Source organism: Cantharellus anzutake (assembly GCF_015039405.1).
Source record: "Cantharellus anzutake strain C23 chromosome Unknown EI90scaffold_384, whole genome shotgun sequence".
Classification (NCBI taxonomy): domain Eukaryota; kingdom Fungi; phylum Basidiomycota; class Agaricomycetes; order Cantharellales; family Hydnaceae; genus Cantharellus; species Cantharellus anzutake.
The window spans coordinates 1-51,959 of record NW_024067334.1 but is presented as its reverse complement, the minus strand read 5'-3'; the positions used below and the strand labels follow the sequence as shown (position 1 = coordinate 51,959).

Below are 51,959 nucleotides of genomic sequence, written 5' to 3'. Positions count from 1 at the left end.
TTGCCGGTAGATCGCGCTTTGGTCGTAGCTACTGTTCACTTGTGTGACGTGGCTGTCATCCGCGATGAATTCCCGATCGTATTCATCTTCACGTTGTCCATCGGAACCAGAGCAACCCTCAGAAATATCGTCTCCGGAATGAACAGCTTCCATTTCAACCATGCCGTTCTGGTGATCCCAAAGCGGTGGTCGCTCGCGCCGTTTGAAACGCTCCGGGTTCTTCGTTTTACGTCGGCGAGATGCTGGTGCTGGGGAGGAATTACTGGTCCCGGGGGATAAATCGGGGTCATTTAGCTGAAAGTGAAGAGAGGGACTTGGCGATGGGGTTTGTCTCCTACCCCTGAGCAAGGCACGTTTCTTTTGGTTCCCGCTAAGAGGCTGCGACAAATCAGTAATGAATCCATTCCCAAGGGGTCTGGAGAAGAGTGGGGTGTACCGGGAGTTGTGGTCCCATAACTGGACCCCTCGCACCCATCCGCCGAATAGGCTGTGATGTGTCGACATTTATATCCTCGACCGTCGTGCTGATATCGATCAGTTCCGGTACATTTTGGACAGCTACAGAGCAGGGCGGTTGCGTGTCTTTGAGAATCCGGTTCATGAATGATCAGTTTGCTGTGCTAGCCTTGCTGACTTGATAGGTGAGAGAGCGCTGTGCGACGAAAGACTGATGGCGTCAGGGGACAGTTTGGACTTTGTATGCGACGGTTGCCGGGGAGCCTTCGTTGACTGAAGTTGTCCATCGTCCGAATCAGAGTCAAGCAGCCAGTGCTTTTCCTTCCTAGGAATAGGGGATGGGGTACCCAGTTCCCATTCCATCGAAGGCTCGCGCTCTATTCGAGATGGTGTGGATTTGCAAGAGGTCGAAGGAGCTGTGGGTGGGGGGCGCAAGGGGGAGTGGGGCCCCATTGCCTGTTCGCCGGCCTGTAGATGGTCAGATATAACGGGAGGTGGTGGGGGACGAACAGTTGGGATATTAGAAAGGATTTCGATGTCCGAATCTGATTGTAGCGTTCCGGAGCTTCCCTCGACGGTAATCCCGAAGCACTCGAGGGATTGTCGCTCTTACCACCCGGAGACGCGCCACCGCGTTGGCACTTGTAAAGCCTGAGAAAACTCTAGAATTCTTGGAAGTTTGGCCTTGGTTTTGGTCTGACTGGGTCTGAAGATTCATCCGACTTCTTTTTTGGCTTTCTCTTTTTCTTGGGGCTCTTCAGACTCATGGTCGAATTTATCCTCTTCAATACTGGAGAGTGAACTCTAGCGGCAAGAGCGGCATCAAGGTCCATATCGCTTTCATCGTCTCCGCTGTCGGTGACAGCATTCATATCAAGAGTGGACTTAACTCGTTTTGAAGTCGACTTCGGTTTCGACGCAACCGATCCATTGACCAAAGTCTTGGCCGTCACAAAGCCCTCGATTCCGCCAGCAGGCATACTGCGAGGCAGTCCACCGTTCCGCTTCTTCAACGCTCCCGATAGGGGGACATACGGTTCGATAGGCATTACCTTTTCGCAGACCTCTGGCCGAATGGTATCAGGGATGAGACTCAATATCATTATAGAGCACCAGCTGATCACCATCGACGATTGCCTTCTGGACGTCTGCGTATGCGGCTTTTGCCTTTGCAAAGTTCTCCTCTTCTTTGCCCTCCGCCACCAAGACAATAATGTGACCGTCCTGTTTCCGCCCAGTTCTTCCTACCCGTTGGAGCTGCTGCTGGTGAGAACATAATAAGAGACGCTATCAACCGTTCTACGTACCATTTTTATGGGGGCCTTGTGAGAATCGTAGCAACGATTAGGTCAACCTCACCGATGTCCAAACCTTCCTCGCCGATAGAAGTGCAGACAAGAGTGTTGAACTCATTTTTCTTGAAACTTTCAATGACCTCACATACTCATCGTTAGCGGAGAAGACGGAGAGTAGTTAAGCCCACATACCTGGAGTTGCTCTTTTTGTGTCAAGCCTTTCACGCCCTCCTTTGATGCAGCTTGACCGATGAACCGATGTGCGCGGATTAGGGGCTTCTGTTCATTGAGATGTTCCACAATCTGCTCCACAACGGGCCGGTATGATGCAAACACCATACTTTGAAGCAGTCTGACCCTCCAAAACCGATGAGAAATGTTGAAAGCAGCAGAGTTTAAGCTTGTCCATTTTGGATGCACGATAAAGCCGTTGGCATGCTTTAACTCGCTTATCGACATGATGAGGGATTGGAAAAGCGGAATTCAGCTGCCAGCTTCTTTTTTCCACTCCTAGCGGATTGCTTAGCGGCGTCCGCAGCCATCAGCTCCATGAGTCTCTGATGACACATTTCAAAACTCTCAGTGACCTGCAGACCCGGTGAGGCAAATTTGATCATGGATTGATTTACGAAATATACCGCTACCAAATAAGTACGCGCTCGTGCAAGTACTCCGAGATTTAACAAAGCCGGCGTCGCCCATCTGTTCGCAGAAGTGAGCTGGTGTGAAACCGCCGTGGTCGGTAATCGCCCATGGTTGCCATATCAGCCCCGGGAAGGAATTGTCCAATGGGACTGTAAATTTTCTGAATCGGCAACATCAGGACCCGCAACTGTTGAGAACTGAAACAAACAAACCTGCATCAGCTTGATTATTTGATCAAATATATTTACCAGCTCCGGTGTCAACGGAACTACATGCTGCACCATGTGCTAAAGAGTAAAGTTAATACACCGGTGCTTGGACAACGCTCATGACGACAAACCTTTCGGTGTACGTAATCTCGCAAGTCGAGCGCGTTCTCATCTCGTATCTCAATGTGGCTTATGTGCATGTTATCCACTATGCTCTGCACAGCTTCGGCATAGAACCAGGTGTCGCAGTTAGAGCCAATACCCTGAAATGTGGGTTCTTGACCATCATGTAACGAATCGCAGTGCAGTAGGCGTAATCTCCCGTCGCACGATGTGCTTCGTCCACAACAATAAGGATGATATCCAACGGGTCAACGTTCCCGTTGTGAAGATCACGAACAAAAGCTTGTGGCGTCGTATAAAAGACCCTCTTGCTTTGCCACTGGTCGCGATGACAGGAGAGATCAGTCACATCTTGGGACATTCAGTGAACTATACACATACATATGGCTTTCGAGCTTCTGGCCTCAAACTCCCAGTTAGCTCTGCAGCGGCTGAGCCAGGAATACCACATTGTTCGTGCGAAGCACTAACTTGCTGAGATACTAGAGGCTTCGTGGAGCCAAGAAGAGGATCTTTCCGCTGGGAAACCACGATAATCTATGGTGCAACAGGCTTCAGGAATGAAAGAGACAAGAAAGGCATTTTCGGACAATTAAGCATGACGCAACCTGCAACAAATGTCTTCCCAAGACCTGTCGGTAACGCGACGAGTGTATTGTCAAATAGACATTTTCGAACAATGTTGAACTGATAATCTCGTTTCGGACGATTTAGAGGGTATATCCATTCCTGGCAAGCGGACTGATCAGGTTGCACACGCATGGGTGGGGGCTGGAAACGCGAAATTAGTCAGCATTCCGCGCTAGATACCAAGAAGATGCATACGGGTCTAACGGGGAGAACCATTCGACGGGAACCATGTCATTGTTGACGAACACGCTGGAAATTAGAAACATACCCAGCTAGGGAAGCGGAGTCAGCAATCATAATTGAGTGACATTGTTGCTACTAACAAAGGACCGCAGAAGCCAGCAGTCCCTCTTCATCGATACCGAGCCCTTCTTCGTCCTCGCCATTTCCAGCGTTACGCTTTCCTTTTGCTTTCTGTCCTGTAGGTTTAAGACCCGACTTGGCAAATCCTGCATAGTCCCACGTCTTAGTCTTTGCTGGCGGTTTGGAGTCGGGAAGTATATTTTTTGATTTTGTACGCGCAAAGGTTCGCCTAGGCGGATCAGGAAGAATCCCGCCGGTCAGTGTGGTTTGTCTCGTTAGCTTGGGTGGAGCTGAAGGCTGATTAAATGCGGCATTTTGGATGTCAACCTCACGAAGCGCGTCCGGGTCAAGCTCAAAATAATCTTCTTCAAAGTAGTCCGAGAAACACTCAATAGGGGAGGTTGGGTCATGAGATTTAGGTGGCGCTGGGTCTTCTTCTGCGACAGATATCGCTGTGTCATAAGTGCCGCCGGGCGCTCCGGAATTAGAAGAAGTCCCGGAGTGGATGTCGCTGGAGGAGAAGCGGAGGGGACGCTGGTTTCGTCGGATTGCAGGATTTGTTCGAGCTGAGCGATTCGCGCAGCACGAACTCGCGAAAACTTTGAGGGAACGTTTGAGGGTTGTTGAACTGGAGGCGTCGCGGCGGCCTCTATCGCATCTAGTTCGCGTAGAGCAAACGAGTCGAGCTCTTCGAACTCGAGCTCATCGTCCGTCAGCGAGGTTGCCATGGGCGAACACTCGACGCCCCAATGCAATTCCCGGTCCCGGATTACCGAACAAATAAATATCAACAGCACATCATTGAGTTATTATTCAGACCAGATACATGCCCGACGACCACAACCCCGACACCACCACCATGGATTGACGATCCGATAGCCGCTCTGCCACGTAGCACCGAGGCCGTGGGGTAATCAAACAAATCCGCCATCACCACTTCCCGTTAAAGAGAGGCTGCCTGCACCTAAGTTTGCACCATCCACTGGACTACCTTACTCTGCAGTGGTACGCACCCGGTAGCAACACATTTGAGAGAAAGTACATCTTCAGACAATACTCCGGTCCGGCTTCGACATTATCACTCGCATTCGTGGCAGGCTAGTGGGACGAAACGGGGTAATCTGACCAACATTTCACGAAACCGAAAAAAGATTGTAAACAACACTAGAAGTCAAGCAAGCTCGCATCTCGACGTCGAATTCCTGCCCAGCATTACTTCGAATCTATAATTACACACCAACATGCCAAGATGGGTAGAAGAGAAGACAACATCGTTATTGAGCCCCCTTTCCGCGCATTGTTTAATGGTATTACGTCGCGTTCTTCGTTCCTTGTTCCTTTGCAGTCCTGGGCAGAATCATTAGTAGGGCAATATGCGGAAACTGCGTCGCGTGTCATACCAATCTAACCATGAGCCGGTATAGTTTTTAACGCTGAAACATGGATGTTAGGTGGGAATTACGAGAAACCAACCACGTTCAATATTACTTTTTGTATCCAATTTTCTCCAAGTGCTCTGCTGCTGTAGTGCTACGGGCTCCACTCCGACAGTACAAGATCACTTCTTGTCCTTTTCGGGTCGCTGGAAACCATGCTGGTTGCGGAACGCGTCTGGGTGCTGCTCCATGGCCTGAGGCAGTACAGAAAGTGGAAGATTCACAGCTGAGGGTATAGACCCCTGCTGGACTTCGTTAACCTCACGCACATCGATAAGAATTCGATCCTGTCAGAATAGGTGATGAGAGCCTTTAACTATTGAGAAGTCGTGTATGATGTACCAAGGTAGGCTGTTGTGTTAACGGCTTCAACTCGGCATAGCTTACGACCGTAAAACGAGACGGAGGAGAGCTATGAAGTTGTGATACCCTCAGTGCTTCCCCAGAATCAGCAACACGAGCGAATGAGCAGAAGAAGAGGCTTACAACTCGCAGAAGCACGTACACCCGCCGCATTAAGTGTTCTAAGGACTTGAACAGAGGCTGGGATTCTGCTTATCATCTGAGTCAACGTCGCCGCAGGGATTGGCGATTGTGTGTGTGCCGATGTACCATCCTTAAATAGAATGACTCAGATGCGAAGTAAAAAAGTTTTTTCATCAGTGCGATGTTCTCAGGACACGATTGATGTAGAAAAGGACGCAATGAACTGCGCCTCGTCCTTGCAGTAACCATGTCCCTAGACAATCCAGGATCACCGAATGGCAATGGACCCTTGGCTAAGTGAGAGTGTCAGTTTGGCGCTGTTGATGGGCTACTGAGTCTTGCATCATAGCTCCTATCTCATCGATCCATTATATGGCCGCCGTTTTACTGCCTTCTGGGTTGGACTAAGCGGCGTCTTTATCGCCGCCTCTGTTCCTCGACTCTACCGCTCGATTCGGAGTGGCCGTGCTGGGCAAGCGCTCGGTCTCCGCGAGAGTTCAAGTGGCTATCAATCACTCCCAGAGAAGCCATCATCAGAATATGCCTCAGATCCGCATCCTTTCCGCAAAGGGGTGAGGGCTTTGAGCTCATTTTTCCTCAGTAAATTCCTATTTTCGGCGCCTAAATCACGGATCACCCTTGGCGAAGGTGGGCGCGAACGAACGCGGTGTCGGCTCCATACTGATGACCTCTTAGCGTTGATCATCACGATTTATTACGGCATCCTTCTGCTCTGCCTTTTTCTGCAGTCTGATCTACGGGTAAATTCGAACCGAGGCGGTGCGTGGCCAGTCTGGAAGAGATTCCATCCGTTAATCTTGCATCCTTCACACAGGCTTCATGGCTCTGGCCCAGCTTCCTGCTGTGTTTGCTTTCGGCACTAAGAATAATCCGCTATCATTCCTACTGGGAGTTGGTTATGAGAAACTGAACGTGTTACACCGATGGTCGGGCCGCGGGTTTGGTTAATGGCAACAATTCATGGCTCGTTATGGATCAATCAATATTTGCGAACCGGACAGAGCCATTTCCTGAAAACATCCAAGCCTTCGCTAGGGTTAGCGGCTTACGGGACTTTGTGTGTACTTGTTCTACTAAGTTTACGGCCAATACGTCAGACATTCTACCAAGGCTTTTTTGTTTTGCAGTAGGTATCATACAGAGCGGTTATGGCATGACCCCCAACCGCTGATTCATTCTTCTTCTCAGTGTGATAACGTTCATCACGTTCTTCATCATAATTTGCTATCATACTCCGTACGCTCGGCCCTGGGTATATCCCCAATCGCATTCTACGCTACCGATCTTACTCTTCGACTATTCCGCTACCGTATCAAGGATGCCGTTCTCGAGTCCAGAGGTGATCAAATGACGCTCATCCACGTCCCTGACGTGTCGGGCGGTTGGATTGCTGGTCAGCACGTCCAATGTCGCGTCTTTTTTGGCGCCCGCTTTTACGAATCGCACTCTCTTACCATTTTAAATGCTCCCCAGTCTATCTCGGCTATTTCTTCGTCTTCGGATGGAGAAGTTAGTTCTGGAACATACTCCGGAGGGATAACTCTCGCTGCTAGAGTCTGCGGTGATTGGAGCAAGTCTCTCAATGAGTTTGCGCAATCAGGCCAAGATGGTAATGGGACGGAGAGTGCTATTGTGATGTTGGATGGTCCATATGGGGGCTCAGGGCTGGATTTTGGAGAGTATGAAAGTGTGTTACTTATCTCAGGCGGTGCTGGCGTCACTTTTGCGTTGGGCGTCCTTGATGACCTGATAGGGAGGATCGTCAAACTAGGGCGGCCTCATGGCGAGAGGACTGAGCGTATTGAGTTTGTGTGGTGCATCCGCTCTTTCGGTGAGTTGCCCATATCCAAGGCCTCAACTCTTCTTACTTATTATTCCCATGATCAGGAGCGATTTTGTGGTTCGCCTCGGTGATGAATCACCTAGGGAGGGTTGCTGAAAACTCATCGGTGGAGCTTTCCTTTAGATTCTATGTTACGTGCCTGTGTAACCCTGAGGCGATTCCACCCATCCCGAATTCCGCGATTGAAATCGCTAAGCCTTCAGTGTCTAGTCTCCTAACCCCTCTGATTGGCGTTACGAAAGGAGGCGGCGTGGGGGTCGCTGCCAGTGGACCCGAAAGTCTCACTTGCGCGGCTCAGAACGCCGTGGCGGGATTAGGTTCCCCGGAAATGGCTTCTGCAGGCGGCGTTGATCTCCACACCGAGCTCTTTGCATTGTAATTTCGGTGTCAAGCGCGATGATCCGCTTGATTGAATTGATCAATTCATCTTGACTTTTCAGCAACCACACGAACTCATCGTTCCCGGAGACAAGTCATAATTCAGTCTGATTACATTTGCCTTTAAGCTTAGTCAAAGAATTGTCAGTGCATTCGGGTATGAGATGTCTGAATATAGCCAAGAAATGCGTGCACTATTGGAATAACAATAAATTAGAAATCCAAAGGTCTTCAGATCAACCGAGTTTCCCCATTTGCTTCTTAGCTGTCGTCAGTCGTACCCCAGTATTATCAACGTCTGCAGCTAATTGATCGAGCAGTTCGTTTTGGTATGCGATCTCTTCATTGATTGTCAATCCTAAATGCTTTTGGCGATGGACAGCGGCGAACAATTGGCTGATCTGTTGATCTTGTTGTTCCATTTGCACTTGTTGGAGTTGCATGAGACCTGTGTTATCAAACGGTCGTGTCTGGTCCGTTTCCTGGGGTGGCGTTCTCTTGCCAAACACCCTTCCGACTGGCCGTGCAGAAGATGGCTCGCCGAAGGCACCCGGCATCGAGAGAAGGGCATTCCTGTCTGATTGCGATGCCGGGTTGAGATCCGCAGCGCCTTGCTCCCATGGCCGTGGAGCATTTGCTGCTCCGGCCAAAGCTCCAGGCTGTCGAGCGGCTACTACCATTTTCCCCAAACTCGCTGCATCATCCTGGAGGCGCGCCACCATGTCTCTACGCCGAAGTACCTCTCCTTCCGCGAGGCCCCCTAAGGCAAGCCCATCTATCCCTTTTGAAAGGACATCCAAACGTGACACCAAAGTGGCAAGCTTTTTCTTCCCCTGGACATTCGAAGTGTGCGAGGCGGCCACCTCATTATGCAAAGCAAGCGCATCCCTTTTATTGAGATCGGCACGGATGTCTCTGACAAGTGTCTGGAGTTCCGCGTGCTCGTCTAGCCAGGACGAACTCGTGAAGTGACTGCCAGATGTGGAGAAAGACGATTCGATCTTTGTTGTCGGTGCGCCAATAAAATCTCGAAACTGCAAGGTATCCCTCCACTTGGAATCCTTGCTCGACAATATGGCACGCAAATAGGTTTCGAGGCCGGCTCTTCTTTCCTCCAACATCCCATCCTTTGTTCGACCAAACGAGAGGACAGAAAATGTGTTCTTTGGCGGAAGAGAGGCAGGAGGGGGGGACGACATTTCAGTTGTGAGATCTTGATGCAGAGTTACAAACTCGGAGTAGCGATGCCATACATTCCATGTGCGGACGGCTGCTTGCACAGTAATTTTGTAGACAATGTACGGCTTCGATCCGCCCCTCGTCTCAAACTCTTTGATGAATATAGACTGTATGCGCAGAGGAGCACTCGTGGTCGTGGTCCTTTCCATTGTCCAGAAATTTGAGTGTCACAAGCGCAATTGGCTGAGTCAATTCAGTCCAAGACAAAAGCGCGTCCACGTGATATCATCCTTTCATGGTGTGGGCAAGGGTTGACACAGCTAGCAGCACCGCATCCTTCCCCACTGCACGAAACGGATTTCCGGCAATGACTCACGCATTGTTGGTGTCGCGCGAACCTGTGGCTCCTTTGGCGTAGTAGCATCGCCTGGTAATAGCTGGTCCCGTGTGCTGATTCGACACCAGCATACATATTCGATGATCTCCTTTCTTAACGGTGCTGATCACTCTTCATCTTGTGGCGTATTGATATGACAACCGGACCTCTTGCGGGCGGCTTCGTTCTATCTGATATTGGGCGTCTTGAAAGCTATGGCATCAGCCATTGCATATCCCCTAGAATGAGGAAGATCCATGGATGCAATCACATGCTGGCTATGCCTATTACGCCTCAACGCGCCTCTGGTAGAAAGCGCCTCCATATGTCCACTGCATAGGCGCGTTTGAAATTCTGCACTCACTATTTCTTCACTGCGACGGCTTGCCTCTGTGATGCAAACTGCCCCTTACTTTAAGTTATTCAGCCCCCCTACGACTTAAAGATGGTTTTTCAGCAACCAATCGTCCCGTGCAACTCACCCCCCTCTATGTCTTCATACTATTACCCTCAGTACGGGTACCCTCAATACGTGTATCCCCAATATCCAGTACCATATTCGGACCCGTACATGATGGTATACCCCCAGCCCCAGAATATCCCTCGGACAGCTCCACATTCTATTCCTCGTAAGTTCTCCAGCTAATCTGTGCAGAGCGTCCAGCTAAGTTCTACGGTAGTCCCACAAGAGGGCCAAAATGCCATAAGGCTTGACAATGCACGGCAAAAGTTGAATTTCGGGCTTCGATGGGTGAGCCAAATTACACCCAATATCATCGAATTCTCCTTATTCCTATCTCCACAGGAGGACCATTCGTCCAAAGAAATGGATGGAAAGACTGTATGGTACTCGAGTGTTTACAGTGCGTGTTGCCCTTCATCCTTTAGTCCACATGCTCAGACTATTTCTCAGTTGACGATGTTCTAAGTGGGACTGGTCAAGCAAGCAAGAAGGGCGTCGCCCGAGACCAGGCTGCGTACCAGGCCTTGTTGCGCCTGACAGGCCCAAACTACGCCATCGGTGGTTAATCCCAGCAATCCTAAACCAGCACCACTCCGTCTTATTCTTTGGCTCTGATCACCCACAATATCGTACTTCCCCCACAAGCACGAGGAACATTTTAACTAGATACATGTGCTCCCCTTTTTATCGCAGTACTTCCGTAGTATAGCTTCGTCGGACATTTTCATTATAATACAGTCAAATTCTCAGTGTACTTATAATCGCTCGAAACAATGCGTAATCATCTGTTGAGTGAGAATAATCCCTCGATGAAGCCGCGGAGTCGGCGGAATCAATGAATCTGACTCATATTTGTTGCGACTTATTCCGACGGCCGTTCGCCGCTTTCTGTGCATACAGCTCTGAGCCACATAGTGGGCGCGCGCTTCGTTGGAAAGATCATTTCCCTTCGGGCTGTACCGCAAATAATCACGCTCGATTCCTTTCCTCCACCCCAGCAACGCTCAACATGAATTTCTGGCGCTCGCTTATAAGGTTTCGGGCGCCAGCGGACGGTTGTCTCTTCTTCCGACAGATTCACTTATGAAGAGCGCAGTCTTAGTATACTTTTATGACCTAAGTCGCATTTTGCGCGCGCCTGTTCGCAACTGATGGAGTCAATGACTCATTGGGCCACCCACTCAATACAGAGTTCAACGCCCCCTCCCAGGGGTTTCTCAGGAGACAGTGCCTTTGGCTAAGTACGTCTCCGTGCGGTGGATAGGCGCGGGTGCCGTGCCCGCTGAGCTCGAATTGCTTGCTGTATGACATGTTCCGATGAGTTGGTAGAAGCTATAATGAATACTCTTGCAATCATTACTGCTATTTGGTGTTGTCGCTACTTCTGTACTGTGGTGTATTACAGCCATTAGAATTCTGCACATAGTGAGGACTCGCTTTCGAATTCTCGCGTTGCAACATGCTCCTGCTGCATTATGCATAGCTGATCTCCTGGGAATGCCTGCATTCAAAGGATTATAATATCTCTTGCCAAATGAAATGGTTTATCTCAGGCGACTTTTCTTTACTACTTTTCCGCACTCTAAGGATCCTTTTTAGGGGTTTACACCAATGACTTACGTCTGGCGACGTACCGCTCGGTTTAAGCGGTATCTAACCTCCTAGAATCATCGGCTTGCATTATTGTACCGCTCGGAGGCCGATGGTGTATAAAATGATCCTTCAGCAATGGCTTTCATCCCAAAGCTCACCATGAACCAACAACGTAAGCATTTCCTTTGGCCGAGTTGTAGCTTACCTGTCTGATTCCTCTTCCTGTCGTAGGAGACAGCATAACGAGATTAATGCAGTACGCTAGGGAGCATAACATTCAGTTACGCCAGGTAAGACATGTCCTTTACTAGTACATTCTCAGACAATGCCTGATGCAAGATATGCGCATAGGTAGAGAGGCGAGTGAATGGTAGATGGGAAGTGGAATTTTATGGTGAACTCCTGTTCATTGTGTCTTTTTAAATTATTCATCTTAACTCTTCTAGTGAATGACACATTGTATGCATGCTCCACCAATACAGGCCGGCAGCATGCCTCCGACGATGCCGCATTCTTGACACTCCAGATGCTTCACGCAGAACAACAGTAGCATATCTGGGGAGTAGCCGGTGCGGGAGTTCTGGTTTTGGGGCTGGGGGGACCACTATCCAGGCCAAATTTTGCATCTCTTCGACCTTTCAACCATCACGTCCCGCTTTGTCCTTCGATTGCATTTTTTTGTTTCCTTAGTTCGGACATCACCGTGTCAGTGTAACCGTAACGTAATTGAAACAGATTTTCGGACATCCTCCCTATTATGCAACGAGTGAACTGAGAATAATTATCGTCTTGGACCTTGGAGGATTTTTTCAATAAGTAGAATCTAGTGTGGCGGTGCGGTTCCCGAATGGCACTTGTCATGCGTGTCTAAATCTCGTTTCGTCTATTTCCTAACTTGGCGGCGCCGCAGCCACCTTCTGCGGTTGACATTTTGAGCATTCTGAAAGCCCTCTGAGTCCTTTCATGATTCACACGCTACGGTAAGATCGCCCCTACCAGTTCATTGGCATAAATCTCAATGATTGCTGACCGCGACTTGTGACTCGAATTGACTAAATTGTCACAATTAACCTTGTCTTTCGTCCCACATTCGCCCCCGTTTCTCATTCTCATTTGAGTGAATATCTATTAACTCTACCTCCCCCCATGAGGGAACATACCGCCAACTTACGTCGCTCGGCTCCCGGGAATGCTCCGCCAATCACTACGCTGGTACCCCAAAAGATCTTCACGTGGATGACTATCGCCTTATCGAAGGGGATACATTCTTGGCCGGCGTGAGATAGGGGGTAGGGGGGACGCTTTCAGACTGATGGGCGCTCATCTGAGATCTCACAATGAATTAATTTCCCGCGTGTTGCTATTGTTTGGGTTGTCTAGTTATTCGTCTCATCGTGAGCACGCTTGGGCGCTTGTTTTCGTTACGGACCGGGCTTTCGGTGCCCTTTCCCTTCTATAACAGTGCAACTCTGGTTTTGAATTCCGTCGTGGAAGTCCTTTCATTGCGGTGTCTGGTCTTCCGCTCGCGCTACGAGAAGCAACGCCGCTGTTTGGCCTCCTTTTTCTGACCTACTGCGGCACCGGTCTCGCGGGCGCGCCTATTGTGGCGAACAAGAATGCTTTTCGCACTATAAAAGTTGCGCTAGGAAGGGCACTCTTCCTCACTTTTCTGATACTACTTCTCCCCTTGTGCATCATCATGCGTGCGTTCCCGCCACCGACCAGCAGTCGAGCCTAACGCCTTTCTTCCAGCTGATCACATTAAACTGCTGCAGAACAAATCCGAACGCGAAAAATTCGTGTTGGAATGGGTATGTGCGTTTCACTGATCGAGACCACCTTGTGAAGACTTGCTTCGTAGGACGACAATGAAATTTTTGGGTTCAACAACTCGACGACATGGCAGTCAACTGTTATAAGTGGGTTATCCCGACAGAACGCTGCCTCTCCCTTGGTATATGACCTCTTTACAGTAAACGGTGTCCCTGTGGCCACTGGGGATGGGGCACGTAAAGCATACGCCAGGGATAAGGCAGCTAAGTCAGTGAGGTTTATCCTAATTCCCCTGAATCACCCCACTTAATGAATTGAGCCTAGACTCGCTCTGGAAATGGGATATTGATCCCCAGTTCTACCCTTTTCATTTTGCTTCCTTTGCTTCAATAATTAGGCATTGAAATTCTCCAGTTCTGTAAAGTATCTGTCTGTGTTGTGCCCATTTATGGCTGGAGTTGTGACCGCAGATCTACCCATGATAAAGCTGAATATCGATCTGCTGCCCAAAACGAAAGATGTTCATATTAACAAAAAGCAAAGGAGAAGGAGCAGAGTGCATTCACTCCTCTCATTGCCAAATCGTGCTTGTGATGCTTATAAGATAGAAAAAAGGGGTTACTTGTGGGCCTGGGCATACCAGACATTGGCAGTGTCATTATGTCCAACCCGTGCGTGTGGTATCCGCAATGCCCGTAACATTATTTCCAGCGAAGCGTCTCCTGTCAAGCTCATTCCTTTCTGGTTGTGGTAATAAACAGGGCTATGACATCCCTGATCGCGGACCGCATTATGATGTGGACGACAAGCCGGCGTATTAACGTACCTGTGAAAGCCTGCTTCTCAAGGTTGATGGCCAATTGAATTCGACAGTAAGTCACTCATAAACTACCTCCCAAGTTTAGATCTATTGAGTGGCACGCCTGTTTGATTATTGCTATATAAGTATATTCAAAATAGCTGCCTGTGCCGTAAAAGGAAAATGTTTACCTGGACGTTCGGGGTACTGTTATGTAATAAATTGGGCGTGGAATAATATCGAGATGATGGTTGGATGGGGGTAACGAAGTCGGAGGTTGTTAAATTGATTATAGTATGACTCCTAATTATTTGTAGTTGACGGACCGCAGTTGCAGACAGCTGTAGTATAGTGGTTCAGTATAGCTCGTTCCCATTGGGTATCACGAGTTGACGCGAGTTCGAACCTCGCCAGCTGTAACGTTGCTTTTTTTGTCTTCCTCGCGCGGCTACATAGAACTTGCCTTCCCCCACATTAATATATTGCAGCAACCTTGTCTCGTGCTAAGCGGCGTGCGCTACTGGCGCTCTGTACTAACAAAACGAAGGTTGTAAAACAAAGCTAGCAAAGCTCACCAATCTGCACAGTTGTGTAGTTCGAACACGCCACGTTGGCAGTAGGGCCTTGTCCTTGACCACCTGTGGCATTGGGCTGCAACTCCTAACAGGTTGCATGTAACACAGAAAAACTCAACGTCTATTCGGGAGTCATATGGACATGCGGAGAAAAATGTACGTAAACAGGTGAATGGTCGGATCGGTTGACTGTTGTGTAACTGCAAAAAGGGTATCTAAACAATGCAGCGAAGCGAAGCGGACCGTGGATGATATAGGTTGGGGTGGTAACAGATCACAAGTGGCGATGTAGGTGACGCGGGGAGAAGACAAATGTTTGATGTTCAACAAAGATAAATTATGCGGGGACGTTAGGAATCAGACAGACAAGAGGAAGGCAAGGGGTTACGGAGGAATCGAGTGGGGAGTCATCAGCAGGAAGGAGAAATGTGAAAATGTAAAAACAGTTGGAAATATATACAACACCAGACTTGACCGTGAAGATAAAACAAAAGCAACTACGCAAAAACAACATTTTCCAGTTAATTTATTGCACAGTCGTGAAGATATTTGGGTGGAGCGTTTACACCTGAGTGGTCTCGCTGCTAGAGCTCCATTGACCCATTTTTAAGAATTTTGCAAGTACCTCTTGACTATCCCGTTTGAAGACATCCACTCCTCTGGCAGGATCCCATTTCCGACCAGCAGAAACCTTCTTTGCCAGATGAGCGAGGTCGGGAGACACCGTGGTAGAGATGGGAGAAGCAATGGTAGCATCAGACGTTCCGCTCGTGGTGCTCATCCAGCTCAGGCGGTTACTTTCTCCAGTTAGAGTGGATTGGTCGCGCAGCGTGGCAGTAGAAGCCATGCTGGGAGACGACGGCACTATCTCTCTCGGTGATTGGGTTGGCGATAACTTGAAACGTGTCTGTTGGAAGGGAGATCCGAGTGCGACAGGTGATTGGGGGTCACGAGTGGGTGTAGATGGCTTTTTGATTTGTCCGTCAATCGATGCGATGGGTCGTTCGCCAGCACCAGGTGGTGATGCCGACGTAGAATCTGCCATTCGCGGAGACAGCGGTCCAGCTGGGGAGTATCCACCAGCCTTTAACAGTCGATTGATGTTCAACCGCGGAGGGGGCGTGGTTTCTGGAGGTGCTGCAGCAGGCAATGCATCTGCTCGCGGCGAGTCAGCATAGAATATCCCAACCTCCTCAGTCTGAGTAGACTGGTGTTTCCTACTCTTAGGAACAGTCTGCATGCCTTCCGATTTATATTCCTTGGAACTGGCCGAAAGTATGGAACCAGTTCTTGTGCGGGGCCTCTTGTGCTCAGGACTTGCGGCCGACCCTCTATGCGATCCCCGGGATGGCACACTGCTACGACGGGAGGAAGACGCGCTCTTCGGCTTTTCGTCTCCTGAAGATGAGCCTTCGCTAGTATCCTCATCATCTCCGTCATGATCATCTTCTATTGGTTGGAGCGGAGCAGGCTCTTGGGGCTGCTTTCGCCGTTTAGATGAAGGTGGGGAGGTTGAGACAATCTCGGGGATAGGTTTAACAAGCGTGTTCGCATATCTTTGAATACTTGGGATGTTATCCCATGCATTCGTGTATACAATGGACCCAGGCATCCCATGGGTAGTTGGAGTGGCTGGATAATACAGTTCGCGGTGTGTTCGGGGGTTCCGAATTGATACAGGTGTTTTTTCCGGCGTAGGCTCTTCTACAGTTAGAAGCGGGGCAGGGGGCTCAGGGGACTCAGCTCTCTGGATATTTGGAGGCGGAGCTTCCGACGCCGGGAAAGCACGAGCCGGGACTTGACGTTGCCTTTGCTCCCACGGGAAAACGTTTGTGACTTTGCTGTAATCAGCTTCATGATGAGTGACGTTCAAGTAGGTCCCCTCTTTAACCAAACGCTCTGGGATCTCATGGGTTGGTGGTATAGCGAAGAAATCTTCAGGGTGAGCCGGCCTTGGAGGGGAAGTTTCCCAAGCACTGTCGAATGAAGAATGTGTCACGGAATCCTGACGATGACGACGTGTGTGCAGAAGATCCCAGGCGTTGACGTACGCTTGACCAAGTGTTTCTATACTCGGTGTAATTGGCTTGTTGGTCGGTGGAGGGTCAAAGGCAGGATTCCAGACCAACATAGTGGGTGAATGAGGCCTGGGAGGTAGCGATTCGGGCTCCGGCAGCGATTCTGGTCCCGGTAATGCAGGTAGAACTAGGGATGTTGTTTCAAGGGAAACAGTCAGTGGTTGCATTTCCGGAGGTTCATGGTGGTGAGAGGGAAGCAGAGAGGGAGGCGATGACGGCTGAGGACTGTTTTCGACTGACTCTACGTGCGTAGGTTCAGGGGCAGGCACATGCACGTGCAGTGGTGCCGTTTCAACAACGTCAACTGGACGAACTTCTGGCTGATGCGTGGATATCCGTAACGAAGTTGTCAGATGAGGGGGTAAATCAGACACAGGGACAGTCGTTGGTAGAACCGGGGGTGGGACAGGAGGACTGGGCCGCATCAAATCGATGCGGCCTTCCAATGGTAAACTCTGATACTGCCCTTCGCCCACTTGGGTGTGTACTTTGCTCATCCCTTCAATAGCCAAACGTTTCAACTCCTCTAAGCCTAGACCACCACTGGTAACAGCTGGCGCCTTGTCACTCCATGCAGGCTCGTATTTCTCAAAGTGGAATACCGATTGCTGAACTTCCGGCCGAGGGGCCCGGAAATTTCGATCGTATACATCAAACCACCGGTCTACCAATTGGTTATACCCATAGGATTGTTGGGTAGTTGGAGGGCTGGAAGGCGGTGGCGTCGAATGAGCGAAAGGGGTCCGCGAGGCTGCGGATGACCACGGCTTATTCGGTCCAATGAAGTGTATGGCAGAAATTTGGGAACCAAATCGCTCGTACGCTGGGGCATATCTGGATCGGAAAGCTCAGTGGGGACGAAATAGGGTTCGGTCGTAAGATCTGACGCACGTGTACGCAGCCGTAGGTGTCGTATTGTATGTGAAACTCAACCTATTCCAATTGTTCCCTCTCCATTCGTTGAGAACCCCTTGATCGCCTCCATCCCAGCTTCCACGTGTCTTAATGACATCCATGATCTCGTTGAACTTATCCTCTCCTGGCGTCAAGACCATGACGCCGGAATTGAAGATATCAGGCCATCCCACGTCTGGGACGGCGCTAAATTCATGAGGGAGAGTAAAAAGATGGGACAACGGCCTGACCGGAAGCACATCCGCATCCAGGAATATAATTTTATCAAATTGCGTCAATCGGAAGACATGCAGCTTCGTAAGAACGAGATGCAGATCTGGTCGACCTGAGCAGAAGAAATTGAGCAATGCTACCCTTACGAATGATTTCTGGGGCGCAGGACACACACCTAACAACTGTAGTCCCTTGGTCTGATTCTCCTCGATGATCTCCACCCCGAAAACGATATCGAAAGCTTGACGGAGCTTTTTGATGATAGCAACATCCACCGTTTCGGGGGTGACGATACAGACGGTTTGAAACGCCACTTCTGGGGGGGATGGGGGTGCAAGATGCAGCTCTTTTAAGGCCGAAGCCACGACCAGAGCTCCATTTGCATACGAGTCCGACGTTACAAGAGTCGCGAATGCGAATCTCGAGTTCGCCATGCAGTAGTGGACTACTCCCACGAAAGTCTGCCTAGCTCTGATGGTGCAGAGACTTGCCCTCAGCAAAAGCTTCGGTCGAAGGATGTTGAGAAATGCAACGGAAGTCGCCGTAATGGCGATTGCCATAAAGGGAGCAGCATCGATAAAATGAATTTGAGGGGTTTACATAGATTTGATTTGATAGCCCGCTTTGAGTACCGGAATGATCATCCACATTTTGTTCCCTTAAGTAAAAGTGATCCAGCATTTCACCTCACCATGCTGACCGGATAGTTAGAGACGAATTATTGGGTTCCCCAAAACGCCAAAATCATGTAAACGGCCAGCCGTAATATTGTATGGTTGCTGGAACACGTCATTGTCCTGATAACACTGCTGGTGTAATTGACACCACCAGATGCAATTTTTGGCATGTACCCGTGACTGAGCCTGGCACATTGACCCCATCTTGTAGTCGGATTGGAGCTTCATCTCCTTTTTGTGTTTACAGTTTCTTCAACTTGAACGGACCAAAGTTCATCATTGTTTATGTAATATTCTGAGTCATTGCGTTTTGTGTCTTCATCAAGTTCATGTGCAATGTGAAAGTTCCTTGCCTTCGTGCTGGACTCGTAAGTCCTCACCTGGCTGCAAACAGAGCTGGAAACTTACGTGTGCGCTTCAGGATGTTCGTCTGCACTCCTATTTTTGCGTCGCGTTGTGCTTGCCATGTGAGTTCATCTCACACCTTTGTGCCCACTCTGAGCGGAGTCTCACTGTCGCACTGCTTGCTGCCAGTTCAGCTTTGCCTGCTTTTCATTTCGTCTTATCGGTGGATCGAAGGTCATCTTAAAGTTAGGTTGCGCCTAGGTTTCGAGCCCTGTGATGAGGCAAGCTGCTGGCCCAAACCAACCCTCCAACAGTCACTCCGGGGCCTTCACTGACAACACTGGACAACCTCTACTAGAGCCACCAGGAGGCGTCTTTTGCAGGAACTCCACCAATTCCTCGCTGACTATAACCTCCAGAACGCGACCTTATTTGAAGCGCTCAATGCAATCAACGCGAGGTTGGCGGTCGAACTAAGCCTCGCAGACATGCAGCGCCTGGAAACTTCAAAGAGGCATGAAAACCGACCCGAAGTTGCGGCTCGTACCCAAACTGAAGTGGCAATCAGAGGATCGCGAGATGAACAATCAGGTAGGCGAGCCGAGGTCTCTGCTCCAGCAAATGGGACTCGAGAATCAAGCCCTGATGATTCGCCTGGGTCTCCCGATTCGGGACGAGGGGATACCAAAGTGCGCCGACTCGGACCAAGGAGTAATCGAGACCCTCTCAACCGTGTCTTAGACGAGGACGACCATCGAGGGGAATACGCTTGGAATTGGGGGTTCCCTGGGGGGGCTCCGCTCTGGGTCGGTTCAGATGAACGTTACCTCTCCATGGCTCAGAACACGCATCGACTCCGAAACGCCTACGACGCAAACATCAAGCGTGCTATCCGAAGTCATCAGGCGCGAGGTGGACTATCACACTTCCGTCTTTTCCTCTGGAAAGAGGTCCTCGCTAATCGACTGCTCGACTTCGGATCTCTTATCGAGGGGAAACACACCAGAATGATGCAGTGTTTTGACAGCATCCTCCTCGGCGACGGGATTGAAGTTTCGATTGGAGGTCTATCAAAATTTACCAATGGACCTATGCGTGGAAGAACTGTCGTATGGCGGTTCTCTGGGCTTTCCCCCACAAGTGTTTGTTTGAAATCTACCATGATCGCATTGTCGAACGCTTCAACAGCCATCCAAATTGTTAACATCGAATATGACCGAGCAGCATGCAGATTTTTCCACGGGCTGTTCGGTCATATTTAATGTTGAGGATGGCGTTTGGGTGGCTGTTGAAGCGTTCGACAATGTGATCATGGTAGATTTCGAAATCTTGAGCATCGAGGATCACCGAGCAGCATGCAGAATGCCCAACCTCGGTGCATGAAGCAGAAGGTGTTCGAGTAAATTCATTTTTTCCGAAAATTACATCGCAGGCGCTTTCCGAGATTCGGTGTCACTCAACTCAGTCCCATTCTCAAACATTCTACTGCTCCGTGGCTGCTTGAGTGGCGTGACTGTCATCTGTGATCTAAGTGGGAGTCGGCACGTTTACAGCCTTCGGACTTGTTGAACTCGTGGCAGATCGGGAAGTCACTGAAGTTGCCAGGGCGTTTCCGTTTTAAACCAGTTTTTGGACGGGACTGCCCTCTTTACTGGGACCCTCCCATTGCCTCCGAGAATGTAGGAGTTAGGACTTGGGGCGAGGCAGAGTTCAAGAAGGGTTGGGAGGACTCTGTAAATCGCCGAAGGCAAGGTGTATGCGGAAACATTGCTGCACATTGACCCCATCTTGGAGCTTCATCTCCTTTTGTATTATGTCTTTTTATTTTTCAACTTGAACGAACCACGTGCGGAGGTCTAGTATAGAGGCTGGGTCCTGCCTAGGGCGGAGGTGTTCCGGAGCGAGCCCTCCCAGTCAAGTGCAAGGGATCCAATTGCGGAGCCAGTGAGATGCAAGCCAGCCGAATATGAATTAGACAGCTGCAACTAGTTACACAATAGGATGGTCGCTCGTTACCACGAATGAGAGATCTAGCGGGGCCCGAACGAGGCCAACTCGCGACATATTCCTAATTCACGCAGGCTCGTTGTCGAGGGGACGATTCTTACCAAATTGCAACTAGTGGTAACGCCGATACTCTTAACCCAAAAAGTGCAGGGGTTGCTGCGTTCCCACTGGACGGGATGATCCAGTCGTACACCACTGCAGCACCAACGATGCAGAAGTGGGAATTGAGTTGGAATTGAGGATGGCAACGGATGGCTAGCTGGGCGAATACGTCATTGAATGAGAGGGCTGCATGCAGAATGGGCAGAACCGCCATCCACGCATCACATAATATAAAGGCATATGCAGTCCGAATGTTACCCATATCCATCCTCAAGCGAGGACAGTACTGTGAGCGCTCTACAGGGACTTCACCCAGACGAGCGGGATGGGCGCAGTAATGGCCGTGACAAATGAAGGGGAGACTAATGCCATCAGGGAAGAACAATAAAAACCTGAAAATTCGGCTCCTTGCGGCTGGATAAGATGAAGGCGGCATATTCCGAAACGGGCAAGCAAGCGAAGTCATTTCGTTTAGAAAACCGTTCATGATCAGCGGCACTTTTGGATTGAATTTGTCCATAGCAGCATATCCTCTGATACACTCGACATCGAATTAGTTACAGTCTCATTTGAGAACGTGTGAAGGAATGACAGGCCGATGACCGAGTTGCAATATATCCAAAAAAAAGATAGTTTGCGAGATACAGGACAGAAAAGGTCCAGAGATGATACAGTATAATCACGATGCAGTGCAGACTGCGTGTGGCTTCCGGTTGTGACGAGAACTTGACGAAAACTCGGCTTGCTGCGGCCTTCCACTTCACCCCCTGCCAAGTGTCATATCCTGGTCATACCTGGGCAGCGAGAGAGACAGGAGTCACGAAGAGGGTAAACTAGTGAGGCATTATATTTACTTGTGGACTTGTACTTTGGTACGTGAAAGGATGATGGTGCGTTGTTTGGCTCGACTTTCATATCAAGAATATGGCATCCAGGAACTGATGCCTCCCCCCATCTTTCCGCTCAAGACCCGTCTTCCATCGCCCCATCTGTTCAGCGGCTTGCAGATGAAGCTCCCAAACGGTGTGATTCTTGAGCTCAGTAAGATTCTGTGTTGGCATCATGGTCTCATCGGGCGATGGACAATCGTCGTGCTTGCCCGGTGTGTTTCCCAAAATGTTCCCAAGGAATGGTTACAACCCCTCATCATCAAATTAAGCCACCCCCCTGCATCGAGAAGCTCATTGTCGACTCTATCCTGGAGAAGGCAGTCGGTGAATATGAGTGGGTTAGGAACCATGCACGGGATATTCTGTTCAAGAGATTCTCTCATCTGGCCTCTCACAAAAACATGAGAGGCGTGTCCTGAGAGCGCTTGTACAAGCAGAGCCCCATCCTATCCATCAATTAACGACACCATCCGTCATGGTGGCAAGCGCATTATACCGGGATATCCTAAGATGTAAGTTGTCACGGGCTCGTTCTTTCTCATCAAACCAAACTATTTTTTTCTCTCTCTCAGGTCATCATTGGGTGTGTGACATTGGAAAGGTTCTCCATTGTGACATAAGTCTCGATAACATTATGTATCGAGAAATAAATGGGAAGGTTTATGGTGTCTTGAATGACTTTGACCTTGCTGTTGAGAACGATGGTGGCTCGAGAACCCCATCGTCACAAACAAGGGACGAAGCCATGCATGGCAATGGATCTCCTCCACTCTGAGTCTTCCGCTCCCCCTCGACATCTGTAGAAAGCCTCTCATGACACGTAGCAATTGGCGGACATCCGAGCTAAACCAGTCATCAAGCGGAGCATTCAGCATCAATTTTCCTCCTTGGTGACGTGAAGTATGACATAGATGAGGTATTCGAGGTCGCTATTTCGACAAGGTCAAGACCCCTCATCGGAGTTCCGACGCTTCACTTCCACCTTAGCTCTCGCATGGGGCTGCATGAAAAGGGTGGAAACTTTCCTTCCTCAATATATCGGAAGGGAGCGCAACAGAGAGCGCGTTGACGAGTGGGAGGCCACTTGAGTCACCTGGTTTGAAAGTAATTACCACTTTAGGCAACAGCCCATTTCGGCTCGATCACCCCAAACCGCCTCCGTGAACATCATGCTAACTTAAACGAATCGACAAATCATGTACAGTACAGGTGTCGCCAAAATCCCCAAAAGCTTGCCTGGGGAGAATAAGGTAAAAATCCTAAATTGTAACTACAATGCAACTGATCAGGTCGTAAAGCGCCCGCATTGGAGGGGGGGGGGTTGCGCATGGGCAGTTTTGTCGTAACACAAAAGCAAAAATTCCTTCACTCGTCATCACTGAAGCTCATGTCACTCCCAGCATCAGGGTTGTTCAGGATCCCTTTTTCCGGGTTCGGTGCGGGGATACAAACTGTCTCGTGGAGATCAGCGTCCGCATGACCGTTGATGTTCTCTTTTAGAGGAGCACATGTATTTGTGGGAGGTTTGTCAGCCGGAGCTGCCGGTTGGATGTCATCGATGTTGCCAGCTTTCCCATTTAATCGTGCCTCGCGGCCATTGATCCCAATAACAGGGTTCGTCGCCTCATGTTCCGTTGACGAGCCCAAGGAAGATGAAAGAGAGGATAGTGAAGATGTTGAATCGCCCCTCGTGCTTGCCGTCTCGTTGGTTGTGGCAAGTTCGGAGGCTTTCGACTCCGTTTCCACAGCATCACGCGGGACTCCGCCGTTGGCTGTTTCCACAGTATAGTACCAGAACTTGCTCTTCTTTTTTCCTGCTGGGGCCGCGATAACGATAGGGGCAGGCTTGGGAGCGGGTGGCTGCGAAGTTTCTGACGGCGCTGACGATCGGGCGCGCTTTGCAGGTGGGGGCAAAAGCGCCTGATCCTCTTCATCGAATGCGATTTTTGGCGCATTGCCTAGCCGTGTACTTCTCCGTTCGCCACGCCATTCAACGCCTGTCTCAGGGTCCAAAAGTGGATTATCCGCGGTCGAGCGCTTGCGGCTATTTACTGTCGCTGCCCGCGTGCTTCTGCGAGGCTCAACGGAGAACGAATGGCGGGAGGAACGGTATGTGCGGGTCCTCGACGGGTTATCGTTGTCATCCTCGGAGTCCCCATCATCGATGAAGTCATCTTTATCATCTGGGTGCGCATACTCCTCATCCTCCTGTCAAGAGGGTTGGTATCAATGTGGAAGAGGACTCGGAATCCATATACCCTAACCTCTTCTTCCTCATAATCGTAGACGTAGTCGGGGCGTCGAGTTTGCCGTCGTGTTCTAGTCGCCCGTATTTCAGATTGTGCTGCCACTATTGCCTTCTGCTCAAGGCGTTTTCGGGCTTTCTCGACCCGCTATGTCAATGAAGTCCAAATTAGTAATAGCCAAGTCGGAACAATGGAAACCAGTTTCTGGCGTTAAGTCCGCCACTGAAGACACGTGATGACAGCAACAGCCCCAAATTTTTCATCATTGAGCGGCACCAACAGGGAAACGAGGCATTTTGCGCGTTTCCATGGGCCAGGTGGTAGGATAAATGCAAGGGGACCAAGAGAATGCACTCACAGCGAGCTCAGCATCGACCTTTGGCAGGTTTGCCTCAAGGAACGCGATAAGATCTAAATGACCTTGTTCAAATTTATTTCGTAATTTGACTTTGGCTCCATTTTCGGACTCCGGAACCTTCGGGGAAGTGGCTTTGAGGGTTTCGATGGTAGCGATGTACTCCTCTCGGGTGCTCGAAATAGCTTTGAACGGGCAGAGGGATTTCCAAGGATTCTTCGACATGTATATACGAGGCGAATCTGTTCAATCCACATCCCGGCAGTCAGGCGGAAGCACGGGAGACATAATATTTTTGAGTTGACCACGCACCATCAACAATCCAGTATCGTTTCCGTGCCGAGTCTTGTCCGATTGGAATCATGCGTAGATTTTCGTAACTATTGGGATTATCTGGTGGAGGGGGCGCAACGGCTTGCTTATCGGTCTTTTTGGTATGCTTAGCTGCCTTGACACCCCATGCGGTATCAATTATTCCTCGAATGGCGACACAGTGAGTTAATTGCCATTCCACGAGTTGTCGAAGAATGGTAAGCTGCGAAAAAAAAAGTGGTTCACCAGAGATGAAAGATCTTGACATCGCACTGAGTGAGGAATAAACGCACTCTAGTGTCCCAAGTTAGAGAGAAGAACCCTTCGGTTCCCGCCAAAGGATCCACATTCCGACCCCTAGAATAGTCCCACCAGATGCTTCGCTCTGTAGGGCTACGGCAAAATTCCTCCACCACGGACGCCACTAATTTATCCAACTTCGCTCTGGGTGTCGTAACGATTACAACGATTTGAGTATTAGGTTCGTCTCAGCAAGGTATCAACACACTTTGGCGACCTTAAATTCGGCTTGAGATTTGTTATGAAGTCTACCAGTATGGCTTCGATAATAGGGTCACGGCCGCTGAACATTAGCGCTTGTTCAAAACTATAGAGGACGTCCAACCCGATCCACAATCGGCACAAATCAACAAATCAGCAGTAGAGTCACCCTATAGTGCTACGTACTCCATGATGGTCTCAAATCCTTCTACTTTCTTCTTGACAGAAGTGAATCTGCAAATAAACGCGTAGACGAATGCTGTCTCCCAACGTTCCGATGGACGCGGAGGGCTTGCAGCCTGAGCAATAGGTGCTGATGATGAAGATGCTTGTCCATTCGTAGTCTGGTCCATGTGAATTTGTGGGAAGTTGAGCCTGTGTAACTGCGACGCCTGCTGGCGGACGGAATGTGAGCAACTGGAGGAACGACAGCTCGACTCGGTTGCTTCCGGTTCGTGAACTTCTGCGCCTAAATTGACGAACAGACGAAAATTTAACAATAGAACTATATACACAAAATATGACAGTCTCAGCTTGCGCTGGCATCGTAGCTACAGGTCATTGGATGAAGAACCTGCCTGTTCACATCGCTCGTAAAAGGAAATGGGACATGGGACATGCAGCGGAAAGTTCCAGTATCTCGTAAATCAGCGGGCGGAGGTTAAATCGGAGTTGAAGGGAAATACCGCGAACGAAAGGGAAGGGAACAATGAAAAAAATCACGCGTTTATCGCGTCGAGGGAGATTCTGTTGAGCAATCTGACTGCTTATCATCCATCGCAATAAGTGGGTGTTTTTCATGGGCGTAAAGGTCATGAAGCAGGAGAAAAACGTCATAAGCATTCCAGTGAAGCGGAATGTGTATAGATCTCGTTATTATTTGTCCTCCCTGCGGTTTGCAAGAGATTCAATGCAAGGCATCGAGAATGACTTGTCCAGGACCAAAGGGAGCCATGCACGACAGAACAAACCATTCCACTGTTGTACGAATCGCACTGGTGACAAAGGAGGTAGCACCTTGCGGAAGGAGACAAGAAAAGTGGCGGTATGGTCATTTCTGATTGTAAGAGAGTGTGCTGCATAGCTCGGAGTGAGCAAAGTCGCGGGAAAACGACAACAGTGAGCGTCTTTAGCTCCTTTACCGCCAGAGAGATATCGTGAGGCATTGGTTACATCGCAACTGCAGGTTTCAGCGATGTCTGAATGCAACGAATTGCTTACATTCCCACAAGGATCGAGGAATAGAGAGCTTCGGACGCCGGAAATTCATGGAAGGCCTGCGAAGAAAAAACTCGCTGGACACGACGGGAACCGCCTTTTTCGACTCCCAAGAGGGAGAAGACAATCAAGTTCGGTCGATCAATTGATGTACTCAGATGCATAGCCCATTAGAGATACACAAGCTGAACTCACCACCACTGCACCGAATTGGTTGTCGGTAGCTCAGCTGTGGCGCGGTCGCATATGGCAACAACTTTACCATTAGGCGAGACATTGTGGAGCTCGCAATGAACAGAACACTAGGTGATCACACTAGCCCCTGAGACAGAAATGCCAAAGGCTTAAATACATTGCACCACTGGCCGAACGAGATCGATCAATCCCTGAGAAGAGGGGAGAAGGTAAGAGAGTGATCGACTAATGACAGGGAGTAGGTTGCCGCCTTGCGGTGTCCACACACAACATAAGGTGCGTCAGGAAAAAAAATAGGTTTAGAACCTCTGCGCGCTATTTGAGTGCAAGCGTAGGCAAAGATCGCATGAAGAGCGCGAGACAAAGACAGTTTGAATTTTGCTGAGTCATTGCGGAGAACATACGGAATAAGTTTACCGCGTGTCGAGAGAGGGGGGGACACTCAATAATCTCTCGCAACAAAGGTACGCCTATGGAAGGTGCTGGCATAAACATCTGCGGGCCAGGATTATGGCGACTCTTGAATGAGATTTGGAGGCTAAAGGCACGGCAAACCCAAGAGATCCGTGACGTGTGATCCTGACACGTAATTCCCAACGCATCGCTAACACCAGCACGAACTACCTCGCATTGCACATGGAACCCCTGTGAGTCAGGGTTCTGGCGATCAAAAGTCGGCTTCGACAACAATAAGCGACAACAAATAACTATCTCGTTTCACTCTGTTTCACTGATATCCCCCTGCTACTCTAGTCCTAACGGCGGCTACACTCTCGGATTATGGCAGACTCTGACTCCTTATTTTACCTCAAAAATCAATTCTATTTGCGTGAGCGGTTTTTGGGTGTCCAAGGAGGAACGATCCTTTTTAACAGTTGACTTGTATCAAAAGGTGCATATCAGAGTGTCGCGAGGAACCCTCCTCCACAAAAAGACTCCCCTGAATATCTTCCTTCGTTGCTGTATTCCGCCCGCTCCTTAATTGCACTTAACCAGTCTGACGAAGCATTACTGCTTGTCTCTGCCGATACTCTGCCCGCCGTTCGGGCTGTGAGAGCACTGGCGACATACGTCAAGACCAAAGCATCCGGAGGGGAAGTAGAACCGATACTCGACGAGTTACGGGACCTAACAATTGAAATCGAAAGCGAAGATGAAGGTGTCCAGGGGGCGGGGACGAGCGTAGTACGTGTTTCCGCTGCCACCGCCTTTTTGCAAGAAGGCGAAGTGGAAGAGGCTTTAACCACCCTTGGTGCTGGAGCTGGTGGCCAGGATATGGAATGGCGCGTAGCTGCCTTGGTTTTACTGTGTTGAAACTCACTTCTCTCTAGTTCATATCTCACGATTCAGATATATCTTTCAATGAACCGCATCGATCTGGCGCGAAAGGAGTACCTGTACGCCAAGTCCCACGACGCCGACTCCTTACTGCTCCAAATCATTGAGGCTTCCATTGGGCTCGCTTCTGGCGGCACACCACCACTCACTTTGAATGCGGCATACCATATCTACGACGAGCAAGCCGCTGCACCTGGGTCATCGTCGAATGCAAATATTCTGGCTGCCAAGGGCATAGCCTATTTGTTGCGCGGACATTACGCCGAGGCAGGGAGCATGTTTAACGAATCATTGCTGATAGATGCAAAGAATAGTGACGCGCTTGCTGGGCTAGCAGTGACCAAAGGGCTAAGCACAAAACAAAAAGACGCAGATGAAAGCTTCGAGTGAGTGTTCAGATGTTACACCTTTAGGCTCGTCTGATGTCTTCCAAGGCATTTAATTTCTGTCCTTCCATCACACCCCTTCGTCGCAGACTTGGTGGCTAAGTCAGCATTGTTTGATCAGGCCAGGACGCAATTTGCCCCCTCTGTGCCGTCCAGCGGAAAATAATGAAATCCCAACCATGACTTTCTAAATCAATTAGGGGTGTTAATGTAAACACAGCAGGCACGGGCTGAAAATAACGAAATAAGGAATGGCCGAAATATGAGGTAAAAGCAAAGTAAATGTGGAGGTGGTACATGACTACAGCCAGCCAGGAGAATGAGATGTAAAGCAAAATGATGACATGCAAGGGCAATGGGTGCCATTGAGGATTAAAATCCACCAGATTATGAGGACTGAAAATGAGGTTGTGAAATCAAGAGAGGCCCCAGACCAACGTTGGTCCAATTCTTGAGGACGGAATCCAATAGACATTGGACTTCCGGGTCATGCTTGGGGGGCGGTGGTTGAAAAATAAGAGATGCGGGCATAAATTCCTCAAATGGGGAGACTTCGCGTGCCCTGTTAAGGCATGAGTCAAGATCGGATCCCCAAGACAGGTCAAGCAAAGGCGGCTCTTCAAGGGAAAGAGGATACGAGATCTCAAATTTGGAGCTTAGTGAGTCGCTAGTGGAGGGGAAAACTATAACCGACTTTGCCGAGGCAACTTCAGGAAGCGGATCACCAATCTCGTGGGGGGAAGGGGGACAAGAGGGACTGCTCGCATCTGAGGTGAAGTCTACTGAAGAACACGGGGGAGATCCGGAACTGCCGACAAAGCTGTCGGGTGCAGTGAGAGCCGGTGTGAGCGGCGAAGGCGAAGGAGGTAGCGGGATATCCGCTGGATCATTAGAGTGACAAGTATCGAATCTATGGGGTGGGGTGGTTGGGCTCTCCGCAGATAGTGATTCGGTGTCTCCTCCTAAAGTCCGCGAAGAGACTAGGGTTGAAGAGGAGCCAATGAAATTCGCTGAGTCACTCTCGGGTCTCACGATAGCGCATGAAGGATATGAAGACGGTATGCATGGGCTCGGGGGGAGAGCGATATGCTCCGGAACGGCCACCGTCGCAGCGCTGGAATCTTCCACTTTGGCGGTTTTTGGCATCGGCAACAAAGCATCCATCACTGGCTCATTCGCGACCAAAACAGGGCTTGTCTTAGAGTTTGAGTCTGACAACGCTTCTGCAACAATATCAATAACCTCGGCATCTCTTCGCACTTCGCGATCGTCTACAAGGGCCGCTGCTGTTGCCAAGAAGTGCAATTGAACGGCATCTTCGAACGAGGCAGGAGGCCTGTTCAGATTGGGATGTTTCAAGATAACTGAACCTCCCTCTTCCTCCGACAAACCTTGGGCTGACGGGAAAAATATAATACGGCCAACTTCGGATTCATTATTCTCCGCGTCTGACACCGAATTTGTATCACATTCAGGAGCCAGCAACGCCTTCGACGGTCCTCCCTCCGTGACCTCAATGGGTCTACAAGTCTGACCCTCGACAGCGACAGATGTATTGCGTTTGGCCTCCGCTCCGATTGATTCAAAGCCAGAAGTTTCAAATTTCAGATGAATGTCTCGATACGTGCCGTAGGACTGAATAGGGTGGGGAGGGCCGAAATCGAAATCGAACACAGGAATCGTCGGATCCCCAGTCTCTTCGTCAATCTCAACGTCAGTGAAAAAGCGAGATGGAGAGCAGCTCTGGACTGGGGGACTAAATGAGCTTACGAACGCATGAGTTGTCGGAGTGGCAACCGGGACAGATGCCTCGCTTGTGGAAGTCGTCGAAAGAGCTGGTGTAGAGGCACGGGAAGATGTGGAGAAGGAAGGGCGGGAGGTCGATCGGACTTCTGAAGATAACGAAGGGAACGCTGGTGGAGAGTGTAGAGAAGTGAATCGAAGGGGTGGAGTGAAGGGTGGTGTTGATGGTTGGGCAGCAACAGAGATGCGGGGGGCTGAGGAAGGCCCCAAAGTTCGGCGTGGTTGGCCAATCTGAGGCTGGCTTGGATGGTGCTGCGAAGTACTTCGAAGCCAGTTTCGATCAATGTTCACCGTCTGTGATGGCATGCCCGAGTCCGTATGGAACAAAGGAGGGCATTCACGAGCCACATATAAGAATGAATTCTGGGCCTGCTGAGCAGGCGCGGCGAAAGTGAAAGGGGACGCTGATATGGAACATAGTGAGGTTTGCGACAAGGCCTCGGGAGTGGTTGGACGGATTTCGGGAGATTTTGAGCGGGGAGATGGGAATTCAATCTTGTAACCCGGAGATGGTAAACGTGATGAACTCGATTCCGACTCGGTCGCAACTGAATGTGAGAGTGAAGGAACGCGGTAGGGGGCGGCCCCCGATTCGATAAGAGGAAGATCGGGGACGTCATCATCATCGAAATCCTCTAGAGTATCCCAAGGCACCTCTCCTTCATCGCTCCACTCATCCTCGGCCTCAATTCCTAAATTTAGTCGGGTCGTGAAATCGATTTCAGCAATTATATCGTCATCCTTGCGGTCGCGACGGTTTTGGAACTGTGCGGAGTATTAGACAGACAAGTAGGATAGGCTAACCACTATCTTACCCAAACGGCGACCGATCGTTGGGACACACCCCATTCAGCGCTCATCACAGCCTTGAGCTCACGCGTAGGATGCTGGATCCCAGAAGCGAAGAGGCGCTCCAGAATCATATAATATCGCTACAAGATACACAGTGAAATGTCACGCGTGAGGCTGCGTATTGGCACTCACTTCAAGCTCAGCCGAAGATTCCTCGGGTTCCGACTCACCCTCATCCAAACAACTTGAATCAGACTGCGAGCAAGCACTCTCTGGGGGGTCGCAAGGATGACTGATGATTTCTTCGGGGTGATTGGACCCCAAGTCTTCGCAATGTCGCCCCTCAATACGATCCTTGATCTGGGAAAGAAAATCAAGCTGAAGATCTTGGACTTCTGCTTCATATAGGCCCTGAATTGTTTGACTATACATATGCTGTAAATCCAGTGTGCTCGGACGAGGCGTCTGCACGTTCTCCCAGTGCTTTGTGAGAAGGGCCAAAGAGCGATTGAACTCCATGAGCAAGGCTTGAACTTGAGCAGGCTTCAAGTCCAGTGCGAGAAGCTCCCCAGAAATATCAACAGCGATAGGTGTGATCGAGACATTCTCCGAATGGCTACCAGTTTCTTTAGAAGATAATCGAGACTGAAAGTCATCTCCAAACACAGTGGTGAGGAACCCATCGATAGCAGTGTTAACAGCTAGCAAAGACTCTTGGCGGTTCGCGAGGAAAGACATGTGCGCAAGTCCGACAAGTCTACCCGGCGCCTAAGTAAAAGGCAGAACGCAAAGAGGATGAGGAAAGACAAAAGTGCAACTTCACAATATTGTTATTGTTTGTCGGAGTTGAGGAACAAAAGGTCGGAGTTCCAATTTGGTTACATAATCACCATCTTTTGTGCCCAAAGCTTGACTTCACACATCTTACTCGTCGAAACTACCATCATGTCTCTAATCGATGTCGCCTTGGACGCCGAGCTGCGGTCGGCTTTCATGGATGCTGAGCTTAGGTTCCTCAATGCTGTGGCGGAGGATGACAGAAGGGGCACATTCCAAACAGAGTTCCGCAGCATCACACAACGCGCAGAAGCCGCAATGGCCAGCAACCTCCTCAGTTTAGAGACGGTGGATCTCATCCGTTCCGTGGTTGCGAGCATTAGAGCCACTGCCATGCGGTTTATGGAAGGCTGCAATGCAACGGCGCGGCTTGAGTCTCAAATTGTCAATCAGTGGAAGTCGATATTGGGAGCCCGTCTACAAACCTCTGCGCGAACCCCCACGGCACCTTCCAAGCGCGTTAAGCAACATCATATCGACAGCGTCACTGCTGAGATGACAAAATACCGACCTTGTCGTGACTACTTTCTCTCACATCTTGGCGCCCCTTACCCTACTGCTGCTGACAAGAAACAGATGGCCGCAAAAATTGGTTGTGAAGTCGCTTCTGTCAGTCAGTGGTTCACCAATCACCGACGTCGCTCAAGCTGGATGTCTGTCATGAAAGACTTTGCCAACAATGACAAAGGAACGATGCAAAGGCTAGTCCAAACTGTCATTTCTCCCGATCCATCTACCCCAGATGTCGATGTCCCGGATGAAGCACGCAGAGCCGTATCTAACGTACGTGCATACTTTGAGAAGATTACAGCTCCCACCGTCTCCGAAGAATTTATGGAGATGGTCAGTCAACCGCCTATGTCCGACGAAGAGCTGGCCGCCTATCGTGCTCGTCGAAAACAAATCCGCCGTGTGCGCATGGAAGCAAAGCGAGCGTTGGCCGCCAAATTTGCTGCCAAGCATGGAGAAGGCGTCAAGGTTGCAGAACGGGCCGTACCACTTGTCGGCAAGCGTAAGCGTAACTCAGAAGATACCCCTCCCGATGAGGACGAGCGTCCCAGAAAGAGGCGTGGTGCATTGGCTCAAATCAAGGTGCTAATTTCGCGAGATCCGAACATTCGATTCGTTGTGAAAGAGGATGGTACTGTCAGGCGCCTCCGCCGCAAGGGACCTCTTCGTAAGTCCATCAGTACATCGCTAGATTAGTTGTTAATCGCTCTGGTTCAGAGAGCATCGGGCACAACATTCCCTCGGCGAAGAAGATTACAATTCAGAACACATATATACCATCCCACCCCTCCAAAGCTATCCCACTTGACAGCGCATGTCTGAGGATTAACAAGAAACGTAAGGCCGCTGACGAAGTCGGCGAGGCTTCGATGCCTGAACCCCGGCTTCCGACAACACACAAGCGTCGTCGCCCCAACCTCGCTCCTGTTCGCAAGTCATCGTCTGTTGCATCCATTTCCTCCCCCTCCCTGGCTTCGTTGTCCCCATCTCCGTCTCCATCCCTACTCGTCGAACAACGCTCCGCCTCTGCTCCCAATATATCCGCTCTCGAGAACGAATGGAATCGCATGGTGTCTGCTCCCGCTCAACTTTCCTTGTTCCCACAGACCACTGCTGTCGCGGACAATCTGATACCTGCTTCGCAAGTCAATGCCTACCTGGCAAGTATGGGGATCCCTGTTGTTCAGCCTCCAGAAGCCTATGGATATCCTCAGCCGACACCGCAAGTCGCGGCTACCTTTTCCCCTGATCAATCCGCCCTCGTCCAATCCTATGCTCCTACAGCTACAGATCCTTCCCAGTTACCGGTCAGCCAGAACTATCTCGCCATTCCCGCCTATGAAGCATCGCCTCGGCCACCGTCTGTCTCATGGACGTCATCTTCCTCCGAAGCAGCCTCCCCTTCCTCGGTCCCTTTTATAGGTTCCCTACATGAATCAACCTTTATCGACTCTAGCTTCTTCTCTTCCGCCCCTCAACCGCCTCCGGTTGTTCCAATCCCCCAGGAGGCTTTACAGGAAGTGATTGAAGCTCAACGTCGAGTTTATGAGGCCAAAGTGCAGGCACTTGAGGCCCAGCTTGCGCTGGCGCAGGCGCAGGCTCAGACTTCTGTTCAAGCGCTATGATGTGCGTTGAAGCGGGTGTATGATTATTCCTAATATTGGGGCAAATTATTGCAAATCAGAAAAGCGTGCTCATAGGCTGCTCCCACTGATAGGTTGTTGAACCAGTGTTTGTACGAACTGCTTAAATTTGACTCTGTGACTTGTATATCATATCTTCCCGTTCTTGGCTCATCGGTCCACGAAGCGGAAACGGCTGGGTTCGAGTCTGAGTTATTTCTTTGATCATTTTTGTACCTGTTTTGCTAGACCCGTCGCGCAATATATGTTCATTCATCTACTTGTGCCCCTGTCGTCCAAGAAGCTCTGCAGTGAAAAATCCCGCGACCGCATGTTACGGCACGCGGCGCTGCATTGCTGGCATTTGCACAATGCGCACGGACTGTGGGGTCAGACCCTAGCCACGCGCTTGTTTCTGGCCACGTTGGGCTGTTTTTTTCTGGTCTTTGCCTATCTTGGAGCCAAGGATAATTGAGGGATATTCGTTTCTACGATCTAATTCGCCGCTTTTTCCCACCAGAATCTTCCTCTTTCACCTGTCGATTTCTGCTCTGGGACTTCGGCTGTTGAATGTACTTGTACATAAGAATCTCAATTCGTTAACAAGGGCCACCCTTCTTTCCTCGTTCTCCCTCCCGAGTTAGAGCTTGATGTCACATTCTGGCGCACCGATCCCACATCCAGCGGGGGGTGCGGCACTACAGCTGCATCGACGAACCCCTGGAGGAGCCGTAAATGAAGGATCGCAGGGACATCGCGTCTCTGTTAAGAGTAACATGTTCCAAGCTCAGGTTCCTGGAGTGCAGTTCACGCATTATGACGGTACGTTGTCGATGAAGTTGCGGATTTTCTCTACACTCCTTGGTGTGCTTACTTTTCCAAACCCATAGTCAGTGAGTGGATTCCCCCGATCATCGCTGATCCCTTCTACATTGATACCACACTTGACATCGATCATTGATACTCGCCCACTCATGGGTCCCGTCAATAGCGTTCGATCTGCCCCTTCGTCGCAATGCTTCGAAGAAGAATACGGCGTCAAATCCCGAGGAACAAGAAGATCCCTACCCCCCTGTGAAAGCCGCTCATAAATTCATAGATCACCTGCAGCTTAGGCATGCTCCAGACTTGTTTAACCCTCGCGGCGCTTATGACGGGCGCCGAAATTTATTCATGTATGACTCGCGGGTCGGGAGTGAAAGAACAGTGCGTACAGTCGCGTCCTTGCCATCCGTATACTCATTGAGGGGCACCCAAAATCAGTTTGAGTTTAGTATGAATCCCGGAAGCGATCGAAAGTACAAGGTGAGCCTTAAGCGAGTAGGGATGATCGATACCTCGTGGGTTCCGCGTTCCTTCCGTTACCCCCCCCATCCCGTTGACCCCCCAATAGAGTTCTTAAAGACTTGGTTCGGGGATCCCAAGGGCCTCAGTCTGACATCGCCGTGACCGCGGTCAACACGCTTGTCCGTGTGGTTCCCAGCCAAAAAGATGTTCTGGCAACTCGAAGATCTTTTTTCCAAATACATAAAGACACCAAATCCCTTGGGGGTGGCCTGGAACTCTTGCGGGGATGGTACCAGTGCGTCCCACACCAGTTTAAACCAACTAGATACTTTCTAATTACCTTACCGTCACCAACAGGAGTGTTCGTCCAGCAATCGGAAAAATGGTCATTAACATCGATACCGCAAATGCTGTTATGTACGTACTTGTCATTGCAACTTTCTCCAAATTGAGCTCATGGAAGTTTTTCGTCCAGGATTAAAGCAGGCTCCTTACTTAACGTATGCGTTGACTTCTTAGTCGACGAACACTCAAAAAACCATGTCAACGTCCGATCGATCCTCGATCCAATGCATCTTTCTGACATAAAACTAAAGCAATTAAATAAACTACTCAAAGGCAAACGTCTGGTTAGAAACGGAAACCATCCCGGGCACCGCCAGCTCACTGCGGGTGGGATGAGGAAGGAAAGCGTTATCGAGAAAATTGAACAAACGAGCGCAGATCGATATCTGTTCCGGAACGAGCGTGGAGATGAGCTCTCTGTTAAGGTATTGATATCTATCCCCGTCATTAAGCGTCTTTTCGTACTGATTGGTGGAACCAGCAATATTTCCAAGGGCTGGGAAAAACACTTGATTATCCAACCATTGCTTGTGTGAGATTAAGGTCTCAACATGGAGATGTCATTGTACCTCTCGAGTTGTATGATGTCCTGCCTGGCCAGCTCTACAAGTCCAAACTGTCTTCCGACGCAACGGCCAACATGATTAAGTTCACCAAGCTGTCACCAATCGACCGGGAAAGATCTATTCATGAAGGCCACAAGGTAATATGGAATGGCACATCCCATAAGCACTGCTAACCTGTTTCCTATTAGTTCATGGGATACGATCAGGATTACGTAGCGAGGACTGGGATGACAGTGGATTCTCAGTTGCAGGAAATTCGCGGGCGAGTACTCGACCCGCCGATGATTTATTTGGGAGAGGACAATGTCGTGAGTTTTCGTTCGTGCCTTGCGTACATCCCATCATCAGCAAGTATTGGATTTGGATAGACGCCTTCGGGAGGCTCGTGGAACATGCTGAACAAGAAGCTCTTCCGACCAGGGAGGATCAAGGCATGGGGTTTCGTTGATTTCGAAAATCAAAGTCCCCGGAAGGACGCGGGACGGTCTCAAGCTGTCCGGAGGTCGTTAGTTGTACCCCTTATGGAGGTCCTTCGGAGATTAGGTATGTTTCGCGTATTCGTAGTGGCTAGCCTCCGACTCACTAACTTCCAATAGGAATGAGTAGGCCTCGTTATTACTTCCTGGCATTGCACTACACTGAGTACAAAATTTAGGAGTGGACACCGATCCCTACTACTCGGACCAAATATCCATCCAGGGCAATATTTCCTCGGTAATCCTCTGACTTCTATTTCATGAATAGTCACTCAATATGTCATACAGGAACTCGACAGTTTCCACACTCAAGTGGTAAACCACGCCATGACGCAGTACCAGAGGCAGGGACGAGGCGAAGACGTGAATATTGCACCAGAGGAAACTCTCGTTGTTGCCTTGCTGAGGATGCCACATAACGAAATTCGAGACCAGTTCAAACGATGGGGCGACATACTTCGTGGTGTTCCGACTCAGGTAAATCAGTTGTCCAAGCCGGCGCTCTTTTCTGACCGTTTCCAAGATCATCGTTAGTAGCAAGGTTTTCAAATTCAGGAATGATAATGCCGTCAATCAGGTATGTGGAGCTGCCTTTTTGTGTTCTTATTTTTAAACTCAAAACGTATTATCTCAGTACTGCAACAATCTTAGCCTGAAGATCAATGCAAAAATGGGCGGATTGAACTGTAATGTTAACAACAGGTGGTTTCAAGAGCGTCCGACGATGATTATTGGTGCGGATGTTTCGCATGCCGCCCCTGGATCCAAGTCGCCGTCCGTCTGCTCGATGGTTTTCAGCCACAATTTTGGGTCCTGCTCCGACTACTTCGCGGTCAGCGATATCCAAGCAACTCGTCAGGAAGTGATCGAGGGTTTCGGTGGTCAATTCGAAGTACGAGTCTTGCGTCATTATCGTGCACCACAATGCTTGCTAACTGGGCAACACGCGTAGTATGCCCTTCAGCGTTTCCACCAGTCTGCAATGTCGACCATTTCGAATCCCGATCCGAAGATGAAGTATCTCCCTTGGCGAGTGATTATTTACAGAGACGGAGTTTCTGAAGGGGAATACGAGGCGGTGATAAATCACGAGTTGAAGGCAGTGAAAAGTAAGTAGTTCTATCAAGAGACGTTGACGAAGCTGACTCACATCTCTTGCAGCGGTGTTGGCCAAGCTTCGTTCGGATGCGAAAGTTACGTTCATTATCGTCACCAAGAGGCACCATGTCCGCTTCTTCCCCTCGAGGAGCGACTACGGTGATAAAACGGGAAATTGCAAAGCTGGCCTTGTTGTGGATAATGGAATTGTCCATCCTGTTTACGAGGATTTCTTCATTCAAAGTCAAAAAGGTTTGGCTGGTACTTCCCGGTCCAGCCGCTATGTTGTTCTTCACGATGATAACAACATGACGAAAGACGAGTATGATTGTTTCATCTAATCATCCCTTTCACTAGCTTAGATATTGACTTCTCGTCAGGTTGCAACGGCTCTCATTCGATTTGTGTCACGTCTACGCGCGATCTACGTTGTCCGTCTCCATTCCGGCGCCCGTTTATTGTAAGTCTTCCTTTTATAAGACTTGAACGTTCCAATTTTTGCTCAACGGTTGCATTGCAGATGCCGATGTATGTGCTTCCTTTGAGCTGTGTCATCCATCTTCAATAGTGTAAAACGCTTTCCCTGCCACAGATTGTTTGCTCCCGATCGACGTATCACTATGATCCAAACTTCCTCGACAGTCAAAGCGTGGTCTCCGACGATGTGGCCATAAACCTCCAAGAATGGAGGCAACACTTCAACCCTGTCGCCAAGCCGCTCCAAAAGGTGAGTCATACACATCTTGTATGCAGGTTCACATTATTAATGGACTTGACTTTTAGCGGATGTACTTTATGTGATGCTTCCAATATCTTTCTTCATCAAATGCGTTTCAAATTTTCGTCGTGCTATGTCTCTGCTTGCTCGTTCAGTAGTGTTCACCACTTAATGTGGTGTATCTCTTGTGGTACAAATACCTCTGTAAAATATCCTTGTCAATACGTCCAATTCGCCTTCGTGGCGCCGAATGTAAATTTCCAAGGTCACGGTACACAGTTTTGATGAAGCCATCGATTCAAAATAAAAGATTGGTTATAAAAACACGTTTTCGTACGGGACAGACTAGCCAGCCGGGGGCAAAGCACGTCTCGCGACGGTAGAAAGAACCTTCGATTTGGCGGAAAGTGCCGCGTCGGAACCGGCTCCAACCAGCTCAACTGGACACTTTACAGGCTGGTATCCTGCCTAACACTTTACGATGTGTCCATCCGCCGAAAGTGTCGCGTACAGGCGATCGGTCGGTTGCACCAAAAACAACTTTTTCAGTACAGGCACTGCGGGCATGGCCCGAGTTTCAGCGATTCGGACCTGCCAGTACTTGGGGCGTCATAAGTTGAAGGATCCCACGATGATCATTAACGGTTCATGAACGAAACGGGTTGTGATAGGATTGTTTCGACAAGCCACGGCAGGTGGCTTGGGATAGGTGTGAAAGATCGACAGCGTACCTTTGGGATGTTATAACGCTCGTTCAGCTTTCCATTGAACTTCATGGATGCGATCGTTGTGAGTCTTAGTTGATGTCTCTGAGAGCGAGGCGTTATGAACTGGGGCTACGATGCAAGGGGCGTTAGGCTTACCTAGCTCTGTTGTTGTGTGCTGCTCATTCAAATTAAACACGGAGTTATCAGTCTGATGACTGGTTGACGCAGAAAGCGAAGGCCACTGAGACCGTAGAAGCCGCGATCTTGACCGCCCTTGAGCAGCGCTTCGGCCTTTGTCGTGTCCCTGACATTATCGCCTCTAGACGCAAATTTCGAGGCGTTCTGGCTGTGCACATAGGACTATTGAGGTAACTATAGCCAGAGACCCTGCAGATAGCTGGCCTATTTGGAAGCATCATTTCCCTGGCCTGGTCTTTAGTGGACCACCAGGGCGAAAGCCGGCAGGGCGGCTCGCCCAACAACGGGTCGGACTCCGAGTTTGGCCATGTCGGGTCTCCCATTCCCGGCCCTTCGATTCCCTGATGGGGGACAAAAGTCCCAGCTGGCTTCATTTTGCGGGAAACCAAAGTTACTGGGTATATCCTTCGCCTATCGATCTCGGAACCGAACATATCATTTAGTGTCTCATTTACATAAGTGATGAGGCGTTCGTTTTTGCGACTGCCTTGTTTCCATGCAAACCTCAGCTTTTATCTGCCATACCCTTCTTGCTCTCTTTCCTGGTCGATATCTGTTCTCTGAGTGCACTAATATCTCAACGTGTTAGGGGCTACCGATAATTCTTCAGTCTCCTCTTCAAGCTAGAACCGAATGGCGCATCCCAATCAAACCATGCCGCGCCAAGCAGGCGCTGTGGTACTGCGGTTGAAACAGCGACCCCCTGGAGCACCAGCGAATGAAGGATCACGAGGAAATCGTGTTATTGTTAGGAGTAACATGTTTCGAGCTGATGTCCCTGCAGTGGCTTTCACGCACTACGACGGTACGTTGTCCAATGAAGATGCGGCTTTCTTCCCTCACTTACTCTCCCTGACCCATAGTCAGTAAGTGGATACCTCTGATCACTTCGGCCTTGACCCAACACCTGGGGTTGACTACCAATATCCCTTCATGGGTCCCAACAATAGCGTTTGGACGCCCCCTTCGCCGTGATGCCAAAAAGAAGAATACGACATCAAACCCTCAGGAAGAACAACAGGATGATTATCCACCTGTGAAGACTGCGCACAAAATCATCGACTACCTTCAGCTGAGGGTGGCGCCAGACCTTTTCAACCCTCGCGGTGCTTACGATGGTCGTCGAAACTTGTTTTTGTATGATCCCAAAATTGGGACTGGGCGAACAGTACGTACGATCGCACCCTTACCAGCCATGTCCTCGTTGAGGAGCACGCGTCATCAGTTCGAATTCGCTATGACCAGTGAAGCCAATCGGATGTACAAAGTGACCCTAAAGAGAGCAGGACTCATCGATACTTCGTGGGTTCCGCGTTTATTGCACTGTCCTTTATCGCGGGCTGTCTTAGCGTTTTGGTAGCGTTCTCAAAGATCTAATTCTGGGGGTTGTTGGACCCCAGTCCGAAATTGCGGTGACTGCGATCAACACACTTGTCCGAATGATCCCAAGCCAAAAGGACGTTTTAGCAACTCGAAGATCTTTTTTCAGAATCAACGAAAAGAATCGACCCCTTGGAGGGGGATTGGAACTTTTGCAGGGATGGTATCAGTACGCCGAACTCCAATTCAGATTATGCAGAAAACCCTTGACTATCATGCTGTGATGAACAGGAGTGTCCGCCCAGCAATCGGGAAGATGGTCATCAATATCGACACGGCCAACGCTGTTGGGTATGTACTGTCAACTATATTTCCCAGTTGGGCTGCAGGCGTAATTTTATGTAGGATTAAATCAGGCTCTTTGGTCGACGTTTGTGTCGACGTTTTAATCGACGGTCGCGGACCGAACCTCAACGTCCGATCAATCCTCGAACCGAGGCAAATTTCTGACGTCAAACTAAAGAAGTTAAACAGGTTACTTAAGGGAAAACGTCTGGTTATGAACCGGAACCATCCCAAGCACGGCCAGCTCACTGCGGGCGGGATGAGGAAGGAAAGCGTTATCGAGAGAATCGAGCCAACTGGCGCAGATAATTATTTCTTCCGGAACGAGCTTGGAGAAGAACTTTCCGTTAGGGTATTTGACATCTATCTCGGTCGATAAGTGTCACCTCATACTAATTAATGGAACCAGCAATATTTCCAAGCGTTAGGAAAAGCACTTCATTATCCAAGCATCGTTTGTGCGAGATTAAAATCTCAGCACGGAGATGTCATTGTGCCTCTCGAGTTGTTTGATATTCTACCTGGCCAGATATACAGGTCGAAGTTGTCTGCTGAGGCAGCCGCCAATATGATTAAGTTCACTAAGCTATTACCATCCCATCGGGAGCAGTCTATCCTCGAAGGACACAAGGTTGTATGGGATGGCATATTCTGTGCATGTCGCTAACCTTTCGACCTATTAGTTCATGGGATACGATCAGGATTACGTAGCGAGGACTGGGATGACAGTGGAATCCCAATTGCAGGAAATTCGGGGGAGACTGCTTGAACCACCAATAATTTGTTTGGGAGGGGATAATGTGGTGGGTTTGTTCGCTTTTGCATACATCCAATAATCCGCGGACGTTGAATGTGAACAGGTGCCTTCAGGAGGCTCGTGGAACATGTTGAACAAGAGGCTCTACCGACCTAGCAGAATTAAAGCATGGGGAATCGTCGATTTCGAAAACATCCCGTGGGATGCGAATCGTTTCCATCATCTCCAGAGATCATTTATAGGGCCTCTTCGTGATGTGCTTCAGAGGTTGGGTATGTTCGCGGGTTCCCTGGCATGTCAGTACGTCACTGACCAACTGATTTCTAATAGGAATGCGTAGGCCGTGCCATTACTCCCCATTGGCTGCATTGAACTCAGCGTGGGTTTAGGGATAGATACCGTTCCCACCTACACGGACCAAATAAGCATCCAGGGAAACATCACCGAAGTAATTCTATTCATTCTATCTCTGACATTGTTCCTCAATGTGCCACGCAGCATCTGGATGCATTCCATGCCCATGTGGTGAATGAGGCCGCAAAACAATACCAAAACACTATCGAGAGAGAGGAAACGCTCGTGATTGCCCTGCTGAGGATGCCTTGTAACGAAGTACGAGATCAGTTTAAGCGATGGGGCGACATAACCCGCGGTGTTCCAACTCAGGTGAATCACTCCTATTGGCTAGGTCCCTCCTTCTCATTTCCTCCAAGATCGTTGTTATCAGCAAGGTTCTCAGATTGGGTCCCGGAAATGTTCAGGGTCTCAACCAGGTGCGTGTATTACTTCTCGTGTCTTCATTTCTTAACCGTATTATCTCAGTACTGCAATAATCTTGCCTTGAAGATTAATGCAAAAATGGGTGGAATAAACTGCCACGTCAATAATGAATGGTTTCATCAGTATCCGACGATGATTATCGGTGAGTATTCGTTGTCTGCTACAAAACTGGAGTCCCGAGTCTTCGTCTCTCGATAGGTGCGGATGTCTCACACGCCGCACCTGGATCCAGGTGGCCGTCTGTTTGTTCGATGGTTTTCAGCCACAATTTTAAATCTTGTTCCGACTACTTCGCTCTCAACGAGCTTCAAGAACCCCGTCGGGAAATAATTGAAGGTTTTGGTCGTCACTTTCAGGTACGATTCCATCTTATCCTTGTGCCTTACTAACTGGGTAACATATGTACAGTACGCCCTTCAGCGTTTCCACCAGTCCACAAGATCAACTATTGATAAACCGCATCCGGAAATTAATTACCTCCCTCGGCGAGTGATTATCTACAGAGACGGAGTTTCTGAAGGAGAATACCAGGCAGTGTTAAATCACGAGTTAGGGGCTGTGAAAAGCAGGTGGTTCCACTGGGAATAGTTGATGGAATTGGCTGATTAACATCTTGCAGCGGTATTGGCTGAGCTTGGCTCGAACATCAAAGTCACCTTTATTGTCGTCAGCAAGAGGCATCATGTGCGCTTCTTCCCCGCGAGGAGCGACTACGGTGATAAAACCGGAAATTGCAAAGCGGGCCTTGTTGTGGATAATGGGATCGTTCATCCGGTTTACGAGGATTTCTATATCCAAAGCCACAAAGGCTTGGCTGGCACCTCTCGGTCCAGCCGCTATGTTGTCCTTCACGATGACAACGATATGACGAAAGACGAGTATAATTATTTCATCCAATATCCTTTTCACTGGGTTGATGCTTTTCGTCAGGTTGCAACGGCTCTCATTCGATCTGTGTCACGTCTACGCGCGATCTACGTTGTCCGTCTCCATTCCGGCACCCGTTTATTGTAAGTGTTCCTTTGGAGCTTCAACATTCCAATTTTGCTCAACAGTTGCATTGCAGATGCCGATGTATGTGCTTCCGTCAGGTTGTTCATCCGTTTCTAATGATGATTTAAATGATGTCCACCCAGATTGTTTGCTCTCGATCAAGGTATCACTTTGATCCAAACTTCCTTGACACTCAAAGCGTGGTCTCTGACGATGCACCAATAAACCTCGAGGAATGGAAGCAACATTTCAGCCGTGTCGCCAAACCACTCCTTAAGGTGAGCCATAACAGCCCAGAGGCACCTTGTATGCGGACTCGAATTGATGGACTTGACTTTAGCGGATGTATTTCATGTAATGCTTCCAATTATCTTTGTTCATCGATAACGTGGTGTATATTGTGCTACAAATTGTGCTTGTCAATACGTACAGTCTACCTCGACAGCGCCACTTGTAATTTCTAAGGCTTGATTCCCATTCTTGGCCTCCCCTCAATATCCTTGCCAGAGCTCAAAGAGGCCAAGGAGCAAACCACCGAAATGTTGCGGTCATTGCCCACGTCTCTAGGAAGCCAGGAACACTGCTTGGAGCAAAAACGCCTGGAAAGAAGAGACTTGCCTACTCAATGGTCGGGGCCTTCTGCGGCACATTGTGCGCAGGGGATTCTGATCATGAGTACATTCCCTGCTGACCATGGATCCGCAGGTTTTCGAAAAATTGAGTCATCGGCCACCACACCTGAATGCAGGTCGGCCTGTAGGACTGCAGGAATGGTGGGGTAACCCCCTGGCTCATCGATCTCCGGGATCTATGGAGGTGTGGAATGCACTTTGGATGAGTGAGTATGGCTGTTGAAGCCCGACTCAACATAACGAACCTAACGCATTGGGTCCAAATTCAATTTATGCCGCGAACATTTCCTGCTGAAGTCCCATTTCCTATCACATTCGCACTTACTGGATTAAACGAAGATGTTAGATTCTGACCCCCTTCATCGCCGTGGGTGGCGAGTTACATACTTTCAGTGGCACCAAACATATGCATTTGGGTCGCGGTTCTTGGGTCCAGATTCCGAAGGATATCGACGCATACTGTTGGAGAGGTGAAGGGGAGGAGCCGACAGCTTCAAGAGAAAAACAAGCACTTTCATTGGCCGTCACAATCCTAAGTGCGAAGAGCCCAAGCATCGCGCCTGATTTGAAGTGGAGCTAGGGTTAAGTGTGGGCGCGGGAGCCTTCATTTCAAAATCAGTCCCATCTAGTGATAAATTTAAAATTCACGACTGACCATCATCTAAGTTGACGCTGAGAGGAGTGGTGGTGTTTCGGCCATGGGTTTGCATAAGATATCTGCCTTATCTCTTGTGTGGTGTTTCCATTAAGTGGGGGTTCCCCTACATCAATCAGCTCTCATCTTGTGCACCGATGGGTCAGCTGGGTTGTTCTGGTTTCTCGGACACTCTGAAACGAACTTATCAGGATGTCATGGACGTGTGCTCCATCCGTTTAAAGTGTCGCCGTCCGCAGCTGTGCTTGTATCATTGGGACATTCAAGCAAATGTATCTTCCTGCGACTTAATCAGTTAAAAGGTGGCGCGCTATCGGCGAGAACCACTTGCTTTCGCATCATTCTAAATCCGGTTGTTACAGTTGAGCTTTGTCACCTCAACAACCAAGCAGAACACGAATACCCATGATTTATCAAGTGGACTTTCTGATAGCATGAGAATCGGCTTTCCGTTCTCGAAGGCTGCGGGGCGGGAAACAAGGTCTACAAGAGGCCGGCCGAGGGGACCTTTCAGAGACCCAAAGAAAAATTAGAACGGTTGGAACGGACTGGAGTTAACGGCCATGTGATACGGGTGGTCAGCATATCGTCTCAAATTACAATTCAGTACCTGCGTACCTCTGGCTCAAGCTCTGACTCTCCACGAACATGATACTTGCGAAAGGGTACAAGCATCTCCTCCCCGGGAATTAAGTGAATACGTAGGTGCAGAGGCACATGCGATCCCATTGCCCTAAGAAGTGCTCTAGGAATCACTTCGGGAGTGCGTATCGCTGGCGACTCTGCACGCCACAGGTCCGAAACCCCCATTGAACTGAGAGTGTTCTCAAGAGCTGTATATTGACGGTGCAACCACATCCCTGAAGAGTCAACGAGAATACGACGTTTGTGCCTCTTCCTTCACTGTTGACCCTTGATAACCACTCGATGCCTTCGTTTCTCTGGAATTGCCCGCTAGATATAATCCTTTTCATGATGTTACCTTGGAGGAGCATGTTAACGCCACTGCGAATAAGGTCGTGTTAAACATGCTGGTCGAGTTCAAACGCACCGGAGCTTAGACTCCTGCAGACTAATTTACGGTATTTATTCACAGGCATCAAGATCAGTATCAGTTCCTGAAGCTCTGAACGTTCAGTGTTGGCATGCCAGTATATACAAATCAGAAGACCATTTCCGATCGACTCACAGGAGGGTGGATACATCAAAGATCAGCGAGATGAGGTGCTGTCGTAATCATTATCGTGAAGGATCGTGAAACCGTGAAAAATTGTTGAACTATCGGCGATACTTCTCAGTCGGGAAACCTTGAATTGGCGAGGTGAATGTGGACAGAATTCCAGGAGGTAATCACTGGGAGGACATTGCGGGAGATGACTCGAATCGTCCATGGTCTGGGATCCTCGTGCACTTAGCCGCTTATGTACTCCTCCTTGGGTGTGGTGGATTCACTCTTTATTGTTAGAGCGAGTCCCACCGATGACGAGCTGTGGAATAATAAAGACCAGATAAGCCAAGTTCGCAGCACGAAGGATGCCAGACACTCTACGATGCCGAGTTTTCCCCCAATGCATTTCCACAAGCAGCTGTGAACAATTCCTCAAGTCTGTTCGCCGACGCCACAGCAGATTTCCAAATGGTCCCCATCCTCCTCAGGAGTTGAATGGCTTTCATCATGCCGTCCTTGGGCGAGATGGTTCCATAGATAGTGCAAGTACCATCCAGAATCCCCAAATAATGAACTTTTCCTGCAACATAAGCTATCTGGACAGAGGTATTGTCCATCTTGTCGAGACCATGTTGAGAGTCGAATCTTTCCAACAAAAAAAGAATCCGCTCAGCGGCAGGTGTGGCGGTCTTATATGCGCGATCGCGATGTTGCGAGACACGGGTGCAGTCCTGATCAGAGAAACCGATCTGGTGCGTGGGATTGGTGATGTAACGGATGCTGGAGCGATCTTGGTAAAATGGCTGATACAGAAGGATGTGGATCCATTCACACATGAGATTAACCATTGTCACTTCGGGAGTGACTAGAAGATTGGGGTCTTTGTCATCGACGCGAAGAGAGCCGGGGAGATCTCGTTTCCATCGCTCTAACTGCCCACTATTCCGCCCGCCAATATCAGGATGATTCGGAACCACGCGAATGCCATCATACCTTATGTACTCAATGTGGCGAATATCAATCACGGAGTTGCAAACACCGTTTTTGCCATACAGCAGCTTCATGGCAACTTGAATGATACGCATCATTTTGATGTGCCAAATAAATGCGATATTGGGTGGTCCTGAAACATGAGATGCTGGAGGTTGCAAGCACTCCATGCCAAAGTCCACACCATAGTCAATCGGGGGGATGCCTGAAGGTTGATATGTGCCTTCGAAGGAAGGAATGAGGGTTTGGGGTCGACCAACATACAAACTGCAGCATTTATCCTGCAAAGCAGAACTGATGAAGTGGCGTTAGTGGCCGTGGTGGAGGCACATACCATCGAATATAGGCTCCAGAAGACGCAAGCGCGCTGATAATCAATATCACTCGGCGTAATTCCCACTTTCACATTTTCCAGATTGACTGCACGGGATATTTTAGTTACAACGTAATGGGTTGCTGAAATGACTTACGAGCTTGGGAGACTCGCATAGCCGTGCCTATGGAAGTGAGGGCTTGAATTCTTTGGAATCACATGGTGCCCGATGGAACACGAACCTAGGTATGTAAAGCTGAGGACTGTTTGTTGAATCAGAGCGTAAGGTTGCGCGAAATAGTAAGTATGTTCTCAGGAAGGGTACATACCCAATTCGGCAACTCCGCTATAGTAACAAGAGAGGATTGCAAGCGCTTGAACAGTGCTCAGGGTCGGGGCTTGACACTCAGTATCAATGTAAATTTTCGCTTGAGTGGCGAACCGCCGGCGGAACTCCACAGATTGGTGCACTGGATTTGACGAGAACGCCAATGCGAAAGCCAGAATCGCGTTATGAAGCATTGGGGAGTAATGGGCTACTTCCCCACAGACGTCCTGCGACAATGCTTTACTGTAATCGCGAACGAAACAGGTAGGATTCACCATCATGTTCCAGCTGCAGGATTGAGAAAAGTAGGCGCCAAGGATGATGGTGTGTTCACTTGAGTTGAGATCTGTATCGGGTAGGTGACGATTCCAGCGCGGGACATATGGAACGAGGATCGCAGAAGGTGTGTCCTCCACTAGGGTGAGTTCCGGGCACACTAGCTCTTCGTAAGCGAACCTACCGGATTTTCCACATTCGACTGATTCTGGGAATTTGAACGCCGAGGGACCGGGGAATAAGGATCAGTCCTTCGTCGAGCCTTTGGTCCAACTGGCGAGGTGGAGTCATTTGCACTGCACAGACATAATAAGACGAGGATTGGCGAAACCAGATGGCAAACTCACCGCGAAGCCATCTCCTATTCCCAGCTTCAAACTAGTGGCTAGGGGGAAACTTATATGTTATCGTTTAGGAGGCCGCGAGGCGAGGATGCGCGCGGTGAGGTGCGCGCGCGAGAGCGATATGGCGAACCTATAGCAGATATCGCGCGGGAGTTACTTTGAGAAGTGTGTGGAATGCGCTCTGGAAAAATGCGGCATGCCACATGTATTCAAATGCCATGAGTTCAATTAAGAAGCAAGATTCGCTTCGATGTCCATGCTTGGCGCTTATGATCACGAACGATCAACAATGGAAGGCTGGCAGATGGATGTCTGCCGGCTCTGAGTGTACATCTTTGGGCTAAGACATTTCTTCAGCGTCGCGTTACTCTTAGCCGCCTCCAATTTGTTCATCAAACGCCATGATCCAGCAGAAAGCAGTGTTTCAGTGATTTGGTGATTCGCTCATCCTCTAGGCTCTAGGTCACGATGGACTTAGTTTCATAATAATGAAGCAATTTCCGCAGCCACGTTTATGACCAGTCCCCGCTGCTTTAATATAAGCAAATCAACAACAACAAGAGGCCCATATGTTTCGATGGCTTGCAGAGGCTGCTTGCAAATGGCATGTTCTCAACTAGTGCAAATTGGGATTCTCTTATCCCTTCGTAGCCGCCAGAGATGTACTGTGGAGGGAGCTACAATTTGGAATGAGAGCAGCCCTGTTTAATCGACAAGATTAAACTTTTCCAATGTTGCATAACTCTTCAAAGTTCATGTAATTGCAACCTGAGAGATGTAACCCCGGCCTACATCTAATCGCCATGAAAACAAACGAGCAATAGTTATAGCTAAGCACCGGTTGTACTTCAGACATTTACAGTAATTAATCTTAATCGGTCATAAAATAAAAGCAACACTGCCGTTCTCTCTGCCACCATTCGGTCCCATTCTAGCGTGGAACGCGATTACCAAAAGATCCGGTCGCCACCCCCTAGCGCTTCTCGTAATCCCAAACGCTGCAAATCTCCACTTGCTAATTTCTGGATATCCGGCGCTAAAATCCTTGCCACTGTCCCCTAAGTGGCTTTCCAGGTTGCAGCATGAATGATGTATGTGTGGTTTCTTGGACATCGACGTACCTAGGCTGTGGCCAACTCACGTTGTTGAGCCTGCGGCGTCATGTTTCCTCTCTTGGCCTTCTTTCTACCAAGTCAATGCGCCATTCAAGAGCGCCTGCGTATAAAGCAGAAATTTTCACACTCACCAGTTCACGTACTACGGGGCTGAGGTGAGACTAGTTCTCTTCATTTTGACTCATGTATCCTGTAGTAATTAGCTTCAATATCATTTAGTCCACGTACTACGGGACTGAGCGCAATTATACCAATGCGTACAGACGAGGGAGGGAGTCTCGAGGCTAACCAACTCCTCCCATTGCCTGGAAAGACGCTCGGCTATCGATAACCATCCCAAGGAATCAAATTTATTTCAACTTTGCCACTCCTTTATTTTCCACAGCTTCTCGCATTTGTAAGCCCTGAGGCATTATGACAAGTTGAATGGGGCTATGTCGTGCTTGAGGAAGGAGTTCCTCCATTCAACGTAGAAAGCTGTATGGGGAACGATCTTGCTGGTTCATTGCATGCAGTCGCACAATCCAATCCGTAGCAGAGGCTGGTGAGTTTGTTGGCTTCCATAGGAGCAATGCTGGATTGATTTCCAACCAGATTTACGAGATCGATGTCGTCTTGGATTTGGTCTGACGTGGCCCGGCTGTAACTCTCCTCTGACCACACATAAAATTTCCTCTTCGCTCGTTTTCAGGGTTGTGCATGATGGACTCAATTCTGGTCGCCATGTTGCAATTGCATTACATGTGAGTCGTCGACTACGATGAAGAATCGACTTTAACCTTGTCCTTCAGGGTCCTCCTTCTGATGGTCACGGCCGATGCCCTACGCCGTGGAACAACAATCCCAGAAAATAGTGAACAATGGGTTCCTAACGAGCCTCCCCACAGCTGAACCAATGTATCCACCGAGCAAGTTAATTTCCCCACGTCAATCGTCAGCACGTTATTCTCATTTTCGTTCTTGGGTTCGCTGACAATTCCTACATTTTTAGATATGACGTCCGTGGCACCTCTGAGCTTGGCACGAGTGTATCGCTAACAATGTAAAACGTAGAAACTCTCCTCATACGTATAGCTGGCATTCCTCCTGCTTCCGCGCACAGCAGTATCTTCGCCCCCAGCTTGGCGGGCACGCCACCGCGTTACACGATAGAACCCCGGGCCTTCACAACAGCGTCTACGTTGGCGGCCGCTCTGGCCAGCCCACCGTATCCCGCGCAATTAAATAGCAATGCTCTTGCACCCGCGGTGTTTCCCCCCCAGTATTCATTCTTACAATATGCTAATGCGCCAACGAGTTATGTCTCCATAGCGCCAGAATGCAGGACTACATTACAATTGCTAAGGAAGCCTCGCTGAGGCCGCGCAAGGGTCCAAACTTAACGGTACCAGACGCCAATTTGAATATAACACTCCAGAAAATCTGAGGCGTCCTGACATGCATTGTCTGTATTGATCTCATTTGATCTGGCACATCCTCTGATGTTCTTAGAATGTGTCATTCGTATTCCTGCTTGTACACACCAAAGTGTACTACATACTAAAATCACGAGGGAATAAATAATCTTCTTGCTGATCGCCGGCGTAGGCGCCACGGAATTTGCGGAGTAATTTTTCAGCGGTGTGGAAGCCGCCCGATTGCGTGCCGCTGAGAGGTTTTCGATGAAAGAAGGCAATACGCGGGAGTACCACCACAGTGCTTATTCACTATTGGCTGATGTATCTTAGTATGGCAGTCTTTGTCCCAGCGCCAGGGCCGGGCGCCGGTTGGTGGGGGGGGGGGGTATTCTTAAGTCATCTAATAGGTTAAAATGTAGATCGATGCTGAGGGCAAGCGATTCGGCCGTGGCCAAAGCAATGACAACATCCTTGAACTGGTGCAGCAGGTACATGTAGCGGAAGAATATGCGAGGCGACACATGGTTGTATGGCGAAGAGAAATTGTTACCCCGGACCAACCTAGACATACACAAGAATTTGATGCATGTTGAACAGGTCTATTGAGAGCACACACCTTCGGAATATCATGATGCTCGCTCAGCGCGTCGAGCTTCTCGTTAAACTCTTGCACGCGATCTTTGTGGGTCTTCGTCGCTAGTTTTGCCACTCGTTCGGCACGCTAAACGTTCCCCACTTAAGAATGCGGTACCAGGGGTACTAAGCTCAACCTACTCTGTTGCGTTGCGCCTCTTCAAATCTCCGCTGCGCTTGCGTCTTATTGTCAATCTGATGACCGATCGACGTAGAGGGCCCCGGAGAGCCACTAGGACTGAATGATCCGCGAAGCTGGCTGTTCTTGCGCAGCATTTCAGCCTTCACACTATCCTTGACATTATCACGTTCAGACTTTGATTTCGATTTTTTCTTCCTATGCAGTAGGAACCATTCAGATAATGATGGCGCGAGACACTCATGCCGACCTACTTCTTGGAAACATCACCCCCCTTCAGCTTCAGCGAACCACCAGGAGTGAAGTCGTAGGCCGACATCGGATGGGGCTGTTCCAATGTCGAGGTTGATACACGTGATCGCCTTCCGGTTGCGTCCGCCTCATTTTGCTGGTGCTCGACATTGACGTCGACTATTTCTAGTGCGTGCAGATCAATATAGGGAGAGATCACCGG

At 49.4% G+C, this 51,959-nt stretch overlaps 3 protein-coding genes and 1 non-coding gene across 4 annotated transcripts; 3 read left to right on the top strand and 1 right to left on the bottom strand.

The window, feature by feature from the left end:
* The first annotated feature begins 14,345 nt into the window (after positions 1-14,345).
* Positions 14,346-14,427, top strand: EI90DRAFT_t365. The gene has a single exon. It is a non-coding gene; the product is annotated as a tRNA-Gly (tRNA).
* Positions 14,428-27,314: 12,887 nt separating this feature from the next.
* Positions 27,315-28,663, top strand: EI90DRAFT_2985100 (coatomer epsilon subunit-domain-containing protein). The gene is made up of 4 exons (XM_039055998.1): positions 27,315-27,466; positions 27,530-27,920; positions 27,969-28,361; positions 28,410-28,663. The coding sequence occupies exons 1-4, from the start codon at positions 27,418-27,420 to the stop codon at positions 28,525-28,527; spliced, it is 951 nt and encodes a 316-aa protein (XP_038907400.1). The 5' UTR covers positions 27,315-27,417; the 3' UTR covers positions 28,528-28,663.
* EI90DRAFT_3162376 (uncharacterized protein) lies at positions 28,514-31,802 on the bottom strand. Its single transcript, XM_039066281.1, has 3 exons — positions 31,149-31,802; positions 30,980-31,096; positions 28,514-30,929 (listed from the first exon to the last, which is right to left on the bottom strand). The coding sequence occupies exons 1-3, from the start codon at positions 31,692-31,694 to the stop codon at positions 28,749-28,751; spliced, it is 2,844 nt and encodes a 947-aa protein (XP_038907399.1). The 5' UTR covers positions 31,695-31,802; the 3' UTR covers positions 28,514-28,748.
* A 27-nt stretch (positions 31,803-31,829) lies between these two features.
* EI90DRAFT_1665437 (uncharacterized protein) lies at positions 31,830-33,289 on the top strand. Its single transcript, XM_039052009.1, has 2 exons — positions 31,830-32,970; positions 33,025-33,289. Exons 1-2 carry the CDS (start codon positions 31,902-31,904, stop codon positions 33,123-33,125), a joined length of 1,170 nt encoding a protein of 389 aa, XP_038907398.1. The 5' UTR covers positions 31,830-31,901; the 3' UTR covers positions 33,126-33,289.
* The last annotated feature ends 18,670 nt before the right edge of the window (positions 33,290-51,959 follow it).

Coding starts and splice junctions, on each gene's coding strand:
- EI90DRAFT_2985100 (XM_039055998.1), top strand. CDS start 27,418: ATGGCAGACTCTGACTCCTTATTTTACCTCAAAAATCAATTCTATTTG. Junction 27,921..27,968: donor GGTGGCCAGGATATGGAATG/GCGCGTAGCTGC, acceptor ACTTCTCTCTAG/TTCATATCTCACGATTCAGA. Junction 28,362..28,409: donor GACGCAGATGAAAGCTTCGA/GTGAGTGTTCAG, acceptor ATGTCTTCCAAG/GCATTTAATTTCTGTCCTTC.
- EI90DRAFT_3162376 (XM_039066281.1), bottom strand. CDS start 31,694: ATGTCTTTCCTCGCGAACCGCCAAGAGTCTTTGCTAGCTGTTAACACT. Junction 31,097..31,148: donor AATCTTCGGCTGAGCTTGAA/GTGAGTGCCAAT, acceptor TGTATCTTGTAG/CGATATTATATGATTCTGGA. Junction 30,930..30,979: donor AACGATCGGTCGCCGTTTGG/GTAAGATAGTGG, acceptor TACTCCGCACAG/TTCCAAAACCGTCGCGACCG.
- EI90DRAFT_1665437 (XM_039052009.1), top strand. CDS start 31,902: ATGTCTCTAATCGATGTCGCCTTGGACGCCGAGCTGCGGTCGGCTTTC. Junction 32,971..33,024: donor CCGCCGCAAGGGACCTCTTC/GTAAGTCCATCA, acceptor TGGTTCAGAGAG/CATCGGGCACAACATTCCCT.